The 72,089-nt window shown below is 41.7% G+C and overlaps 2 protein-coding genes across 9 annotated transcripts; both read right to left on the bottom strand.

Moving 5' to 3' along the window:
- Positions 1 to 26,820: 26,820 nt before the first annotated feature.
- LOC128878293 (CYFIP-related Rac1 interactor B) lies at positions 26,821 to 47,745 on the bottom strand. Of its 5 annotated transcripts, XM_054126381.1 has the most exons (8): positions 47,042 to 47,725; positions 33,760 to 34,106; positions 33,402 to 33,538; positions 32,964 to 33,188; positions 31,769 to 32,103; positions 30,774 to 30,853; positions 30,550 to 30,676; positions 26,821 to 30,215 (listed from the first exon to the last, which is right to left on the bottom strand). In XM_054126381.1, the coding sequence occupies exons 3-8, from the start codon at positions 33,484 to 33,486 to the stop codon at positions 30,078 to 30,080; spliced, it is 990 nt and encodes a 329-aa protein (XP_053982356.1). In that variant the 5' UTR covers positions 33,487 to 33,538; positions 33,760 to 34,106; positions 47,042 to 47,725; the 3' UTR covers positions 26,821 to 30,077. The 5 variants fall into 5 exon arrangements, with proteins under 5 accessions (XP_053982356.1, XP_053982358.1, XP_053982354.1 ...); XM_054126383.1 differs by lacking the exon at positions 33,760 to 34,106 and having other exon boundaries at positions 31,868 to 32,103; positions 47,042 to 47,745; XM_054126379.1 differs by lacking the exon at positions 33,760 to 34,106 and having other exon boundaries at positions 47,042 to 47,721.
- A 2,666-nt stretch (positions 47,746 to 50,411) lies between these two features.
- Positions 50,412 to 55,067, bottom strand: LOC128877775 (von Willebrand factor A domain-containing protein DDB_G0286969-like). 4 transcript variants are annotated; one of them, XM_054125271.1, is made up of 9 exons: positions 54,796 to 55,067; positions 54,189 to 54,575; positions 53,009 to 53,315; positions 52,703 to 52,939; positions 52,403 to 52,642; positions 51,310 to 51,987; positions 51,129 to 51,236; positions 50,904 to 51,014; positions 50,412 to 50,764 (listed from the first exon to the last, which is right to left on the bottom strand). In XM_054125271.1, the coding sequence occupies exons 3-9, from the start codon at positions 53,285 to 53,287 to the stop codon at positions 50,417 to 50,419; spliced, it is 2,001 nt and encodes a 666-aa protein (XP_053981246.1). In that variant the 5' UTR covers positions 53,288 to 53,315; positions 54,189 to 54,575; positions 54,796 to 55,067; the 3' UTR covers positions 50,412 to 50,416. The 4 variants fall into 4 exon arrangements, with proteins under 4 accessions (XP_053981246.1, XP_053981247.1, XP_053981248.1 ...); XM_054125272.1 differs by having other exon boundaries at positions 54,189 to 55,067; XM_054125273.1 differs by lacking the exons at positions 52,403 to 52,642; positions 52,703 to 52,939; positions 53,009 to 53,315.
- Between the last annotated feature and the right edge of the window lie 17,022 nt (positions 55,068 to 72,089).

The following is a 72,089-nucleotide window of genomic DNA, read 5'->3' as shown; positions in this document are numbered from 1 at the left end:
ATGAATTCGGGGAACATCTGCGTTCTTCTTTGTTTATTGTAATTTTAGAATGACGATTTTATCAGTCAGGTTTTTACGAAATGCTATTCCGTACTATTTGGGAATCGCTATTATATGCCAATAGTTTTATGGAGTGCAACTTGACTTCGGTAAATGTAGTGTAAAATGTTACGTAGCCATACATTTGTCGACGTTATCGAAGAAATTTCTTATGGCGGAATTGTCGCTTTGGAATTGTCGTTACGAGTACATTCGCGACGCGAAATATTGTAAGCGGCCCGCCTTTCGAAAGGGGGTGGAAATGATTTTTCAATGCGAAACTCGACGTACAGATTCATTGAGATGGAACGGTTATTAGACATGTTTTAAAGAAAATAAACTGGTTCATAAATGTTCCAGATATTATAGATGGAATCTGTATTATGTTAACGTATGATTATTTAAATTTTCATCTGAGTTTGTTTATTCTAGGACTAACAGTGAAGAATTGAAGTCAAATAAAATTCAAGTTACACAAGTTTTAAACATTCCACGATACCCCTCGAAAATCAACGTCTACTTTTTATCGCTGCTACGAACCAGTAGTCGATTCGCCTTACAAACATCGCGCAGGGTTGACACCGATATTAAATGCGAATGCTTTCTGTCAACACATTCGCCCTGTTGGCAGTTAGTCCAGTTTCGGTTTAATCCGCAGTTAAAACAGGAGTGGACAATGACCGATCGCTCCTAGACGAGCCGGATATCTGGTAGATACCACCGGTACCTAACGAGACTCCTAGATCCAGATTAATTACACGGTGTCCGCGTATCTCTGGCAGAAGAGGAGATAAATCGTGACTGACTACCGAAACCGTTAGAAACGTTAGAGGGGTGGTTCGTATAAAAAAGTAACGCGCAGCGAGGTCGGCAATCGTTAAAACCGTAAAATCGACACATGGGGTCGTCGCAATCGGTCGCCGAGCAAAGATCAATAATTCGATCTCGATATAAATTCGACAGTGGGCGAGAGGGGGGATCGTTTCTCATCCGCTGGGGTCGCAAACACGCTTCGTGGATGGGGTTGAAACCGATCGCCCTTTTTTTTTTTTTTTCATCGATCACCCTTCCCGCCCGATGCATCGCTTGCCACTCGCGTCTCTGGAATCTAATTTTACCGGCGGCACGTTGAAAGTATATCGAGAAAATGTGACGTAACGCCGATACCTCTCGCTTAATAATTTCTCGTCCGCCATTATTGTTGTTTAGGCAGATGCCGCTGCAGCTTTCCGCCACTCTGCGTACCGGACACCTCTTCCATTTGGGAGCTTCGAAAATCATTTATTGTTACATCAATTTATGTATATTCATTTTTCAAACATTAAGATACAAAAAGGAAGCCTGTATGTAACCCAGGAATTTCAATTTATCAATTATTATTACTTTGTATTGAAACTGTTGAGATTGACAGAATAAATGTAAATTATTAACCTTCGTAAAACATAATTTTAGAGATGCAATTGTTATGATTTTCACATATGAATCTCACAGTATTCAAAATACTCAGGCTTAAGTATTTTCTCGAGGATATCCTCGTCGTGATACGTGACACTTAGCGATTTCGACAAGTCTTTGTAGATTGACGCGTTAAAGTGATACTTTTTTCGACGCACGTTCGCATTTCGTGGCGTTTCGAAAGTCCTCATCGAGCTGTCGCCGAGACATCGCGACGGGAATACCAGAAATCGGATAAACATGGAGGAATCCAATAGTCGCGAACGGAACAACGGCGTCACGGTACTCGATAAAAATTGGCATGTTTTTATTACGCAGTCCAAGGGTTCGAGACGCTGGGAGACGGTCTGATGAGTCGAGTCAGAGATCCTCTGGGAAATACTCATCTCCGTCCCCTTGTTTCCCCATACTCGTGTAACAGTTGTCTCTTCCACGATTCACTGCCGCCATTTCCTTCTCTCGTTCGTGTTACCTGATTAGATGAGTTTTAACAATCGATTTGTGCCATGCGATCTGGTTTGAATAGCACGAGACCAGACGAGACGGGATTACTACGATCTCGATCTTGATCTCGAAAAATCTCGAATCTATCCAAAAAACAATTCGTGAAACATTAATATCACAGGAAAATCATATTCGTAATAAGTATTGTTCAACAATTGTCTTCATTTTTTGTTTTCAAGTAGCATAAAGCCAGAAAAGGTGATGGCGTTTTATTCAGAGAATTCCGTTAGCTGCTCCATTCAGGTATATGATATCGTACCGTCGCAGAGTTACTCAGTCATTTCGACGAGGGAACAGGGGGGTGGTTTTCACGAGGGCCAGGAAGATGGAAGTCGGAGCAAAGAGGGTTCCCGTAAGAGGAACGAAACGAAACAGGCGAAGCTAGAGAGGTTTATGAAAGCAAAACGATAGCGAGACGTGCGTCGCGTATCTTACCCCAAATAAACTGCCACCAACCCCTTGTTTCATCGTGACGTCTGCTACTCTACATAACAACTTCTCAATCACCTGTCAAAATGTTGTTTCCCTCGAAGATGCTAATTCCACATTCCTAAAAAGCTGCAGTAGTCCTGTAGAATGTTAGGGCCCACTGGACCCTCTATAGCTCGGATACCTCGGGATTGCTAAACCCATACTGTAGCTACAATCAAACATAACCACAGCTCCTGAGGGCTAGTGCTGTCTAGCAACTGTTTCATCCCTGCTTCGTGAAAATGTAACGTTTCTTCCAAACATCCCATTCTTCGATTTAATATTAAACAGTCCATACATTTGCTGGAAAGTAAACGTAATAGGTTCTACGATCTTGAAGCTTTATCTGGAACGGCGCGATGGTGACACACCGTACGAATTAGTCGCGAATAGGGTGGAAAGGCTTTTCGGGAAAGTTCTCCTGTCGAGACACGTAGGGGACCGTGGTCATTCATAAAATTCGAAGGGTACGAGCGACAGCCACCCCTTCCACGCGTGGAGCATCGTAGCCCGAATAAACTCCCGGCACGAAGCTAATCATATTTTCTAATCCAACGCTGAAAGTGGAGAGAACGGCGAACGAAGGAGGGAAAAGCTCGCGTTGCCAGCTATCATATAATTTTTCCGACAAAAAGCACTTACGCTTCCTCGTCCCCTGCTATAACCTATCCACCCTCTTGGAAACATGTTTCGCGCCGGACGTAGGACAGGAAGCCTGAAAGGAAGGAGGAGAATTTATATTGAATTCCATGGAAAATTTTGCAAGCTCTGGTAGACGTTCAGACGCTGAAAGTCTAAAGCGCTGTTTTGTTAACGCGAAAATCCTCTTAACCCCTTCAAGCCTGATCCTTGAGCGTCGTTTTCGAATGAGTTACGATAACCGAGCATTTTTTAGAACCAGTTTCGAACAAATTGTAAACTAATTTTGTGCGATATATTCAGATATCATTGCATACTTTTATAAACGTGAACGTACATGTGTATCAATATTTATTATAAATATGTTACAAAAGTGTTGACTTTCATCATTGAAAGAGCTTAAGCTGTTACTAATACAGTAATTAGTAATGCGTATACAGTGATGCAATTAATACACAAATTATTTGCAAGTGTTAAAATAATGTAAAATCACACTATGTCAACTTCATCCACGCTGAAGAAGAAATTTATACAAACGTTTTATTGGTTGTATTTGAATTTCATACGAGTTCGCACGTGCACATTTATTTCTCGCGTGTTGTGTAAATTTGTGATGGTTCAAAGCGAGATGCTGAGAAACGAACGTGAAGAAATACAGGTGCCGCCATCTATGGATAAGAACGTCGCGTAGGTTTCCTTCCTCGTTCTTCGAGTACGACGACCGTTCTCCAGTGCTGAACGCCGACACGATCAGTTTCCATCCGTTCTGTAAGTTCTCTGTTCTAAACTTCCACCATTGAATTCGTATCGGAAGCCGACGAATCTTGTTTGAATATCAAACGAATAAAACAGTTAGGGTTGCGAGCAATTGGTAGCTTCATTGTTTGGGTCCTCTTTGGAAATGAATTGTGAAATTAAATAATTTTAAAGGAAGCAGATTGCAATCAGAAAGTGGTTAAGAGTTATATGTACTCACTCTGTATCATTAAAGTTAATAAAGAAATCATACACTGCTTGGTCAAGTAACACTTACCATTAGGATTGAATTTTATGTGTGGAAAGCAAATCGTATTAAATACGTCTATTATATATTCTGAACAATGATGTATAATTCATACTTCATGTCATTTTTTCCATACATTAAATGACCACGGAACCATGAGCCACAATTCGAGTACGAACACCCCGTCAAAGTTTGCTAGATTAATTAACACATTAAAATAGACGACCATTACGCGTCGCCCTACCTCGGTACAAAGTACCTCGTTTCCCGGCGATTACATTAAGCAATCCTCCGCGGGCGCCATTCACGCCCGAGGAAATTAACGAGAGAAATAATCAGCAAACTCTCTCGAAGACCTTTGAATCCCTTTCAAAGAACTCGACGAAGAAGTTACCCCGTACCGGGCGCGGAACGTGTAACGAGCGAGACGGTGGGTACGCTCGAGAGACGCGGCAGGGATCGAGGGGGTGGGTAGGTGGCCAAGGAGGGAAACGTGTCGGAGGGGGTGGCAGAAATTAAGTCGGTTCCCCACCTCGACGTTCCTCGAAACGACACCTCTTTTTCCTCCTCCTCTTCTTCTTCCACTGCTTCTTCCTCTTCTCCTTGTCGTGCGCTGGATTCTGAAATAAGCTCGACTCCCCTCTTCTCTTTTTCTCTCTCCGCCAACGGGTCCCCTTCCAGTCGCGGTGACTTCGAGCACCTTTCCACACGAGAGCACACGCGTGTGGGTGTCCGCACACCGAGCCACCGTGCTCCTGTTTCTGCGCGTACGTGTATCAAATCCCCTAGAAGGGTGGTGGACTTGCGCGCGAGGGGTAGGTGGTACCAAAATGGCCGAAGCCGCACCCACAACGTCGCGAGGTGGGGGCGAGTCAGGGGAATCGCACCGCGGTGGGGGATTACACACGACGGACACACGTGCGCGAGGGGGCTGGCGCGGGTGAACGACTGTGCGAGGCGCTCCCGCCCCCCTCCGCCGACGGTATAGCGATCTGTGTGCGCGACGAGGGACATTGGTGTGCGATACACACGTTGGTCACGTTGTAATCCCGGGGATACCCGGTGGGAGGATACAGACCTGGGCATACCTATGCGCCACTCGAAAGGTGTGGCTCGATTACCGGACCAATTAGACCGGTTAATTAGATCGGCTAATTAATTAAGTAAACGAAAATTAGATCGAGCTGGCTTTTCCGTACCAGTGGTTTTTAACCCTTTGCACTCGAGAGGTAACCCTCAGTCACCACTAGGTTCAATGCAGCAAATCAACCAGCAATAATGTTTGTTTAGATTTCATTTCTTTGGAACTCGAAGTGCTGGTAGATACCAGAAAAAAAGACCTCGAGTGGATAGGGTTAAGTTTTTTGAAAAGTTTCCTGAAAGGAAAAATTTAGAGAGGCAATCTGGCACGGTTGTTAAATTCTGAGTGATTGTACCGATAAGAATGTAATAATTAGTTAGGTACTCGCGAAGTATATGTTCGCGTTTACCGTGCTGTTCTACGTTGTCCTTATTTTAGTCTTCATTGTTCTGGATCAGTCGACCAGAACAGGTACAGCACGTGTCTGAATTTATATTTTACTATGCGACACGAGGCATTCCTTGTTCCGTTGTTAACAAATTAATCAACGTTACTTGTATTTCCATGAGAATAAACCTGTTAGAAACGCCAAATGTATCATAGAAATTAAAAATAAAAAGCAGTTATCAATGTTTCAACGACATACCAATAGTCCCAGAGAATTCTACAAAACAAATCACGTTTTAGTAAACAGAAAATTGTATCATAATTTTCCTCCCGCGTGGAAAACAGAACGTCCGACTTGTTTGCGTGACACAAACCCTTCGCAGAAGTCATTCGGCGGGCTGTCAGTAAGAAACAACGTGGCCAAACTTAAATCGCGCTTTCCTCGAACTCGAAGGATGCGAAGGAAGTTCGTCGAAGGTTTGGTAGCGGAGCGGACGGAGGGGTCCCGTCGAACCCCTGAACAATTGCCGCTTCAGCAATAGTACGAAGGCAATATCGTTTTCCCCGAGAAAGAAAAACATGCAGATTTGATCGATCGCGCGGGAGGTCGAAATTCCAGCGTGTTCTGGGGGCTTCCTGCGGCAGACAGAGTGTCCTTTTTTGTCGCCCTAAATGTCCACCCTCTTGCCGGCAAAAAAAAGGACACGGGAGACACGCACGGCCCTCGACGCTCGTGGGGGATGGCGAAAAAGGACGTGTGTGCGTGTGTTATTTTTTCCGAGGCATTAAGCTTGCTTTCCTGAGGGTAGGGATGGTTGTTCGCCGGCAGGGATGAGGTATAGTTTAGTTTAGGGATTCCACGCGAAACACAGTCAAGGACTCTGCTCCCATAACGTGCGCTTCTGTTCGTCCCGCGATGGCCTTCGTCGTCTCGGAAGATTTGTCATGGGATTCGGCAGCGTTAACCGTTTGGGGCTGCTTCTCGTTAAATCGAACGATCCTCCAGCCTGATGCAACCTCCACTTTCATTATAAACGTTTTTTCAGATATTGATGCGTGATGTAATCGGTTCATTAATTGCAAAGAAATTCCACATAGTGAATGAACAAGGGGTAAATATTGATCAGGATGGTGCTATAGATTAGAATATTGCATGATTAATCTTTGAAACTAGTTTAAATGACTCATGTCTAAATTATATGTCCTGAAAAGTGTTGTATCGAATTTACCCCATGCGAGCCTCTTACTCGCCAACTTAAACTGACCCATATTTCTCCAAATGCACCGTGCACATTGTATTACATTTCGATGGAAGTCCAACTTTCCTTATTTCTTCATCTTCGTAAGCGACAGTTCGCCAGTGTTTCCCTGGGACCGAAGCAGTTCGGTGGTTTTTCAATCATCGATCGCGGAGGAATTCACGTCGTCGCGAGAGAGCCGTCTCGAGTAGAACGGGATTTGCGAGACGGGGTCTCCTTACAATCACAAATGTGACTCGGAGTTAACGTTGCGATTCGTTCTTATTGTTTGAGCAGCCAGTGCGGCCACGTCTGAGCGCGTATGGCCGCACCGTTGTCTCCCGGTCGGCGGCTCGGACCGGAACGGACGAGGAAGACAGACTTCATTTCCATTCATTTATTTTCGCCGCCATTTCATTGATTACGGCCGCTCCACCTCGCTCGCCTTCGTCCTTCGGGCTTTCCTTCACTCTAATTCCCAATTTTACTTTAATCACCGGGAGTGCTGCCCACTTCGTTCGCTTGTTCCTTCGTCCGGGTCAAGTGCTCGGGGTAACCCATCCGACAGTATTTTTTTGTTCCCACCGCTCACCCCTATCGCGCAAAATTCTTCTAGACAAAAAGGAAGTCGCCGTTCGCTCGAGTGTGCTCTTAGGTCGATGCTCGGGGCTCTTCAATGCGCCGTTCTTGAGAGAAATATGAAAGCGCCTCGAGAGCGTTCTGAGCACTTTTGTCTCTGGAAAGATGCAGGGCACGTCTTCATTTGCCGATGGAGAGATCCGTACAATGCACAACTGCCGTACGTTTCAATCATTCGACGAGCTCCTTGGAAACGTTAAGCGTTATAGTCTCGGACGTTTCGTCGCAGGTTCCGTCGATTGTTCCGCTTAGTCCTTTGTATTTTCATTGTGCGGGGATCACTTTTGTGTATCCTACCGAACGAGTGATTAGAAGATCACGTTTCTGGGCGATTTACGGAATTGAAGAAAGGTGATGCGGAAAGATTTTCACATAACTGAATCATGCATTGAAGTCTAAAACTCTGGGGATAACGAAACAAGTTATACGATAGTTGACAAATATGGGATAATAATGACGACCTGATATTAACAAGTTTGTCGTCGGGTCGTGATCACATCTTAGAGTTTGGGGTATTATCATATAATACTTATTTTTATATATTACAAAATATCATAATCGTGACTCAACCGCTCACACGGTATCGTACGACGTGGTCCATAAGTTCTGAAACAAAGCCAAAAAAAGCACACCTAAGGGAAACAAAGAAGGGAATCTTGAGGGATCTGCGTTCATTAATAACTAGCCTGGACGAAATGTGTTTTTGGCAAGAAAAGTCACGTATACCGAACAAATGGTCGGCGATGGGGTGGGGCAGCGGTGGTCCAAGGGGAGGGTTTCGAACTTCTGACATTAATGGCAGAAGTGGGACGCATAAAGCACGGGAAATCTACGGAAAAAGGCAATTTATGACGCGGGACAAAAAATAATAGTATGATAATGAAAGAAACGTAGCCCGGCGTGCGTGCACGTGCGTGTTAACTCGCTTCCTCGAAACAAACGTCGAAAGGAAAAAACAGAATGATAGAGAAAGATAGGTGGGGTAGAAAATAGCAGCGCCCTTCCCCTTTTCCGCCAACTCGACGTGGGGGTTTGACTCGGGGGTGGTCTAGCGTGGTCCACGGAATGACTAGAGCGACGCAGAATACGAGGGTGGAAGAGAGAGGACACGAAGGATAAGGGCAAATCCACGCTTATGAGGCACGCCAAGACAAAAGCCTCCATTTCGGAAGAGCCAATATACGACCTGGGTTGCAATTCGATATAAATGCATCCGCGCTGATCGTAACCTCTGCGAATTCTTAAGCGAGAGAAGGAGAAGCCGATGCTGAAAGGGGGTGGAGAGACGACAGGAGGGTCGAAGGAGGATTAGAGGAAAGTCGAAGGACATGTCCGTGCTCGGACAGAAGGGTCCATCTATCCGCTGCGAGGATTAATTAGGAGATTGGGGGATTATGAATTTTCTCATCCGATGGAACAACATTCCATTTATCTTGCGGATCCGTTGGAGACTTATGAGCAGCGTGATCCGAATGTGGTGTAAGTCCACTCTTGAAAAATCGAGGTTACATCGTGACTATTTGTGCTTCATTTTTTTGGTGGAAATATATTTTACACGTGGCTTGATGATTAACCTCTTCGGACGCGATTTTTTCTTCTTGTTATTAACAAATTTTTGTTGTTTTTATTATTGACAGTAATTCTAATACGAATAATAGAATACGGAAACAGAGGCGATACGGATACGGTCGCGGAGGAACCAATCCAAACCAAGGATTCAACAATCACAGTCACTCGCGCGTTTCTGATCCCCGGTATAAATCGCAACGTTGCGACGTTCCACGACGGGTCGGACGGCAGGAACGGTGGGACGGTCCGGCGCGTCCACGGTGAAAAATTCCACGCGATTTTCCTCGTCGGTTTTTCGGACGGGAGAGCCATTTTTGTTTGCCGCTTATTCCTCGGTGGATATAAGTCTTTGCAGCGAAGCCAGTGGAAGCTAATCTAATCCTGGAGTGTATAGTCGGCTCAAGCGTAGATACAGACGTGCATCGAGATATACACACGCGAGGAACCGTGCACAGGAGACACAAAAGTAGAGGAGAAGACGTTTGTGTAATACCTGAGAGAGGTTTACTCCGTACCCGCGCATGTGAGCCTGAGAGCACGTCGCTCGTATGTGTGCGCGCGTGATGAGGGTGGCGTAGACAGAGGGAAAGGGGGATAGGAGGAAGACGTGGATCGGGCGAGGGTGGCAGAGCCAGCAATGGCGCCCCACACGGGCGTTTATTATTATGATTATACTTGATATCCCCTGCCCAAAGCAGGGCCAGCCAGCCAGCCAGCCAGCCTGCGAAACTTTCCCTCCTTTCCTTTCCGATATTAATATTATTTTTGCCCGGGCGTAGCGGCCGCCATATATCTCGCTCTGGGCATAAAATCCATTCCCCGTTCCCCCAACCACCTAACCACCTCGGCCGCCTCTCACCCCCTTCGAGCTATCAGGATAGAGAGAGAAAAAGAGGAAGAGACGAAGATCGCCGCGGAGAGAACAACCCCCGTTCCCGTCTCGCTCCTTCTCTCTCGCGCCTTTTCCTCCCTCGTCTCTTGTCCTCTTTCTTGCTTTGCCAGCCGCGACTACACCGGGCTCTATTATTAATTAATGGCGGACCGGCCATTTTCTTTTCTCCGCGTCCAGTCCTTCGTCTGACTTGACGTTCCTCGAGAATTCCTACCGCTGATTAACGTATCCGCTACACGCCCACTCGCGGCGACACGCTTCCAACGGTCCAAGCGCGCACTTTCCAATGAGAACAAGTCGAGAAATGTTGATTGGCAAATATTCACGAATAGCTATGATATAAAAGTCTTTCTTCGATAGACATAGAGAGTACGAATATTTATGGGACTGACCGTATACACCCCCTACACCCCGAACAAGTCCTTTCGCATCGATGAATCCACCTAATTCTAGTTTTTCGTTCGATCGTCTATTCGGTGCAAATAAGAAACACGTCCGTCAAATTTCGAGGAGAATTTAAAATACCCCGTTGGACGAATATATGCAGGATCCGATGTGGGGTGAGACCGGTCGCTCGAGAAAGTTCTCCAATTCGTACCTAGCCCGAGGTGAACGACCATCCTCGGACTTCTCTGCTTTCCAATCTATCGGATAGCTTCTTTTCCATTTCAAAAATTTTCTATTCGTCCACCCCACCTACCGCTGTCCGTTATCTACCCCACCGGATATTATTGGCCGAAGACGCGGACCGTAACTAGGCTGCCTCCGCTATCCAGTCCCCGTGGGAATCGCAGTTACCGAAAGTCGCGAAAAATAATTCGTCAGCAGCGTGTGGCAGGCTGAGTAAAAAGTCACCGCAGAAGACGGGGTTGTTGGAGGTGGGTGGTCGGGATGCAACCGTGGATGAGCTGGTTGTCTTCGTGGAAGGGCGCGGGTGGTTTCCGGGCTCCGTGTGAGAAATTTTAAACTTCCATCACCGCGAGGGTAACCCGCTGGCGGTACATAGGAAAGAGGTAGGAGGTTCGAAGGGGGTTTGTATGGCTCGAGATCGACCCAGAAGACGCCCATCGCTAGGTTCTACGTGCAGGACATCATAGGACACGGGGGTTGAGAGAATTGCTCATTTGTTCGCCATAGTGACGGGGCCGGAGGATGCCCTGTAATGTCCTACAGCCTCCTTCTACTCCTCCTCCTGCTGCCCCGTCTCCCTCTTCGTCCTCTTCTCCACCTCCTTCCTCGCCACGTCCTCGTTCACCTTCTCCTTTTACTCCATTCACCGTTCTCGCTCCTCTACCGTGGCGGTGTTCGATCGAAATTCAATTTCCACCGGGCTACCCCTCTCACCTACCACCCCACTTCTTCTCCGCGACCACCCTCTCTCGTCCCTTCTTCTTTCGCTTCCTTCTCTCCATTCGGGAAACCCTGAGGACCCGGGAAAGGAAGCCACCGGTTTCATTCCTTGCAATAAATTACGCGGCTCAATTATTCACGGGAATCTCCCGCGCCTCTGTTTAGGACGTTCTTGTTTTGCGTCCCCGAACCCTACGGTTCTAGCACGACGACGTTCGGCTTGGAGCTTCCAGATGGCTGTTAGCGTCTGGCTTGCTTTCCCATTCGAGTTTCTTTATTTAAACAATCGATGCCTGTACTATGTTACTCGTGAATTCCGGATAATATCGTAAGGCGAAGGTAGCAATAGTGGCCATTTCTCCGGAAAAGGTTCAAAAGAAAATTTCGTCTTATTTTGATGACTCTGAAATGAGAATGTTCTCATATTTCACATTACCATAGTATTCAATGTCGTAATTCATGAGAGACTCTTGCGGTCTATGGTACTACACCAGGATTATATTTCTGGCTAGTACAACAATAAGTAAAACAAATGTTTAAGGGTATCTAACAATGATCATAACAATCTATTAAATAATTCAAATTCCGTTCTTCAATTTGAATTTTGTCAGAATCGAATCAGACAATTCCACGCTGAGCTATGACACCTCAAAATTTCCTATTTTATACGAAGGCCGTTCCAATTCAGAGAAATACTAGTAAACATTGTAGTATTTCCTGAAAGGAACGCCCCTCTAAATTTCCTGACATAATAGTAAACATTGTAATATTTCTTGGTTGGGATACCCCTCAAAGTTGTTTAAAAGAAAAACATTTATATCCACTTTTCCTGACGATCGATTTTGATGAAATTTGGTATACAGTGGTTTTTGAGGTCGCTGATTCCAAATCTGAACTCAGGCCCAGAAGACACTTGAATACTATTCCTCACGAAGTTTCACCGAAATCGGTTGAAAACTCTCATAATTATGAACATTTAAAAAAGTGTTCCGCTAATTTTGTCCAGTAGTTTAGATAGCGTCGAAGCCTGCCATGTTACGCATTCGTATGGCCGAGTGCTTTACATTGAGATGAAGCCATGGAGAACCGACCCACCATTGAGCCAACCCCACCCACCCTGGGATCGTACCTATTTAAATAGCTTTTTTCCAAGGGGAGTTCGAATGAACCCCACCCTCTTAACTTCCTCCATTTCGAAGCAATGCACTAGTTACTGCGAATTCCGGGACCCTTTCTAAGCCTAAATTATGCAACTAGCACGAATGCCGCCATTTTCCTCGAGCAACGCTCGCTAAATGGAAATTTCGTAGATAGTTCTTGTCGAGGAAGTAGTTAATTTAGCACGTCCACGTTTCTCCCATTTAAAAAATGAGATTATCTCCGTACATTAGTTTTCTTCAAAAAATTGATTCGTAGCGAATTGACAAAAACAATCGAACGAGACAAAAAAAGGAAATATATCGAACTAAGATAAAAATCAGAGAATGGAAAAGTTAAAAAAGTCTTGGCGAATAAAAAGGTCTGGTGGCACGTACGAAAGGAGAGCAGTTTGAGAGGGAATTGCTATAATGAAAAGAAAGGTAGGGAAATGAGGTCTGGAATGTGGAAGTATGGCGAAGTGGAGAAAAAATAGACAACTTCGAGGGAGTAGGATGAGAGTTAGTGGATGGAGTGGTATGAAAGATTGGTACGGATGAGATTGGCAAGGTAAGAAGGAGAACCGGTGTTAAGGGTCTCGTAGATGAGGCAACAAAAGTGGAAGATCCATCTCCGCTTCGTGTTGACCCAGCCAGACTTTTCAAAGTAGGGTGAGATGTGATCAAATTACAAAGAAAAAGGAAAATAAGTCGGAGTAGATCAGCCATCGCTGATCCGCAGATATCGACTGTAGCAGACGACGGAAAAGATGTTGCAAAAATATTACTTATTTCAGTATCGGAGTACAGCAGTACTTAAAATAATACATTTAACGCATTAATCGGCACGTCATCCATGTATGGGTGACAGAGCTTTTCACCTTTCGTTCCAGAACTCAGGTACGCTAAATTCGACGCATCGTGGAGGCGTAACGAGGCGCGATGCGGAGGCGCGACTCAAAGAAGCGTCGCGAAGCGCGGAAAAGAGGCGGGTGTCGGGGGTGGAGGAACGCTTCTTTTGCGCACACAAAAGCAATAAAGGTACGATATTCCACGCGACTTTCAGCTTCGTTGTGTCGGCCATCCGCCTCGCCATCAGACCTTTTCGCGAGACCGAGTCTTTACCGAGGCCATGCGAGGGTAGCCGCAGAACAAATACATTAATTTCACTCCCCCGCCGCCCTGTGTCCCTCGCCGCGCTACGTAAGCGCGAGCTCTCTCGCATACTATCGCCCGTTCCTTATTTCAGGTCCCTTCGCCGTATCGTGTGTGCATACACGCATACCGAATCCCTGTACGCTAAGGCGACACACAAGCGCGCTCGCGCGAATGTTGGAGCTACCACCTCCATCAGCAGGTACACACGTACACGTAGACTCACACAGACACGGACGTGGCGCATACGTGCACATGTGCCAATGCGAGTCCTCCGGCATATAAGTAAACGGGGTGCAGAGTGTATGAGGAGGGAGGGGGATCGGGTAGAGGGTGGTGTGCGGTTACCATGGAAACGCCCAGTCCCTCTCTTATAATTATATGGGGAAAAATGGCTCGCGGACTTTTACCCCGCGTTACACCCCCGCCCCTTTCACTCTACTCTTTCCCCGCTGACTCTATCTTTTTCTCCCTTGGTCTCTCACCCCTGCCCCCGCTCCCTCTCACTCTCTCTCCTCTTTTTCTCCGTGCGCTATCTCCGCGCTTTCTTCTCCAAGCCTCTTCTTTCGCGGCTCTCTGCCCCCCGAACTCCCTTCTCGTTCCCCACTCACCCCCATCCGGTTTCACCTCGTCGTCTCATCGCACCGCGGCACCTACTTTGCCCGCCTCGGGAATATTATGCTTGCACCTCACCAGGGTGACTGTGTAACCATCCTTAACTCGCTTTAAGGCTGACTGCTCGACGTCTCTTGGATTTCACGTTACTTCCCAGGGAACGTCGGTCGGGGGCTGTATAGCTCGTCTCAAAATTCCTTCGTCGAGACTGAGCTACCCTTCCCGAGAAATTTGCGCGGAAAATCATGGTGACGTTTTAAGTGGTCCACCCGGTGTGATTATTGTTACGCTCGCAGCGTACCCGCCGTATGCGAACAGCCGCCGAAGGGAAATTCGAAGTTCGAGATGGCAAGAGGGGTGGTTTGGAGAAGTATCAAATTTAAGAGTTTATTTTAACCCCAATTCTATCGGGATGCCGACCTTTCGGTAGGACGAACTGTAGGGGAATCGGTTTATATGGTGACGACACTTTATGTATTATTGCGTTGTTAAATATACAGCCAATCCCATAAGTTTTCGTACCTTTTATGTCTATCGAAGACATTTGTCTAACTTAATTGATAGGTTTGATGTTTCCAAATAAATTTGTTGTTATAAATGCACGTGAAGTGTAAACATGCGTGAAGTCCATTTATGTACATATTTATAAGGTACGTAATAGTACATATTATTATTATTCTTAACTTATCAAAGAAGGATTCGATTGGCTGCGATGATTGAAACATTCGCGCAGGAAAAGAGGGATCCAGAGGAGCCAACCCTATCCGTCGATAACTAACGCTACACGGTCAGCATTTAACGGCGAAACGTAACAGCGGGGTACCGATACACCGAGCATACTCTCATTTCAGGCTGGTTTTCCAGATAACGGACATTGCCCGAAAGATAGAGGATTGCGTCTGTATATTTCGACGTGTGTTACACATATGTGCGCAGAGCCGTGTCCACTGCGGGGGTGTCTTCGGGAACGAAGTAGGAGGGTCAACGGGCGGAAAAGAAAAAGAGAGAGGGAGCATATTGCTCCGAAGTAATCCTACTTGATCGCGGTTTTCGGTTTCTCCCGTGTGTGTGTATGTGTGTGTGTGTGTGTGTGTGCTTGTGACCAAACGGTCGTGTGTATGTCGGGTGTAGCACCGCGGTTGCCGTTGGTGTGTTCATCTTATAGAAGAGACTAATACTCGTGCGTGAGAGCTCGAAGGATTACTGCCGAAGGAGCCGCCCTGGCGTTCATCGCTTCCCCCGCACCCTGTCCTGCGAAGGACGAGAGGAGTCTTTAAATACCCTCGGGATGCGAGTGTCCTGGACGCCGAGAACGTGTCCTGACGACAAAAAATATAATTTCGCTTGAACGCTACCCAACAGCTACCCTCTTGCCCTCGCGATACCCCTTTCCGTGGCGACCCAGGATCGAGGATTAGACGAGTTCAGACAAAAACTCGATACCCGTGGACTCCGAGAGATACAGAGTGGAGTAGACCTCGAGTAGAGTGTCAAAAACATTGAGCACTGCTCTTAATCATTTTGCACTGACAGAACACAAGACAAAGAAGATAAATGTCTCATTTAAAAGTCACCTTCTAATTTAGTCTGTTCTCTCGAACAAAGAAATTAAATTAGATTTTGACGCTCGAAACATCGATATTTGGAGTTTAAATATCCGGCCACGTTAATCTATCGAGAATCCTCCGTTCCAGTAGGCCATGCGAATGATTAGCGATTTAATGAAATAATCCCCTTTGATCGACCTCCTTCTCTGACCTTTCCGCCCCCTTCGGCCCTCGCTCAGGATGCCCTGGCATCCTCAAAGGGAAACACTTGAACCAGAACGTTTTAATTGCGAGGCCCGCAGCGATCTCACTGTTTCCACTTGGCCTGCGAGTGCTCTACTTGCGATAGAGGTAGGGAAATCCGAAGGAAAAGCTTCTTAAAATATTAGCGAAAAAATGGAGAGAAGCGCCGCGACTTTTAATCGCAAGAAAAGAAGAGAATCGGTGAATGCGTGTCCCTCCCTCCTTGCTAGAATACTTTTTAATCGTCCCACCTTCCCGTCTCCGCAGTTACATCTATAGAAAATATCGCTTTTTATAACATGAATTAATTACGAAACAAGGAGTCGAAAGAAATTCTAAAGTGTTTTGAAGATTATCTAGAATAAATCTAAGTCCGAGTAAGCCGCTATTGTTGCGTGAAGCTAAAGCACATCATTAGAATTAATGGCGCCTTTTAACTGCACTGCAGTGCTATAAATGCAAAAAGGAAATGAGAAAAATGGTATAAAAATTGATGAAGCAACACAGACAAAAGAAGCGAGGGAAAATTCTCGAGAAACTCGACTTCTGACAAGCATAAGAGTAATAATGACATCGTTGCCAGAATCGTGGGGAATAAACCAAATTTTTCGAATACGAAATATTTTTGATAACATCGCAGATATTCGTCATAAAATCCGATATCATGGTGCCAAAAAACCGATACAAGAATGAACTATAAATTCTTTGGGTGACAATCGAAGAAACACGATCGCCTCGAAGATGATACCCGTTTAATTAAAGATGGCGGAGGTGGGAATATAAGAATACAAAAAAACATTAATAATTATGTTAATATCGTAATGCAGAACTCGGCCGAAAGACGATGCGGAGGTAGGGGTGACCCTCGACGTCAGAATATCTCCTTAGTTCCCTCCGATGGGGCTGGCTCGACGGGGGTGTGTGGGGGTGGGGATGGACCTTCGCGTATTTTTATCAATATCTCGCGAGTTGCGCCTGCGCTCCATCCAGCATCCCTTCCGACGAACTCAAGGTTCACATGTAGAAACAGGCAGAGGGACGGGAACGAGACAGAGCCTAAGGGATGAGAGAGTCGGAGCTTGAGGCGAAGGGTAGGAGGAGAAAAAGGGAGAAGGAACGTGCGCGGTGGTGTGTGCCACGGACGGCCGTGCATGCGTATTCATTCCTAATGAATGTGTGCGCCGTAGGACGCCTCTGTGTTGGTAAGTGTGGAGGCGCCTAAGGACCCCCAGGACAAAATGGAACCCGTTTATACTCCGTCGCCGCTGCAAAGTGCATCCTCTTCCAGAATTCCCTTTCTTTTCCCTTCGTATCCCTCCACGGCCTCTGTTCTTCCATTCCTCTTTTCCACTTCTTCTTTGAACTCCGTCCGAGGGTGCGGGTATTCCCTCATGCGAATGCAAAATCAATGGAGCTTCTTGAGATAATTGCTACGGTGGATACTGGCCGTATCTAAAGCGGCTTTCCAGAGGGAAGTTTACTACCTCGCCGCTCCTCGCACGGAAACGTTAACTCCGCTATCGATCCTCCTCGTTTCGACCTCAATTTACGCGATTTTGCCCATTCGAGCGTTTAATTAAACCTCCCTTCGTATTTTTAATTATACATACGATGCCACGGTACTCGCAGTGCAATCGAGAAGGGGATGATTCTTCGTGCGTTTTATATTTCTATTACTCTCTCGAAGTCGACTAGTTTTTTTATCTTTCTAGGTGAATAATTATTCTTCCGTACTTGATTTTAGTTCTCGACTATGATTTAAATTTATTTTTCCCGTGTCGTGATTATTCTATAATTACTTCGTCACTCTTCAAGAAGAACCGGGAACCATAACTCACTTTGTTCTAAGGTTTTTAATTTTTCCCTTTCGTTTTCCGCTTCGATTCCGTCCGCCATTCTTTCTTCCACTCCTTCTTTGGTTCCGCGACGAGGTATTTCCTCATGCGAACGGAAAGTCGGCGAAGCTTTTCAGGATAATTGCTGCTACGGGACTCGATTCCAGACATGAATATATTTCGAGTATTCGAAGACAGAATTTTCTCGTGGCCAAGAGGCTGCATGTAGTAATCTTTTCTTTTGAAACGTTTCCGAGGATAGGATCTTGTTCGTTATCGTTCATGAATGCACGTCCTCGCGGCAGAAAAGAGAATATTTAGATCCCATAAGAGGATAATGATACGTGTACTTCTTTTTACGGTGAGGTTGACACAAAGGTTTGTACAAATTCGAAGAATGTATACTAAAAATGTAATGGTTAGTTTCCAAATTATGATCTATTATTAATCGTTCGATCTTATTTATTATTTAAAAACTTTCAAGAGGCCACATACTATCATTTGAAAAATAAAAAATACGGTGTAATACCGTAAAGAAAGATTATTAAATGGTTTTAATTTTTCGTGATAATTGATTCAATAGTTGTACCGTACAATGTTCGGATACAAGGAAAAATACGAACAGGTTTTTCCCCCTTTTTTGTTGGTTACTTTATTTCGTTCCGGACCGTCGATCGGTCCTTCGGCTCCTTAATTATGAATCACTACCGTTATTTACTCTTATTTATCGTTATACGAATCCGCTTGATATATCCCTTCGAAAGTTGCGTCTATTATTCCTGTTTTTGTGATCTGACTCAGATCTATTATTTCCCCGTGACAATCTGCTTTCTCTTCTCTCTTTTTCGGCGTTTCGGACTTTTTCCAATCGCAAGACGTATGTGTTCAAGACTTCGAGCAAAATAATTCACGTGTCCTGTTCCGAAATCGATAGCTCATAAATATTCGTACGGTCGAGTATCGCATCCATAGATTCATGGAATTACGCGAAGCAAACTGCGGATGCGTTCTTCTGGTACAGAGGTATATTCATAATTCAAAGAAATTGTTGATCATTTTTGTACGGTCGCAAGCTTGTTCGCCAAGGGCCAAAAAGTAAATTATTCGAACAGATCTTGTTATCTTAACGTTGTACACAATGTTTTATACAGCATTTGATCCTTGTTAGAAAAATACTTCTTCGGAAAAAAAATGTTAAAGTGTAGCAAGGGGGTAGTTTATACATTCCTTCCAACTCTTGTATAAAAGAAGTGTACGCTTGACAAAAACATTTTCATAATAAAATCTTACTAAAGTACGAACATTAATATTCACGAATAATTCACAGCCCTGCGTATTAACTTTGCCATTTAAAATCACGTGTAACATTCATTTGAGGTAAATTGCGCAGGTAAACACCTGGCCCAATTGTCATTATCCGGGTAAAATTATCTCGATTCCGCGAGCTTCAGGGCTCCCCTGGAATTGCATTTCCTTCTGGAAGATATAACGCGGATATATCAAGCATACATATATACATTTTCCGTCGTCCCTCTCACTCCCGTTTTCTCTCACTTCAGCATCCTCCACGACGTTTCCGCTCGCAGCTCGCGAGAGATAGATATTATTTTCAACGTCGTGGCACGGCCAGGGATGAGCAGCGCGAGGAGAGGGTTAGCGAGGGGGGTGGTTCGGGTGTTTTGCAGTGCGAAATACCCTCCATTACACCGTGGGCGACGTATATAAGAGATTATTTTTCTTTTCTCTCGCCTTCCACCACCTACACCCCCTTTGCTTCGCCACTCGCTCCTCTTTCATGTTTACTTTTCCTTCCCTTCTCCATCTTTTTCTTACGGGGAGCCACATCGACGTGCCAGCAATTCTGAGAGCGTATCGACGGCCAGAGAGGGTCGCGGGGAGGTTGCTAATGTCCAGAAGAGCTCCTGGATGACTCCTCGCTTTCCTTTCTTTCTCTTACCCTCCCGCGGCCTCTTTTATTTTTGAGAAATTACGGAAAATTAGTTCCACGACGAGCTCGGTTCGTTACCCGACTCATCTCGTCCCGAGGAAGATCGCGAAAGAGGCGGTACGACGGAGCGAGGAGAAAGGAAAATTGACATGGCGAGGGGGAAAGAGTATAAACGACAAACGAGTTCACGACTCGCTCGCGAATGTTTTAATCTCGGGGGAACGTGGGGAGTGGAAAAAAGCATTTTCTTTTTAATGGAAGGCCAGAAAATCGGAGGGTAAGAAGCACCAAGTCGATCCTTCGAATTTTATTCGAAGATGGCGAAAACACGGTGAGGCGACTTATTCGCATTGTTTATTCAATTGAATGATTATCCAGATAAACTTTAACTCGTTCAACGTGAACTGCAGACTACAATTTTTAAAATTGTAAAAAGTAAAATTATTGTTCGGGAAGAAGTTTTTCTTGTTTAACAATACGAGCAACGAAATTGATGAAGAATGAATTTATTACAGATATGTACCATGTTTATCTGTTTCTTCCTCGTTACTCAAATTTTTTTATCCAGATAACAAGTCTATCCATTCTCCGTCGCGTATATGGAAATCATGCATTACACATGAATATCTTTTGTAACGACATTGAATTTCTAGGAATTTTTGTTCTCGAAGATTGATAACGTCTCTCGTGTTGACTAACATCTTACTATTTCTTGAAATAAAGTATGGATGCTCAGCCAAGTATGAAAAGATATTCGAGAGTCGGAAGAACCGGATATAAAAGTAGGAGACAGATTATTCCTAGGATCGAGTAGAACGTTTCGTGGCCGTCCTCCGATTTAAGTATTCAATTGAAGTTTTAAACGTTTAGAAACAAATCTAAACCAAAAGTCGAACCTTATAATCGAACCTTATATCGAACCTAATTGTTGAACTCACAACCATTAATACTAATTTTACTTTACATTATCGACTATAATTTAAGGCACCGAGATTCCGAATGCAGAGTTTAAAATTTGCGACTCTGTCGAAAGTAAAAAGGCATAGAAGCAAAGCACAAACCAAATTTTCATCTGTTACATGGCGCACTCCATCGTAACATCGATTTTACAACAAACACTATCGCTTCTTCTCGTTTCACAGCACTTGTTCGTTTCAACACTCGTTCGGTGGTCACTTCGTTGTCATGCGTAACGTTACGGGCACTAAGTTACGAGGTGACGAAAGTTTTCAGCGATCGATGCAGAGAAAATGCAAAGCAGAGAACGCGCAGAGTCGGGAACAAATTTTCCAAATGCTCACCGCACCGAAGTGAGCCAGGTGAGTGACTGGCTGGCTGAAAAATTTCGCTTTCCTAGCTCCAGGGGTACAGATGCTGGTCTATAAAAAAAAGATCTCCACCCCAGGCACGGGTACCCCCGGAATAAAAAACGCTCCCCTCTCAGGAAAACCCTTGTATAAAAACCGAAGGGGGTCACTCACCTAACCAACCTGGGTAGCGAGATATTCGACGTGCTCACGAGGCTTTTCGACCCACACGAATCGCTGCCAGTAAAATTATTTGGCTGACAAAAATTCATTCGTATGCGTAAACTTCTTTGAAAAGTAAGAATTCCACTTTATCATTATTTATTTCTTTAAACAATCGACGTACAAAATTCTAACCATTATACTAAACTATAATTCATGAATATTCAATTACCCTTGAGATATTTATGATTTCGATTCGTGACTTGTATATTTTATTTATTAGATTTTGGATTTTCAACATAAGACAGACTGGACACTCGCAAAATCTGCGATCATAAATTGATTTGCTTACGATGGTCATTATAAACTATGTTTCCCTGTGCAATTTATTGCAATTGAAATAATACAATTACAAATAATAATGGTTACTCGTTTAAATTTGCACCGAGTGGATTAATCAAGAAATTAATCAAAGTATAAAAAACAACACGAGGTTATTTTTTAACTAGAAGTGTGCGTTCGCGTCCTTTCCTACGATTGTGGGGTATGGAATGGTGCCCCGAGAAGCGCGTGCCCCAGGTTTTTTTTATTCTCACGTTGCCGTTGCCCTCCCCCCATAGAATTTACGAGCCGCTGGATGGTTCCACGAGGCCCCACGCTGCCCGTCATCAAACTCTCGTTATTTCTGTCCACCCGGGATTATGGGATTTTCAGGATTTTTTCTCGAGGAAAAAGTCCTATATCGAAGTGTATCACGATAGGATTACACGGCCAGCTCGCCGGAAAATGACCAGCATTCGTATAATCTCTAACGAAAAAAAAATTAGATAAGCGCCGTAATCGCGCATTTACATGCAGAGCATTCGTAATCCTCGTTTTTCTAACAAAAAAAAAAACACGAGAATTGCAACAGGGTAAAATAGTTCTATCTATGGGAGAGCTTGAAAGGTCGTCTAAAAATATTTTTACATTATCTTTTAGGTCCCTCCTACTAATTATAATCTTAAATAACATTAAAAATTACTCGACATTGCCAAACAGCGCATATTGAAATATGAGAATACATATATACCAAGAAATAATAAAAAAATTTATTTTAAGCATGTGTGAATTTTTGAGCTCACGTTTAAACACCAATTTGGAAATGTCTTTTAACGATTGACTTTTGCTAAGTTTCAGAGTAGAAGCCCCGCAGTGGTGGAAAACGTCGAGTATTTTCAGAAGTGATCGTAAAATTGGTGAAATTCTCCGTTCGAGCATGCAGGAAATATATTTCCACCGTTTTGTAAAAGAGGAGACCCTCCGAGAGAACACGATTGGTTCAATGAGACGGCCGTACGTGGAACGGAACGTGATCGTGTGTGCGCGAAGCAGCCGATCGGTTTCGGGAAATTTTTTTGCGAAAATAACGGTGTTCCGTCGACAGAGGAAAGAGTGTGAAAAAAATGGGAAACATCTGTCGGTCCTCGATGTCTATCGAACGGTTCGACCCATTTCCCTGAACGCGAACCACAGTGCCCTTACCCAAAGACCGCCGAGAAATAATTATTACAACGATTCCAGTCGATACATTAGATTATTTTTATCATAAAAGTTCCTGTAACTTCTGATACGTATCCAAGAAATTAATATCATTTATTTGCATACACTTTTTATTATAATTAGTATCGTACATATTTACAGCAATTCCATGAAGTTTGTTTCCTTTTGCAAACAAAAATATTTCTTGGTTATTTCGATATCTATAAATTAATTACTGTTCGCTTTACTGTGTTCCTAATGGTGCACATTATAAAAGTTTGACGAATCTGCAGAAAGCGTTCGAATGATTTTGACTGCTGCAACAACAAAAAAGAAGGGAGAAAATGGAATTAATCAATTTAGTTCCTGGAAGGCTCCACCGTTGCCCCGAAACGATCCTATCTCGAGAAAATGAACAATTTTCATGATCGTAATGACGCGATCTCGTGAAACGCCAGTGGGGGACACGCCGTATGAAAAAAACAAGGAGGAAAAAACTATTAGTTCCGGTGCACGGGAGGGTGTGCAACGGGCACTTTTTATACGCGGGGGTGAGAAAGGTTGTCATGAGTTTCGAAGGCGGGAATGAGTGGACCTCCCTCGTGAGGTTTCACCCTCGAAGGACTCGCGTTGCCTTCCACGCTCATTTCATAAATTCTAATTTATCGTCCGCAGAAAATTGGATCCGACTAATCCCGACGATCGATGCCCGGTTACGTTCACGTATACACGGTGAAACGTCAATGGGAATGATGCACGATTGTATCAGACCACCTGGATGGGAGAAGGTGTGCTCGATTGTTTTCCCATCGCGATTAATTTCCACGAGACTTACGATTGAATCAATTTAATTCTATAACACCAGATATATCAAATCGTGACCAGCTACGTAACATCGAAGATTAACTGTCTTCAGACGTTCTCGGAACTTCGAGGAATTCAAGCATACAGACCTATCATACAGATAGGTATATTTAAATCGTTCCAAGTTATTATTGTTGTTGTTGTTAATAAAGAAATATTAATTATGGCCCACGGTGAATATTATATGAAATTTGAAAAGAAACTACACAACACAAAAATTCATTGAATCCATGTCTAAACTCGATGGTTAGAAATCACCCCGTCGAGAGATAATAAATAACACAAGCAGCTCATTCGCATTCAACCCAACCTGCCTCGCAAATATCATAATTCATGATGTCCTAATCATTTCGCTTAAATTCAAGAAACCCTCCGAAGTGTGCACCAGCGTAACGGGGTTAACGACATTCAACGTCCTTCGATTAGAGCCACCCTCCTTTCCTCCCTGTCTCGCCCCGTGTGCGCACATACATTTTTTATCTTCGCGGCGAGACACATGCGATCGTTTTTTTCCGTCTTTTTTTCGACTCAGGCCAATTTTCGGATGTGCAAACACGACCCATTGTCGTGGCGCACGCGCCTTCGCGTCGCTCCTTTTTTTTCCCCTTCCCAACCCGATGGATAACACCAGCAACCCCTTGCGCGCAACCCCGTTTCTGATTCTCCGTTCCCCCCGTTCGCCCTTCGCGGGATTTAAATATGCAAAACGACTTTTTTTTCCTCGCCGCCGCGGTGCTGCAAAGCGCCTCCGTCCCTTGTTTGGTCCACCGCGCCCACATAATTACCGGGTGGCGGGAAAATAACCGACAAAAAATACGACGAACGAGCAAGCGACCGAAGGAGGGTAACGACTCGTGGAGAGGGATAGGAAACGAAGAAAAAAACGCGAGTGAAAAAAGGCGATATCGCAATTAGACTGGTTACAAGGGTGCACGGTATCCCACAGCGTGGCGAAAGGGGTGGCGGCGCCGGGACTGTAAACTCGGCATTATGCTCGTGAGTTAGCGTGCATCGTGGGGGTTAATAGATAGACACGGATCGCGTTACTTTTTTGGACCCGTGACCAACTTGTTCCTTAAATAAGATTGCTCTGCGAGGAACTGGGTGCGAGGAGGACGTGTTTCGATAAAAATTTGGAGGATGTTTTATTATTTGGAGTGAAGAGTATGTGGAGAAATGGTTGCAGAGGGTTGGATTTAGGTTGTTTTGTGTAGCACATTTGGAAATTGAAACGAAAGGAATCTAAATAAAATTTAGTCTAAGATAGAAGCATCAATATTTGTAAGTTCGGATTATTCGAATAAAATAAATTTAAACGTACAAAACTTTCAATGAAATACAGAGAACAGTCTTCTCCGTCCTGAGTCGCGTCGGTTTAGAAACCCATTGGCGATGCATTCTTCGGTTCATTAGCGCGTGCTCCTTGTCGAGCAATTACTTTCAAAGAAATACGATTCGTATCGGTAAGACTTTCGAGTGGTCGATTCGAGGAGCGGTTCGTGCAAGGAATTAATATATAGGGTGTGTCGGACGGATTAGTCTCATTATTATTCCCGAGCAGCTTCGGTGGCGCGGCGAGGAAAAAAAAAAGGACCACTGGAAGATTAACGAGCAACGAGCCCTTATGAGCCACCTCGGCGCCTCGAAAATCACGAGAGACAGAAGTAAAAAGCCGCAGAGCGAAAGGAGAGAGAAAGAGAAACCTTTAGGATGAAAAAAAGAAGATGAATCGCGGAGAAGGTACTGGATATCGCAATTAAACAGGACGGCAACCCAACAAATTGGGGGTTGAATTTTTTTAGAGCTTACAGGAGGGGTTGTTCGAGCCCTTAAAAACATCGTGGACCGATCCTGACATGGGGTGGTGGGGCAAACACCGTTAGGGAGGTGGGGGGATGAAACTCGCGGTACGGAAAAAAAATCCATAGGGGTCCCCCGACTTTCCCTCTCTCTCTTTCAGCCCCCAGCTTTTCAGTTGGGAAAAAAAGAGGCACGACGAAGTTGGTAGTGCGAAAGTTCTGTGGGGAGGGCGTTTACAACACGACGCAGAACCGAAACTCCGCAAGGGTGGTTGTGATGGCGGTGGCGGTCGCGCTACATGGCAAAACAAAAGCCTCGGCGACGATCTCGGACGCCTTCGAAAACATGGCCGCGTTGCTGGACCTTGGAAGCCTGGCGACCTGAATGCTTCGCTTCAACCTTAAACACAACGATAGTGGTGAGACACTGAAGAACAAATGTTGTATCATTTAGATGTAGTTCAGACATGTGCAGCTTGTTTATTTGATAAGTGGTTCGTTTAGAGAATTAAAATATGAAAGCAAGATGAATACCATGAGATTAGATGAATATAATGAAAATAAATTTCAGTTTCGTTTGCATCAAACAGCATTTATCTTCTATAAACCTCTTCATCGTAGAGTGGAATTCAGACACCGCTCAGAAAATGCAAATATTCTCCATTGATTGATGGTAATATTATGAGTAGGATCATTTAGAGATTATTTTCCTTCTAACGCGTATAAAATAAGAATTTCATTGCTTCATCGAACTTGTATCTATCAAATTTAACAACAGTCACGTTCGGAACTTTTCTAACACGAAAACGCGTGCCCTTTGATAATGTCATTAAAGAAGTGGATAATTAAATATTTATATGAGAAGTGGTTCGCATTTCTAATGGGAGAAAAAATCCATAGAGGCCGACCGCGCCCATCATATATAATAGACCATCTTCCCTTCCCGCGTCTACCTTCTCATCTCATCTCGTCCGTTCGTCTAACCTCCACCCCCTTTTTCCTTCCCTCCATCCTCCTTGAGCTTCCACCCGACGACTCCAACCCACTTTCAAATCAATATTTAAAGAATTGCGCCTTAATAACCCCCGTGGAGTTGCGTAATGGCGGGCTTTGACCTTTCCCAAGCCATCTGTACACGAAGAGACGAAGTTCCAAGTGAAATCGACGTAGGATCATTCAGATAACTCTCTCATCGACGGATAGTAAGAAGTAAGAACCACGAGTGAAGTCCAGTGACCATCTGTGGGACAGAAGAATATGCCGGTCATTCCGGGACTATGTTTATAAATATACACTTTGTTTAAATAAAAAAAAAAAAATTACACAATTTTTAATATCACCTAATTCAAGGAATATGCCTCTAATCCATAAGTTTCATTTCTTTATTTTCACCCGTACGAACGATATCACCAAACGCCAGATGTTTATATAATGTATTTTATTAACTTTTTGGGCGTCTACAATTTCATTTTCAAGTAACAATGTCTGTAATATAATGTAGCACTTGAGTCTTAAAATATTAGATGTAAGTTTCACTGAAATATGAATACATTGAAAATCGGAAATCTATACACAACGTAATAACTATTATTCCAGCATATATAGAATCAATTTAAGATGTAACAAAACTTCTCAACATACCCCAAACTGTTCCGATAACGTTGCAAGTAAATCAGGTATATTTACACGAAAGAAATATTTACAATTTAACGAAAGGATTTCCGTTTTCCATTTTTTCACAAATCAGGAAGATAATTAAATTAATTTCTGCAGCAGCTTAACGTTACACAAATGCAATATAGTTTGTTTTATGTGTGTATGTCTGTGTGTGTATGTAAATAAAAAGACTGTTTCGTATGAAATATTTTCCATCACACATAGGTTCTCTTGCTTATACGCAGAATATTCGTCGTTTTATATTTTGGAAGTTGTATTTCTCAGGATATCCGTACAATACTTAACAATAGACACCGTTTACGAACATTTTCGCAATTGATTCTTGATCTTTTTTTTTTTTTGTACGAACGATGCTGGTGAAGGTTTGGATCGAAGCAAGCTTCGAGCTCAATTTTTCTAACTCGATAATAGCATCCGTAACATTTTGTCTCCCACGATTCGTTGAACGTCGGAATCCTTTAATTAATTATAAAGTTGCTGTTACGAATAAGCCAGAGCTTCGATTGATCGTCTTCGAACGAAGTTTTAAAAGAAGAACAATTGGAAACACACTTCGAAAGAAAAATATAGTTCGTTATATGTACTTATTTAATCTTGGATTCACATCCCACAACCAATTATCATGGAAGACAAATAAGGGAAGCATGCGATTATAGTGAACATTAATGAATAAAAACTGTCAATACTAACAGGTTATTTAAAGATTTTAATTAATTTAAACAAAAAATGAACAACCTACTAGGTCAAAGACGAACAATCGATACACTTCAAGGAAAACAGTTTGCCCAGTCAGCCTTTCTCGTAAAACAGTATCAAAAGGCATATGTAATTATACAATAAAGATAAAAAATCCATCGGCTATACGTGAAAGCAACAACAATAAAGTTATAATAAATATCACTGAAAAAGTTCAAACTACAACTAATATATAAAAAATACCTTTTTGAAAGCTGTCTTGATCCTTCTCTAAAATTGTTCGAATACAAAGTATAACGTGAGATCGCACCCATTCGTGGAAGCTTCACTTTGACATAATTGTCGGCAGTGTTTCTGATAATTTCGATCGTCGTTTAAAATTAAACGAAAAATCTACCAGGTATTCTGGTCGTTCCAATTGAATGGAACAAGACAGCTTTCCGTAACTATATGATACTGGGTGTCCCACGATGAAACTAAATATTTTACCTAATTATCTTCTTTATTCCAATGTCAATGAAAATTGTAAATGAATTTATTACTACCCTCAGTTTGTTTTCCAATCACTTAAATACTCAAAACGATGTACCAAGTCGACAATGCGTTGCCCAAGAGGACCAGTAATGGACTGTGATTCTCTTTCAATTGTTTCAATAGCAATTCCAGCTCTAATTATTCTATCAGTCTTGACTTCTGGAGTGGGCAGCTTCTTGGTCCTTTACCTCCATCTCTTGCTTTGAGTATGGTAAAAGATTGATCGATTATTGAAAACTCTGAGGAAGGTAGTCCTAGAATTTCTTTAATATGTCCGCAATATATCGCTTCGTTTGTAAAAATGAAACATATGCCCTGTTTCCAGTGGGACACCCTGTACAATACAATTTCATAGCGTTGGGTATAAATACATAGTAAAAGTCTTGATACAAGAAAATCTATGCTGTAAATAGGTCTCGTATGCTTAGAATCCTTAAATGTGCACTTAGGAGAGGAAGGTACAGCGCGAATGTCAGCGCGAGGAGAGATATCGTCCACGTATAAATTTGACATTGCGGAATTACTGACGATGTTTCCCAAATTACAGTGCCGAGGAACTTTCATCGTCGATGGTATAAATAACATCCTTACCGAGAATACTATGATAATAAATGCATAACAAAAGCAACGACGCGCATCGATAGATAATATCTTTGGTTTTCCGTTCTCCGTTATGAAAGAAACTTGACGCAAAATTGAATAATCTAAACGAAGTAACCGTCAGCCCTCGATTTCCGATTCCTGGTCGATATCCGATTCCCACGCTTCTAACAACTCGCGATCATCCTTCCAATCCGATGACGACCGTTCAACAAAGAAAACAAGAGCTAAAAATCTTCGTAATATCTACAACGTTATTAAACCTCTCACCGTAACCCGCGATCGAAATTACCCTAAAATACGCTACTGATATGCTCTAATTAACTCCCCCGCCGGGACAATAATATTGATAAGCGCCGTTGGTTGGGATAGTAATACTTCGGTGACGGTAAATATTGGGTTGAGTCATCGGAAATTAAACTGAACCTAGCAATGCATTCTATTTATTCCAGTTGAATAAAATAGAATTTAAATGGACAGCTTTCGTAACAATACCGGATGAGTTGGAACACGTAAAACATTCGGACAGGGTGAACAAAATTTGGTATGACATTTACCCAATTTTAGAACTAGGATGGTTTTATTATTTCATCATCCTTATTCCTCAAACTTAATTCCAATAGACGAAACTCGTTTGTAAAATAATGTATAGGGCAATAAAGTCGATGATTACTTACGTCTCAACCCAACAGCTCGAGCATCGTAAACTCGCAACGAATGGTAAGAATAATAGCGATGACCAGTGGCAATAAAAGTGTTAAGAAGATAGTATGCGATATATCGTAATTAATTCCTAGGTGCGCGCGTGTGCGGCGGGCGATTAAAGCATCGCAACGAAAATTAGCAATTCCTCCGATGATCAGTCGTGTCGCGTTTCTTCCTTCTCGCGTTTCCCTACCTTTCCGCTTTCGTCGAAGATATATCTCTTGTAGAAGTCGGCAGTTTTTTTTTCGGGGCAGCTTTTAGACTCGGTACGAAAGACACTTTTGTGGTCCACCACCCAGCCACGATCAGGAACAGGAGATTGCTTGCGTCTGGTGTTTAGACGTAAGGGTTATCTTCTTCGGCGTCCGTGTGACGCTACGAAAAGGATGCATCGCTCGTTCAGGTTCTAGAAGATCAGCAACCAGCTGTCTCAATTTCTGATACAGCAGCCGCGCTGTTTTGGTAATCATGCGGCGAGCAGGTTCTTGATGTTTTTCGGTGTGTTCTCCTCGTTCAGGTGCTTAGTAGTGTAACGAAGAGCGTTCAGGAGACCCTCGCTCTTGCAGGGCGGCTGATCCTTCAGCAGTTTCACGCAGCCTTTCACCTGTGGAACGGTACAGATTAGATCGAAGCAACTAAAACTTTCCCACAATGAGGATAAAAATTCAAGAAAAATTCACTGGTACTTTGATTCGGTGTTAGTCTTCGGAACAATCTCTGTATTCTTTCTATCTCAAATTCTCGCACAATTACACAATCACTATCATGTCATAGCGAGCATCATATAGTACTGTGTACTGTCGCAGGCATTGTACTGTCACTATCACACACTATCATACAGTTTCTTTTCTAAAGACCGACGATTATACAATCGAGGAATCAATGAACCACGCAATAACAATTGCGAATCGATACTTCTTTCAAGGGACTGTACTCACATCGACGTTCGAACCCTTAACAAAGGCACCTTGGGGATGAACGTGATCGTAAAGGATCACTAATCCCACCATCACTCTCAGCACAAAGAGTTGCGTCTCCTCTCGTTGGAATTGCGCCAGTAGATTGCTAGGAAGAATGACACAATTCAGGGTAAACCATAACTGTGTACCTTTCGAAGCTGTTCCAATAAAACGTAGCATTTCTTAACCGATAGTTTACTTACGGATTTTCTAACATGCGTAGACAAACTTTGGCCATGGTGCCAAGAGTCTCCGTGATATTTTCACGTGCCACGTCTTCGTTCTGAATCAAATGCACAACATTCTACGTTATGACAAAATAAAGACGTTAAATGATGATTATAGCGATAAAGGATTAAACATTTTGAACAATTATACAAAGATTTATAATTTCGCCATAGATGATATAATATTTCAGGAAGAGTTAATCCTACGTGTTTATTTTAATTAATTCTGACGCTTCGTTAAATAATTTGATCGAAATTATTTGAACAATACATTGTACTTTTCCATAGAATTATTACGTTCGAAGTACATTACTATGCTTCAAATTACTTCCTTAACGAATCCAATTAAAATATCATCGATGCAATTTAAACAGCTATGGCATTCGTTACGAGCTGGCGAATGTTCCGAGAATTATTGTACTCTGAATCATTTCGCATAATAGCTTTTAATTTTCTACTTCAGTGCCCGTCATTATTTGTTTCGAACTCCCTTGCTCGTGTTTCATTTACTAGCGCACGCTACCAATTGGAGCTCGTGTTGAACGTTTAATAAATGCAATATTTCTTTGCTTGATAACCACAAGTCATCGCTCCAAAATGTCAATTGAAAATTTTTATCGTTTTCATTTTATCTGGATGACACGGCTTTTAAAAACTGTCAAAGTATCCCTGATAAAAATAGGTGCACGCACCGCCCCGATAAGAACATTCTCAGTTGAATGACAAATTTATATTATCGTCGCAATGCTATCATGTGAAATACAGACTTTCCAAGTTGACGCGGTTATTCCAGCTTTTAAGATCGAATAAGTAAAATGTATATCAGGAGTATGGGGTGGATGGATGGTTGTTTAGGCGATAAGATTGCAACGTATCTAGAATTCCTTTGTTGGCGTCTAGCCGGATCAATAATATTGTTGACGACGAGGGAAAGATAGGAAAGTACAAAGAAGAATACAGATACCACTTACGTCCATCAAGAAAGTAATGGTCGCGTGACTCAGAACGCGAAGCATGGGTGTCGCGTGGGCGTAAAATAAGGACATTCGGTTGGCAAGCTCATTTCCTACCACGAGGTCCTTTTCGGCATTGTCCTGTCTCGTCAGGGATGCCCTGGTCAACGTTCTTCGGTAATAACTGAAATCATTCTGAATAGCGGGGGTCTTCATTTTGTGCTCGTCGAATTTCAAAACAAACTCCAATATCTCGGCCAGTTGTTTCACCAGAGCTTGCTGAGTCTCGAGGTGCTGTGTCGGGGAGAGGTTACCTGAACACAGCTGACCCAAGATCTTCGGCACCACTCTCTCTGTAAATTACATAATTTATAACTGAAATATTTTTTATATATCTTTATATTTTATATATATATATTTTCGATTGTTTCAACGTTCAAAAATAAAAGAATCAATTCGAGAATGTTATAATAGCTACATAGAAAAAAAGACTTTCCTTCCACAATTGCCATAGTGATTAACAACCCGAAGAACGAGGCTCGAAGTATAATAACCGGTGTGCTCGCTGGCCTACACCCTTTCTAGGCACGCGAAACTATTTTATCTACTGAACATATTTTTTCATACTTTACGAGCCAACATTCTCGCTCCACTGCCAGTGGGTATCGCGTTTTTAAAATAACAGCAATAAATTCTTCTGAAGTTCGTAAATGGTTGAAAGTTGCGCGTATGTCGATACAGCGATATTGGGTTTCCGATCACCGTGTATACGGAAATATTCAAGCCAAACAATAATTCCACGCAGCACGTTGCTGAACCGATATCGACGTTTCGACTCTTACGTTTTTATTTGTTTCGAGTAACTGACACCGTAATTGAAAATAGACGCCTGATACTCCTCTGCTTGGGAATACGAAAGCTCTATTTCTAGAACTCAATCAGACGTTTCACTGAATGAAACCATCGGCGTCGTCTGGTTTGAAATAATTACGAACCCGCAAAGCTTCAATATCAAACGAACAATAATTAAGCTACACTTGGCACAAACGTTTCCAACTTCACCGTTTTGATATAAATGAAGATAATTGAGAAAGAAAAATGAAGGTTCGCAGAATTTCAGGCGTTAATGGCTGCATTGAAACGTGTTAACTGTGACGAGTGGCTCTTTGATATCGAAGAAAAGATACGTTATCGAAGAACGTGGAACACTCACCGAGTTCTAATGAAAATTCATAGAATCTTTTCAGCTTCGCAACAAGGGGTGCAACGGTCAGATAGGCTTTCCGCTGACACTCTTCCGTAGGCGCCGAAATCGCCTCTCTGATTTCTTTCCCAGCCCCTTTGTAGCACTGAATCTCCTCCAAGATAGATTCTGAATTTTTCAGAACCCTTTGCACTGCCTCAAAGGTCTCCCGTTCTATGTCGGAGGGCTGTGCGTCTAAAATTCATTAAAAACCGCGGTCGTCATTTAGCAGTCTTCCAAATAAATTCACTGTATTTTAAAAAATTTATTCAGATTGAAATATTTCAAGTCAGAGTGGACAATTCAGTCAACGAAGAACGAGGCAATTGAAATAAACGATTCGATAAGGGATGCTTGTTAAAACAACGTGTAACTCCGTTTCCAAAAATTTGTGCTTATCAAACTTACTTTCAAAATCCAAAAAGACGTCATATTTTTGAGGCGTGCAACAGGTTGACTCGTCTCGAGCCAGGAGACTCAGGAGCTTGCCCATCTTCGGTTTAAGGCTTTCAGCGATCCAATATTATTTACAACGTGAAAAGCATCTAAAATCAAAGAAAAATATTTAAATCAACAAAGTCCAGATTGTAAAGACAACCATAGAAATAAACCATACACCACCTCCGCTCTTTATACATATCAATTTACTAAAACTCAACTGTTATGTTCATTCTAAGGACATCTCAAAAACAAAAACTCCAAAGATAAAAGAAACAGTGACCTACATGAAACTTCAAAATTGTCATCGTTTAATTTGTATACACACCAGCTCGTCTACTAAATAGCGTAAAGCAACGGTGGGCGAAATGCCGAAATCTGATTGGAAAAAGTCGCGATTCGAGCGAAGTTGGCTTTGCTCTTCGAGCGCGCGTCCTCACTACTCGGCCGCTGAACGGAATTTGAATTTCTGGCCCGATCCCTAAGCTGATCCAAGCGTACATGTCGAAGTGTTAATTCCAGACAAACGACGCGTGTGCGTGTGACCCTGTGTACGTGCACTGCGCGAGGACTAATGTCTGTACATGTAGAACGAATGAATTCCGCGAACTCGTGAACGAGGGACGAAACCTTCTGTTCATTTCAGCCTGCGAAGCTAATCTACGCTGACCTCACCTGAAACAATAAAGTATGCGAAAGACTAACATCCTCCAAGCATATTGAGCTGATTGCGTGGTCTTGAAAGCTTGCTTCCTGTTTAGGTATTCTATTCGTCTTGAAATAATAGTATAATACGAGGTACTGTGTCTCGGTCACGATATAACCACTGTCTATTATAATTGCATTTCATTTTTTGTTTTATAATGCATGAAAGAAAATAGTTGTCGGTGTTTCGTTCCAATCGTACAGCAATCAAAAAAGAATGGCTTGGAATATTTAACAGATAGTGTATCTATAGCTGACGATACACAGAAGCGATGAAATCTTAATAAAGGCTGGAACACGCAGAGATCTCGTCACACGTGAGAGGAGAACGATCGAGTTTGCTAGATCTAAAATTGTGCACCAGGAGATTTCAATGTACCGGCGAATGTCCCCGTTATTTTTAGCAGGGAACCGTATGTCCTGCTAACGAACTTCTCTCGTCACTTTAAGCCGCATAGATTCGCCAACTGGATGGCATTCTTTGAGGAAATTTCTCCGCTCACTCTTGAAACTTTAAATAACGTTCCACCAGTGGCCAAGGGAAGTGGTAACTCCGTGTGGTCGTGAGCGCATATACAGAAACGAGAATTTAATGGTCTCGTATAGCAAATCAAGTTTTACTTTAACACTCTAACTTTCAACTTCCTGCTGTCGTGAACAATATTTTTCTATATAAAATACTGTAAGTCTGTTTGCTTCTTTGTTTAATCTTTTCACATATTTATGAGTGTAATTGTGAAACAAGTGTGAAATTAATTCAGCAGAGAAGCTGTTACTATAAACACTTTCACTTTTCTCAACATAATGATCGTCAAGCAATTCTTCTTGCACAATTTCTCTCTCTCTCTCTTATATATCAAATTATGGTCTGTTTCCTTTGACGTTTATTTTCTCTATTCAAAACAGCAAGGAGGTAAACTGAGGGTTGCGATAATTAATTCAAACCTGATTACACCTTTCACATGGCGGGTTAAAGGCGAACGGAAATAACATCATTCAGCACGAGGGTGGAAATAAATGTTTACATTGAAGATTCCAACAGTGATTCGATGCAGATCCAATCTGCAAAATATCTTCGCAGTGACTTCGTAACGACCAGCGTTTCCGTGCTACGCAAACCAATAAAGCAACATCCTCGCAGAAGGCATGGACCAGCGTTATCAGGAAAATAAACAAACCTCGCTAACCTACTCTCTGGAATCGCTGTTTTCGCAGAAAAGTTGACAATCTATACCATTGGTAAACTCGAAACAGATTCGAAGAAAACGAAGCAAAATCCTCTCAGAAGACTCATCGTGGACACTCGCATAAACAGATCTCTACCTTCATCCCCTAGAATCACTCTGCCTTTGCCCAAATTGAATTAAAAATCACCACAAATTTCACACTCAATTGAAAATGTATTAACAGTTCGTGCTGAATTCTCACAGGAGACACGGACCCGATCGTAATCGGTCACATAAACAAACCTCCTCAACTCGCCCTCCGGAGCCTAACTCAAAGTGAACTGCACCCCGAAAATTCATACTCGACTGGAAATCGATTCAAGAATGCGACGGACAAAGTAACCCCGAAATAGACCGGTTTGTCACGCGAAGGTCGACGAAAGTATAGCGAAACTCAATGACACTGATGACTTCTCGCCGGGTCGTTCGCGAAATTTGTCTGTGAACTCACCGTGGCGATGACCCGACGGAATCGCGACCGACGACGCGAATACATGACGCTGACAAGTGCACGTCCAAGTCCGTGAGGGGTGGTCAACAAGTATCCCGAGGAGAGTGCAACAACTGTCATTCAACGGACGGCCATGTTGCTATTCGCAGGGGGTTGCGTTGTCTAGTGGCGCGGTTCGAGCCCTCTCCTTATTTGGTAAACGACAGTGGCGGCGGCACGCTCTCGCGAAAAATCAATGGGGGTTAGTTCGCCTGTTTACCCTGGCGGTGACGCTGCTGGCTACTATTTACAACCGATGAACATTTCATCCCTTATCGCGCCAACACGTTCATTATCGTGTCAACGGGGGAATCGTTTACTGAAACTATTTCATTTGCTGAATATTCTATCGAAACATTGAATATTTTACTCCGTGGCTATTATTTAAATAGGAAGTGTACTTGATTTAATGGAGACTCGTTTCTTTAATTTGTTAAAGTACCGTGTGTAGGACCGCGTTTTTAGCGGGTTGCTTCGTAACTTATTTTTAGCCATTGAGTAAAGCATAGGGGTAGCAGTAAAGATTATTAAAAAGACACGATTTAATATTCTTCTTTTCTAAGTAATAGGAATAATCCCCAGCGGAATTTAAAAAAAATTTAATTTTAAATTTCCAGAGTAAACTGATTTCAACATTTCAATTCTTTTGTCTACCTTTAGAGATCATATAATATGCGCGTTAATACGTGGAATTTCCATGCGCATACCAATTGCAGCAATTTTAAATATTCAGCTGCATCTGAATTGCAAACACGCGTGCCCATGGCTGGTTATGTTCGAGTATTCGCGTCGCCATGGCGGTAGGTCGTAGTTCAAAATACAAATTATAATTTTAGAACGTCTGAGGAACTCGTGGCCAAGTCATCCGTGAGGAGGCGCGTTACTCTTTTTTCGTAGACCAACGGAACGCCAGTAACGGTCGAATTGGAACTGGGAAGGGTGAACATTTATCGTTCAGGTTGACCGAGTTACGGGGAATTAATCGCGTTAATGTTTATGCAGCCTTTCTGGGAACGCTCGGTTCGCTACCTTTATAGGTTAACGCTCGCAGGATAGACTTATGACATTGAAATGACATCTCGCATTAAAATCTATGATACCGATACTTAATTTATTATTTTTAGAGAAAATTAATTTCAAATATTTACTGGTAACTAAAATAGCAGTCAACGAAGTGGATAACTATCCTAATTTTATCCCAGTTTTCCGATAAAATCGTTGGGGTACCCTTACACTCTGTGAACTTCACGTGCAGTTATTACTTGGAATTTACACGGTAGAATAACCTTAAACGGCGAAAATTCTTCTTAAAATCTTGCGAAGACGCGATCGAACCTCGTCTATTCGTCGTATATGTTTCGTAAAATCTTTACCTCCAGTTGCGATGTTTTGTTAAGGAAAAAAGAATTTATTGATCGAATTTATGAACACATTCGTAAATATCCTCATGAAAAATGTGATTTTTCGTTTATTTTGATATTTTTCTTCGCAAACAGATGAAACTACGCACCATGATTTTATTTAATTACCCACGACCATGAATGTAATTATGCACAAGCAACGTCACTCACCGATGATAACCCTGACATCGAATGTGTCGGAGAAAAAGGTTTTATAAATATTAACAAGATCGATAACGACGCAGTACTCTTTTTGGAGTATTTATATAACAAAATAAGTGTAAAAGACAAAGAACCATCGCGATATTACAGAGGAATACATTTTCTTTTGATATTGTAATGACTTTCATCTAAAAGAAAAAAATTTATTTATTCCATACCGTTTGTAGTTAGTTAAAAAAAAATGATCCTAAAATCCCTATTAAAGAACCGTTTATAAATTACGCGAGGGTGTCGAGACGTCAGTTTCTGCGATGCACTGTTTAAATACGATAACAGTGTCGAGATTTTGCACCTCTTACAAGACCGCTATTGAATAATCGTCGGAAACCGTGGGGGGAAGATAATCTACGCCCATTAAAGGCCTTTTTGTACATCAATTCCAGCAAATCAATTTAAACCCTCGCCACACCTCCCACCATGACCCTCGATACTCTTCAGTTCCCCTTTACATCGGTTAACCTTAATTTCAACACCACAACGACGGACAAACGAACAATAACGACGATTAGACAGTTACCGATTACTTACGCGTACCGCACGCTTATACGTAAGTCATAATCCACGAGCTATGTTACGCGTCGAGCAAAGTCGTAAGTGGTACGTTTCTTTCCCGTGTTGTTACGAGAATTACTCGTCAGTTCTTTTTTTGCCACCTCGTTTACACAATCGTCCATTAGCGTCTAGATCCTTGCCAACTTCAAGAAAATAGCACGTTAATCGCACTATAAATACTTTCTAGCAGAAATAGTATTACAAGATCAAAGAAAATTTGTACTTGTTTGCTTCTATTAATTGTGATGATTTATGTATAGTAAATGTACTTTCTATGGTAGCGAGAAAGCTATGTAAAAAATTCAATATTTCCCTTATTTATACATCTGCTACTCCGAGAAATGAACTAAATTTATTTTTCCGATTTGGGACACTTATTTCTGATCTCTACTAACTTTAACCGATCTACTAACTTTATCCGATCGAGATTCAAATATTTGAAGAGTCCTCGCGATATTTTTAGTTTACGATTTTCTTCCAACTGTTTTAGATCAATTACAACCTACTCAATCTTCTTCTTTCAAACGTTCTTTGTACTCCATAAAGTTAGGAGGGAGCGACACGGTCAACGACCGTTAAGAAACCAGCTTATGACAACTGGCCTATATTGGACGAGATACTTAAAACAGGCCACCTGAATGACTCGTTTATTTTTAGAGATAGAAAAAAAGTGCTTGCTGCAGAAGTCGTTTGGTTTCAAGAGTAACATCACGCGGTGCCAGTTTTTCGGGACCAAGTGGAAGCGTCAAGTACGCTTCAAGGTATCCATTTTTTTTTTAAACGAAATATCATTTCACTTATCTCGCGGTGAAGACTTCCAAGGTCGAGTACAAGGTTCAAGGCTATTTTTACGAAAGTCAGTTCATGAGGAAATTCATTTTCAACGTGCAAAGTTACGTCTAAAAAATTAACAAAATATTTTAGAATTACTTCCTCGTTCCAAGTATTCACGCTCGAGTTTCTTTGAAAGCTGTCTAATTGCATTTGAAGAAAAATCTGAAACAGACCGTGAAGGCCTGGCGTGGGTTAGGAAATCGTGCTTTGTGCTGCTCCACTCCTAACTTGGCGACAGTCCCCATAAACGAACGTCGTATCAATTTTCCGTTCCATCCCATAACTCATTACGAAAGTTTGAACACGTTCGCGAAACACAAACACGCGCTGTCATCTTGTCACAGACTAAATACATAATACCATTCTTGAATGGTATTGTCCTTTCAACGCTTGCAGTTAAGAGGAGCATCCGGGAAGTCTCTGACACCGATTTTAATGAAATTTTATGGACACGTCAAAAGTAAGATACACGTACTTTTTCTTAGCCGTTGCAATTTCTATTTTATAGTCTGATTTGAAATATTCGAAGTTTATTCGTGGCATTCGAGTACGTATAAAATATTCGAATAGTTCTGATTACGATCAAAAAAATAACACCTGACGAACGTAACATTCGAAACGAAACGACTTTCACCTGTATCGTGCTCTTGTACCCGTAGAAATGGAGAAATTACTCGGATGACCTGTTTCAAGAAAATTACTTATGCATCAAGTCCCTCTGTATGGATCACCTGTCGTAGGCTTGCTTCCTGTGTAAACACTATTATACTGGATACATACGCCATTACTTTTCATACGCCAAAACTAAATGTCACTGAAACACTGAACTAAAGGTGAGAAGAATTCTTCAAAGAAATAAAAAATATTCCTCGTTAAGTTTCCCTTCTTTTCTCTGAAATTCGATTCGATACTCGAGAAATCTGTATCTACCTGAACAATGTTTCTGCTCGTGTCTGGCCGGATATTCGACACGCAGGATCCAACGTAATTCGCGAACGTCATTGCATCCGACACGGTGGAAGATATCGTTAACGACACTTCTCATTCCAAGTACAGTGCGCGCAGAACGCGAAGGCATATAGCCTTGTAGCCTCTCTTTAAGCGCAAGCACCACTCGTCTGTGGCTACCGCGTCGCAACATGCAGCACCGTGCGTGCTTAATAAGGCAAGTGTGTTCGTACGCAGCTTAAATACCAGCGAAGCACGTAACTACGCCTCTATGTGCCTACCCCGACACGTTGGTTAACGCACGGACGATATGGTAGCACACGCTGGCTCCTGGGCGATCTCTAAACCGGGCCTGCCATTCCTTCCACGGCTTTGACCCGCTTAACAACTAGGCAAATTAATTGCAGAACCCGTTGTGTATAGGGGCACGGAGAACGAGTATACTGTATTAAAAATGTCCACGAGACTGTTTTCTTAAACAAGATTGAAATGGCTATCAACCGTAGTAGCAGTACCAGAAGTAGTTTAAAAATATGAGAACAGATGAGATGTGTTTTAACGAGCATCGAAAGAGGTGTTACAACTCTACCGAAGAGTTTTCTAACGAATCCGGGGTGAAACGCGATTTCCGATGCTAGTTAAAATCGATTACACTTCGTGATGAGAAGTGTGCTCCGTGACTAAAAAAAATTAGGAAACGCTGGCGTTGATAACCATGAAAAAACAATCATTTCAAGTATGTTGGTCTTCGGCGTTTGTCTCGAGAGCGACTGTATTCCTCTGGAACGCCATATTGGTTCTTTGAACACAAAAAGCAGTGCTCACTCGAGTTTGACGCCGTCGTAGTGGTTGAATCACCTCCTGCGAAGGTGCAACGTTGCTTGTCAGAAGAAATGATAGTTGAACAAACCAAGGCTTGATGTATACACCGAGTGAATCATAGTTTTTGATTACAGACCTATTTTGTTTCCGAGGATGTTTTTTACGGTAGTTTTCGCAAATGAAGGAAGCGGACAATGAAAACACGAACAAGGCCAATTTCTTAACGTGTCTCGTGTTGTTAATGTTTCGATAAGTTGATTCAAAATGACAGCGATATTTTCTGAAACGCGCTAATAAAGTTTCAAGACCGGAAATAGCTCGCGCCACGAGGAAACAATTTGAATTTGTGTCATCGAAAGCGTTCTCTTCGCACGGCGAGTTATTAAAATGAAAGAGGCACGCATCGCGCAAAGAAATTGCACGATCAACGGTACTAAATTGTTTCCTCTGCTTCAGGATGCTACATAATTTCTTTGTTAAAAGAAGGTCAATGTATTCGGTCTGTTAACTGTCGTTGATTAGTAGCTTTACTGAGAATTGAATGGTGTACACGGGTACCAAGTTGATGTCCGAATTGTATAACAACTTTATCCGATACGTGTTCTTAAGTAACTGGAAATTAGATAGAAATAGCTTATCACGTTTCATAAATATCGCAATCTGTTCCATACCTCGAACCTATATCAGGAATCTCTGAAATAAACCCTCGTATACTATATAAACTAGTTTACCTTTGAATTATTTCATTGCAACTTGACCGTAATAGGTCGACGTCCGAGTAAGTCGACATTACTGCGAGCTGCAATCGAAATAGGCACTCGTCGTAACAACAGTATTTAAAGTTGATGACGTTGTATTTAGAAAAAGATTGCTGCGATATTAAGTTCTGTTACCCGACAATTTTATCAACGCAAAACGAAAATTCATGTAATCTGATGTTTCCTAGGACGTCGGTTTTCATCAAACAAGTTGAATTTTTTTTCAAATTGTCTTGCTATTCTGAAAATTTAATACCTATCCCACTACGTAAGCTCTGCATGTCAGCTAGTAATACTCCTCTATTGTAATATTTTAATTTAAATAGAATGAATACATAGACGAACTAAAGCAAAATATAATGGCTGAAATTGCTAATATGCAGGAAATAATGTTCATTAGTAGTTGTGGCCTCCTTAAGAACGAGGCAAATTAATTTAAAGCGGCAGCCATGGGAAGAGGGAATGACCGCGACTGCATTAAACCTCCATGGAAAATTCGATAACACGACATATTAAAAATGGTAAATTATAACGTACATGTCGTGCTGAAAATGAATTCATTGCAATTAAGAGGAACTCGTGGAGACATGCTCATCGATTGCGTTCAGCGAAACTAATCAGTATACCTCGTAACTCGTAACTGGGCGTTTGCTCTAAACCAGTTATCATTTAATCGATCGATTGCCGTAGTTAATTCGTTGTTTAATACCGACCAATTGACATCCTCGCGTTATAGACAAATTAAAACGCTTGAGAACATCACGGTGGATTTGTTTGGCAAACCGATCAGACGTCGCGTCATAAAACTCGCAGTTCCATAGCGACGCTTATGGATTTCCAATGTTATCTGAAAGTACATACTCGGACAGAACGATTGGAGGACCAGAAACGGAGGTACTGATATACTTTATTTACCGATCGGAAGGATCGGTCTGCTCCTTTAGCGCCAATGGGAAATTGCAATCGACTTTTCCATCCGATACGTTATTTCATTGAGGGTTTCGTTGCAAAATTCGCTATCAAAACAGGGGTAACATATTTTTAAAAAAGTAAACGACGATCAAACTCTTGTATTTTCCATGTGAGAAACAATTTTCTTCCCTATTTTATATTTAGCAGTATAGTTAATATAAAAATATCTAACACAGTATGGGTAAAACCTTCTTGGCTCTTTGTTTGACATTGTTGACGAATTCCTCCAAAGCGAAAATACCTTTTCCTTCCAAGAACTATCCGTAAATTTTCGAAAAACCTGCAACGGTTATGGGACTAACAGACCCTGGGTTGAATCCAGGTAAACAGAGTGTGCAGCTGTCCAATAACTGAAGTATGCTTGATTCGCGCGGCAATGCGAGCTCCGATACGAGGTACACTTCGAGAGCATTTTTTCCCGACAATTAGAAGAACTGGAACCATTCCCATTCTCCCTCGAGTGAATTGAAAGGACGACTTGATGAGTTTGTCAAAACTGAGAATAAGAGGAGAATTTTAATTAGCCCGAATTCCACTGCGATTCCTAATGACGAGGGGAAAAAAGGATGCTGGGAAGAATTTATTTTAATCCGTTCCTAATCTATTAATTTTATTCTATGGAAACGTATGTAACGGATTCTACGAAATCTAAGTTCCTGCTTCGTGGCTCGATACACCGGTTACGTGACAAAAGCGAATGAGATTAGACGTGAAAGTCTCTCACGCGATATGCTCGTTTTCCGCGGACTGTCGTATGACAATGATGAGAACGAAAACGGTGTTTCAAAAGAATTTATTTCTGGAGGTTTCCAATTATATAAATTCGAAGGAGGAGTACATCTTCCGCTCGCAGGCTTGAAATACGTCTAATTAAAAGTGGAAAGTATAAAATGTATGCTTAATCGTGGAGCATCAGTGATTATAACGTTAACTAACAAATATTCAACGTATAACCAAGTATTTTAGTCTGGAATTTCGTTGTTCAAAACAAAAAGTGCAAGCGTTGAATTTGTTTTCCAACGAGCTAATCAAAAATTGAACTGGAGCGTATCTAATTAAAAAATTGAATTAAAGTGTACCAAATTAAATCTCCTTATTGCGTAATCCGTTATTTGATATCGCTGCGCGCGACAGAAATCGCACGTACCCCGGATATTTTTATGGTTGCTTACGCCACTGGCCAATCGGGGGGATATCGTCATATCCCGGACGAAGACAGGAAACCTCCGAGTAAAATCCCCCCTCTGCTCGCATACACGTTCGCTTTGACAAACCTTTCTGTACGCATGCTTGATTACAAATGAAGTGAAAAAAAAAAGGAGCGAGTCGTTTCAAAACAGTTGCAGTTAATTGCAAACCGAACGATCGATATTTATCGACGGATATGAAACTAGGTACTACGATTTGAACTCGCGTTCATCGTTTTCGATCGATTCATATTTATGAACCTAATTCGGTAAATAAATCGCGATTAAGGTGTGTAAAATATTAAAAAAAAAAAAAATCTAATAATCAAAATTAAATTATCATTAATTTTCTTATGCAGCAATATTCTCCATTATTCGCTCACGATAAACAGCATTATGTCACGGCAGCCGAGCTACACATGTGTGATAGCGCTTTCCACGCACGTGATCACGCCACATCCGCCTATTCGCGATATCCCATACAAGGATGTTAATGTCTGCTCGCGTGTTTACTCACATTTAAGTGGGCATGGAATTTAGACAAAGTCATACCTCTACACCGGAAATAGGCGACGGTTTGATCGAATAAGTAATGACGATTAAGGCCAACATACACACATATTCGACGAACAACGTTAAAATCTCCATAAATGTTCCATCTAAGTTAGAGTTCTACGTGATCTTTTTCATTGCGCCCTATGCAGATTCAGTTACTTCAATTCTGTTTAACGACAGATTCAATTATTTAAATGAAGTTCCTCTCACAGATTAAGAGCATCTGTTTTGTCGGCGGAAGGCACATAGTGACCTCGTAAAAACAATGAGCCGTTAAGTCGGTAGCGCGTTTCAGTGTGGGGAATTAAGACCCTACGGGTCGACTCGATATGTATAGTTTTTTTAAGTACTTAAACACTTTAATGCGATAAATATAAGTAATGAATTAACGAGCACTGTTGAGAATATTTTTATTCATCTATAACTATCGATAATAAATACATCAACATATATCAATTTCTACTTGGTACAGCCAACAGCCCAATGGAATCCGATCGATGAAATTCTCCATAGTTAGCTCGTAAATGAATGCAGTGGAAAGCAACTGGAGTCTATTACACAGTCGAAATCAATACCTATTTTCTGCACGGAGCGCGTTCTGACTTCGAATTGGAAAGAATTTCTCGGTAACTTGTTCGTAAATCAACTTCCCTCCACGTTTCATTCGTAAATTCATTGGTAACTTAAAATTCGCCCGACTCTGGCAATAGGAAACTTAAACAAATTTCGCAGACTTCGTAAAGCAGACTCTTCTCGAATAAATGCAAATGAGCGTATTTGTAAATGAAGTTCTGACTGTAATAAATTGAATCTCGGACAGAACCATCTGAAACCGATAGATCGGCCGAATTTTTCGAGCGGTAACTCACGGATTCCATTTTCGGTTTCGCCGCAAACGAGCAGGCGACCTACTTGCTAATTGGCCGATGGATAGGACTGCCATGATCGCGAGTAATGCCCCTCGATAATCTAATAACGTATCGCTGCCCATGAATTCATAACGAACGCGATGAAAAAGAGAACACACACCCTTTGAGATTAGACCGATATTCGAGCTTAAAAGAGATACGCGATAAATCCCGTATCTTTAACGTGCAGGCTTACACTCCCTTTCATCATTTTTACTCTTTTATTTCTCATAAATCTATTCTATACATTTAGTTCGATAAATGTTGGAATTGACAGCAGATGTTCCTATCAGCTAACATTGATACCCGGATAAGAATACAGGCGTATCTAAAATAATTGTATCAGCATTATCTGTTCTTCCTACTGTTCAAAACATTACTTCTATTTATATACACGTGCAAACTCTATGAAGAAATACTCTCACATTTTTATGTCCAATAGTTTTAATCTAAATACTCGATAGCTTTGCGCTGAAAATTAATTAGAAGTTCATCAACCTCGTGGTTCCTATAAAAGTTACCACAGCTAATTCGATCTTCTCCGCCCCGTCTGGCGACGTCGAGAAATTCTTATGTTTATCTTGCATTTTCCCGTTGAAAACGCAAGAGAAAAATCGTCTGGCAAATCGTCATGACGAGGGAGACGGAATGAAATTGAACCGTCACAGAGCCTCGCGCAAATTATTGCGCTCGCTTCGAGTTTCGCGGTTTCCTTTGTCAGTCGATAAAAACTTTTCAACGTGAAAGCAGCACCGTGTGCATCTGGCGTAGAGATTTCTCTCTCTCTCTCTCTCTCTCTCTCTCTCTCTCTCTTTCTCTCTTTCTCTCTTGGTTCTTCGACGATCCTTCTCCCCGTCTCTTCGAAAGCCTGATACGCACTCGACTTGCACGCGGAAATGAATGCACGCCGCGCGAGTGCGCTCGCACGACAGATTAATTCATCCCTAATTTAGCCAAAACAAACGTTTTGCATCACCGCCCCATCAAGCGTTCATTGTGCTCACGCCTACTTCGCGGGAGCCGCCTGCGAGAACGTTTTTATCAACTAATTACTACGCGATGTCATTCCAGAATACGGTGGAAAAATCATGTGTTTTTATTTCTAATTTCATTTAACGTAAAAGGGGTAGAATGACGTGTCGACCTCTGGTGTGAATCGTTTTCAAATTACCATTCGAAGATTCTAAAAGTAAGTATCTAAAATAAATGAATGTACTAGAATATGTACTAATATTCCAAGTACAAGTTAGACCACTAACTATTAGTGGCGCCATTAGCTTCCGTGCTCGCCATGCGCAAATCGTCGCTACTTGTGATCAAATAAACCAACGCGACCGTAGAAAAAATAGAAATCTGATTCGAATTGATCTTCTTCCTGTTTGCTAATATTAGATACACGTTTCATCGTATGTAGTAATATCTATGTTTACGAGACAATTCATTGACTGATAAAACGTACGAGTATGTGTGTGTGTGTGTGTGTGTGTTCGTTGTATGTATACGTTTAGAGAAGAAAATGTAAAGAGATTGTGAATTGATGAAATTTCCTGTTGCAATTATAAAATCATGTTTTATTGTTCGCCTTTCACTTTCTGCGATCGATACTTGACTCAATATTCTTTGTAACTTTTATGAGTTATTTACCTTGTTTCCGATTTTATATTAATCGGTTTGATAAATATTAATAACTTGTGTCTTCCCTATGATCGAAATAAAATAATTAAAAATAAAATACCACCGACCATTGCGAACACATAAAATTATTTTTAAAAAATTGCATAAACATTTCTCGCGCCACAAATTCCAAATCGTCGAAAAATCCTAAATTCCATTCGTTCCTACGCATCCTGGAAGCGACTAGAATTTTCTTAAACTCCTAGCATTGCCTTCTGTAATCTTACAATTACCGCAGGTCGTAACAAGCGTAATTCGTGAAACCTATTTTGCAACAAGAATTCCTCGCCAAGCCTCAAGCCTGCTCTACTCTCTTCAACCACAGTTATCCAAAAGAAAAAAAAAATGTATATTTACCTTTTGACGAAGAACGAGAGAACGGAGCATGACTCCAACGAATGAATATTATCTTCGCAAACGTGAGAGAGCTTCAAAGGAGGTTGTTCTGAAGTGTCGACATTGTTCACCCTTCGTTCGTTAATGCCCGTTTCCGGTTATCCAGGAAGGACCAAACCAAACTTCTTCCAAAGAAAAAAGAAACCGATCCGGTCTGACGCGAGAGGTCTCAGGTTGCCGCGCGCCGATAAGCTTTATCACTCACAACACGCTGCACAAGTTCGTAAAATGTCCCAATAAAGGCTTCGTTGTGTCAGTCGCGTGCTCGAGTTACTTGTTTTATCTCCCTTAATGGTGCGGCATCGTGGGAATTTCGATTCTTCCCTTCGAGACCTGTCGTTTCGCTCTTCTTCCCTTCGAGACGCGACGCTCCGGTTCTTCCTTCTCGATCTCGAAAGATTCCGGTGGCCCACGGTGCGCGCTTAATTGCGAATAATCCTCGCGAAAGTCTCCGCACGCAAACCTGCACTCGAAACAGCGTGGCAGTGTCGGGTGTAAGTTTCAGGAGGACAACGGAGCAGAGAGATTAAACGAGGCGGGAGAACACGACTTCACTCTCCCGGAGGTTGATATAACACTGTCAAAGCAACGGCGTGCAGCAAACGACGAGACAGTTTCACCGAGAGGCCAGTCAGCTGGTCCTCCCCACCCTTGGTACGTCACTGTCTCTGCAGAGGTCTACGGATTTTCAATCCTGTAAATCATTCTTCGGCGATTTCTCTCGGTGACTAAGTGTGTTGTCACTGGAGAATGATAAATATTTTGCTGATTCGAGGCGAAACTTCGATTCGTTCCTGTGCAACGGGTGTACGGGTGAATGGAGAACAATAAAGATGGCGGAGAGGATGAGGAAAACTGTTGAAATGGGCATTTTGACAGAAATCTAGGATTAATGTGTTCAAAAATGAATATTTCAATCGGGAGACATTATAAAATGACTCTGAAAATATTTCTTATGGGATGATGATAGGAAGATATCGTGGTTTAAATAGTCCACCCGGTATTATGAAATTGGTTGAAAGTTTTAGAAACCTTACTTTATGTGACAAATAGTTATGTAGTTTTATGCATTTTTTGGCTCTGCAAATGATCTTTAATAAATGTAAGGTCTCGCTCGTTTTTTGAAATCAAAATTCAATTTTCATTAATAAACAAAAGATGAGAGCAATGTTGACTTCATGCGCTCCAACAATCATCGTGTACGTCAATACAAGGTTTCCCTTACAAATAACACTTCATTGTTATTAATCGTACTACTCACAAAAATACCGGAATTTCACGTTGACAGTAACAATTAAAATATCAGTATGAAAGTCATCGAACCGATGGGAAAGTGGTGACGATTCGTTTCAATGAAATTGCTTTTATCAAAATTATATTGAAACAGCAATACAGAATAATCGTATTGTCTGTTTCATCCATTAACTCGGTAATTTGCGAATGAATTTTTCATTTTTATAATTGCATCATTTTCTGACGAAATTCTAATATTTCGAAGATTGTGGAAGAAAAATAGTAAATCCGAAAATAAGGATCAGCAAATAAAAAGTTTTGACCAAGAACCTGCGGATCAGAACAGAGTTATTAATATTAGTAGCCATGGATCGTATTTATCTCGGTCGAAGCTGGTTATCGACTTGAATGTGTCAAGGAAAATTGGTAGCAATAGACTGTAATATACATACATAGCAGGAACGATCGCGAGCCGTAAAAATCGTGTACGTCTAGTGTATCGTCTAGAGCTCAGGTAGCGTGTGATGCTAAATTGCACGGTGGAGCTACAGAGATTAGCTTGTTTCAATCTGCAAAGCAGCCGCCAGTATCGCATTACCCAGTACGAACATCATAAAAAGTGCATCGGCGATAGCGATCGTCGACGCCGAGAGGGCAACGACTCGCGACGAATCACCTTAAATGAAAACGTATCATAAAAGGTTCAATCTTAAAAGGCTTCGATGCCAGGCTAACATTATTAGATAAATTCGTTAATAAAATGAGTAAAAAACTATTGTATCGAATATTATTCATCGGTCTTTGTCAAACAATAATAATAATATTTGATTCAGAAAGAAAAACTCAACACCGATGTTATTCTAGTTGCTAGGGAATGTCACTTCGCCTAACAGTACTAACAAAATCCAAAATAGATCCAAACAAAGAACGAAGACAAATAAATTAAACGCTATTTTCCAAACACCTAACACACCATTTTAATTCACAAAATAAAAACTTGCATTCGCAATCAACGAATAGAGAGTAAATTGATGTGTAAATGAGCAAATAATGCTGTTAATGATTCCAAGCCGCTTCGAAGTTTCCGAGGAGCGACGAGGCGGAACGTTTCACTTTCGAAGAACAATGTTCCGCGGTGGAAGCAGCGAAATCAGTAGGGAGTTGCTTCTTGCGCGAAAGTAGTTCCTCGGCGTGCATCAGCGACCTGCCTTAATGCAGCGTGCATACGTAATAGCGATTAGTACATGCGAGTACAATGACTTGGTACGGTAAACGGCAGACTGCACGTGAACGGTGCGACTGTCTTCCATACGGATGCACGTACCCTTTATACGCGTTTCAAATGAAATTCGTAATCTCGACAACTGGGGAAAGATCGTAAAAAAAAGGCTAAACATGCGTGAACGATGATCACGTGGAAAGCTGTGAAAACCAGTGATAACAGATCGCGCACGATTATTAAAAAATGTTGGATTAGGGTAGTCGAAACCTCCATGTAAAATACAAATTGATAGAATATTGTTAACTTTTAATTTGAAACAGGTTCTTCTCTAGACGTGCTATTGCCGAATTTGCCTTTACTTCAAATGCCTCCATTATATTGTTAAGGGTAGCCTTCCGATAGTCCTTTACCTCTAATCTATAGTCAAAGGAGAAAGATCAAGCTCTAATAATAACTGCAGTTCGATTAAATTCAATTGACCGTTCAAGGCCATTTCCTCGACTGTGAATCACGCTAAGCACGACTCTTACTTTTACGGGATGGCTAGCATGCTCCTTTGTTTTAGGAACAAAGAGCGCGTGTCTACAGGTTGGCGCGAAGAAATGAGAGAACGGTCGATCAAACATGGAGCGGTATTCTTATTTAAACAGAAATTTCGATTAACGAATAAAAAAAGATGAACTAATGAATGTCAATTCACTCTTTGGAAAAACTTTCCTATACCAAATGGCGTTATCTCAGAATATAACTCCGGTTACTTCGATAAAGTCTGACGACGTTGAAGGAGAAGGAATAACGAAGGACGTATGCAAGGTATTTGTGGCGCGTCAAGGAGTCAGTTTTTAAAGGTAATACTCAATAATAATATATTCAAACTTATATCAGTGGTCATTCCTATTATTTTGTGAATTTCGAAGAACACAGGTGTCATCAAGTATTGTACGGGATTCGTCAAACTCGACAGCCTCTTGGATCGCCTTTCTTATCCGCGCCTTTAAGAATCTTCTACTTTCCTCAAAGGCCAAGTTCTGCAATTCCAGCGTAACGTACTGCCCGAATTTCTCGTTCATGTCAGCACCCTTAAACAATACTTCTAAACTCCCGGTATGACCGCGGACTTTAGTCGAACTTTCTGGGTGTTTCCTTTTGTTGGATATCGTCTCCTGCGTACTTTCTTTGGGTTTCTCTTGCGACGAAGATTGCGCAAGATTCAATTCTGGCGTTGGATTCTGTACATAAAATAATGTTTAATGGCAACAGTTAGTTCGATAATAATCATCTTCAGGTTCCAATTAGCCGATCAAAATAATCGACAACCCATCATCGAAATACTACATTACGAACGTAATTAAGCGTTGTATGACTTACTAGATTCGACGACGATGGTTGGATTTTCAACGCAGGCTTTTTGATCACGAATATTTTCTTAACCCCGGTTCCACTACTGACTTGGTTATTTTTATTTAATTTCTGAAGAACCTAAAATAGGAATGCTGCTGTGTACTCTAATAAAAGTTCAATTATCCAAGGATGCATCTCGAAAGTTTCATTTCGAAAATTGAACGAACGTGATTCGGGCTTTTTCCAACTTACAATATCCGATGGTTGGATTTTCAACGGAGTTTTATTACTGATCACCAATATTTTCCGAACCGGACCTCCATTACTTCTTTGGTTAATTTTATTTAACTCCTGAGAAACCTAGAATAAGAATGTTGCTGTGTGGGATTCTAACAGTGATAGATCAATGACAGAGTATGCGAAAGGGTCGCACCTGTGGTTTCAAGAGTAAAGGCTGATGCAAGACCAGTGGCTTCGGTGCCCGTTTGGTCGTTTGAAGCTGTTGTGGTTTCGTTTGTACGGAATCCTCTTGAGGTTTCGTTTGTACTGGATCCTCTTGAGGTTTCGTTTGTACGGGGTCCACGAAGACCAATGGTTCTGTTTGTCCCGTGTCAGAGTCCTGGGGCTCCGTCTTTAAGAACTCCGGCAAGAATAATGATTCTATTGGCTGCGTGGTGGACTCCTGGAACGGTTTGATTTCCGAGGCTGTGGATTCCTCACCGAACAGTGGTTCCGTGGATTGTGTGATCGGTTCCAGAGGTTCCAATTTGATGGACTCGTCCAAGAACACTGCTTCTATTGGTTGCGTGGAGGCCTCTTCCAACTCCTGAGGCTCTTGTTTTATGGACGCCTCCGTAACCATTGGTTCCGGCATTATAAACTCTTCTTTCAACTCTTGAGAAGATATGGAGTGCTGGAGATCTGTTTTTGCAGACACCTCCGTAACTATCGGTTCCGATGGATGTGAGACTAACTCTTCAGAAGATATGGCGCGTAAGGGATTCGACTTTGCATTGTCCTCAGACGCTGGGTCTTCTGTCCTTTCTAGACGTGCCTGGCGATTTTCTCGCCTTCCTAGAAACCTTCTTCGACTTTGTTTCTGGTTGGCCATCTAATAAAGTAATGCTTGTTTAACAGCAGTTCTAGCAGCCAACTAGTCTGGGGGACAATCTATGGAAGGGCCCGAAAAAAATGGCGGCCATTTTTGTAGTTCCTCGTATATGTGATCGCAGTGCCTTGAACGCTACATTATCAATCACTGACTGGAAATGAGTTTTTAACTACAAGACTACGAAGTCTAAAGAGTTCATTTCAAAATATCTATACTTTATTAAACGGTACATACAGACTGTGAAATAAAAATTTTTTGTATATAAATGTACATATATACATTTTATAAAGCGTAACATATGTCGAATATAAACGGACGTTATTTACGAATCAACCCAATACTACATATCAATTAATAATAATGCAGAAGTAACTTCTTCTTAGAAATGTTCATAATTACGTTGAAATGTACTTACTTCGTAAGCTAACTCCTCTTCTTCTTCTGCCAGCTTGGCCTTGAGTTTTTCAACTTCTGCCAAACGCTCTTCGTGCGTAAGCTTGGCATACGTATTCACATGGAACGCGTTATAATGCCGTTCGAGATTGTATTTTCTTATGTCGTACACCATTGTGAAGCATACCAAACATATTAAACCATCCTCGTACTTCGTAAAAAAGTATAAAGTTTCCCACGAAGGGTTGAAGAAACCATTCTCCTGCGAGTAAAACAATAGCTTTATAACGAGTTTTATAACGAAAATGATCGAGTGACTTACTTGATTGAGTAACGCTTCTTCTTCTGCCAGGAGGACCTTGAGTCGTTGAACTTCCGCCACTCGCTTATCATGCGTGAAGTCTGCATACGCACTCGCATGGAATGCATTGTAGTGCCGTTGAAAATTGTACTGTTTCAAATGAGACATCTTCTTGTGGCACACCAGGCATACAAGGCCTGTATCGTGTTTCGTAAAAAAATATTTTGTTTCCCATGGAGCGTCGGCAGTATCCATGGTCTAAAATTAAAAGAATTCAAGAAGCTGGTAATGCTATTATATTCTAATAGTTAAAGTGAACTGATTTACTAGATTGATTAATTCTTCTTCTTCAGCCAACTGGGCCTTCAGTCGTCTAACTTCCGCCTTTCGCTTGTCGTACGTGTAGTGTGCATACGCATTCGCGTGGAACGCGTTGTAGTGACGAGAAAAATTAAACTTTCTGTAGTGTGAGATTTCTTTGTGACACACTAAACATACGGGACCACTATCGAGCGTTGTAAACAAATATCTTTCTTCCCACGCAGGGTTGAAGAAAGGATGTTTTCGTTTCGACAAGATTATATCGGCCATGGCTTCACACTTCATTGGAGGCACTCTTAACTTTAAGTTAAATCTAGTCGAATTGAATGGTAAAATTAACTATAATCAACTATTGCAATTATTACTATAGTCAAGATCTATCTGAACAATTGCCTAAATAAGTCGAGGCAGAGTGGCTCGAAATGACAAGCAATTGTTTAGGTGGATCGACGTAAACTTTGAGTACATTTACTTAAGTCAGATACATGACGCTTTTAATTAAAGGTACCCACAACGAACGGTTCTATCCATCCAATTACTTTATAATTACTCCACCGCGTATGAAGTTAAAAATTCAACTTCTATAATATTTATAAATATGGAACCACTATTAATCGATTTAGTTACTTATTCGTATAAATTTGTATACATATAAATTGCGGAATTAGTTAATTCCGTAATATTATTAATTGACGTGTAGTATTAGATTGATTCATTAACAATTTCCGTATGATCCGAGACGTTTCATAAAAAATCAGTGTGTATGATACACTTTACGAACTATATAGAAATTTGAACGTCTTGAACGCTGATCATAAGTTTAAAATTAATTTTATATAAATTTACGATAATAATTAAAGTTAATATTTCCGTACATAACATATATAACTAAAAAAAATCTTACCTGGATTGAACAAAATAGTACGAGGGATAGGGAAATCACAAACACACACACATTTTATTCTCTATATTATTAAAAATAATAATTGTAGGTATTATTTCAGCAAATTAAGTAGGCCATACCATTTGCTGAAAAGTAATGAGAAACTGAACACAATTTCATTTGAACCAAACAACAACAGTAGAAGTTACAGGTACGTCACAATTACGGGAAACAAAAAACAGTGGGAATTATAGGAAAATCTCAAACACACAGACTTTTACATTTATATTACGACTATCTTACTCGGTATGCTTCGAGGCGGATTTGACGTTGTATTGTTGTTTCTGCAGCCCTTGACAAAGCAGTTGCCAATCTATCTCGCTCAAGTCGAGTTTGACGTTGTAGAATTGTTTCTGTAGCCCTTGACGAAGCAGTAGCTAATCTGCCCCGTTCAAGCCTAGCTTGACGTTGTAAAGTTGTTTCTGCAGACCTTAACAAAGCAGTTCTTACTCGCTGTTGAGCAAGTCGAGCTTGACGTCTATGGTATGTTTCTGTTGCCCTTGACAAAGCCACTCTTACACGATGTTGTTCAAGTCGGACTTCGCGCTCTTCAGGTGTTTCTGTTCTTTGTTTTCTTTTGGCTTTAGAATTTACTTGTCCAATATTACTTCGCTTTTTCCTAGGCATATTCTTAGAAAAATCACAAACACAGGTTCTAAGTATGGTCTCATTTGAGACATTAAACTGACGAAAGAGTAACAGATTCCTAAGTAAACACAGTATACATTCGATACGCGTTTCTTGGGTTATGTCACTTTAAGAATATATTTGATAACATTTGTCTTATTAAATTTTATTTCATCAATGATCATAATGTTTTATTTATACTATAAATGATATATTCACTCACCCTTCATTATTCTACGTACAGACGCCAGCGATTACAAGATAGGTCAGGTCTAGATCATCATAGCACTTTCACTGTACTGGTGCTCAAGAACAACTTTTAATTCTCGTCAAACGAAACTTGAATTAATGGAAACACTTATTCTAAAAACAGATCTCTCGCTTGTTTGGTGATACACCAGCAAGATTATACAATTAAACAGAAATAACCATTCACCCAGTGTCCTGTCACACCAGCTGAACTGTCGCCATTGTTGTCAAATGAGCCATATTTTGTGCGCACGCGTTCACAATGCTGTTGTGGCGCATAATTTGAAATAGAGTTCCCAGATGGCGCTATATGTACCAGTGGCGTCATCCGTGGGAAAACGCCTAAATTTGTAGTGAAAATAGTTCCCATTGTTGTTACTAGATGGCGGATGGTTTAGTTTTAGTGGCGCCATCGGTGGAAAAACGCCAAAGTTTGTAGTGTAGATAGTTCCCACCGATACATGAATGCATAATTAATACAATTCCTCGCTTTATAACGCTACAAAATATTACATTAATATATTATTTAAACATTTATCTGCTTTTACATATGAATCTGAGTCTATAGGCTCAGACTGAAAATCTATAATCACTATTTAAAATAAACATAACGTAAATTTGTCTCCTCCAAAAGCAACATCAATTTAAATCAAATAATAAATGTATAAAATTATAAAATGATTAGAGCGTGTGTCAATATGTCAAATTTATCGTTTTTGTGAATAGTTACTTGATATAGAACCCTTAAATATCGACCCTTTCGTCTGTAGTGCCATCTAGTAGCAACAGTGGGAACTATTTTCACTACAAACTTGGGCGTTTTCCCACGGATGGCGCCACTGAAATTGAAATTAATTTAAATGAATTTAAATACAATTCTTTAAACTCTAATAAAAGAATATCGATGATTTTCCTTATATTACATATTTTATTAATTGCTTTGTAAATTAATACCTTGCCCAAAATAGCAATACGTTCAAACAAAACATATATTACTATCTTGCATTTAATTTTTCTCATAAATTTCCTTTGCAAATTGTTTCATTCTATGCGCGCGTTAAATCACACTTAAACGGAGAATAGTAATGAGGCTATTAATCTGGAGGAACTTTCAAGGCGTATCCAATTTTAACTCCCTAAGCCAGAACCTATCGAGTATTTAAATTGACCGCGATACGATCGAACAAACTTTCGGCGGCTGTATCTTCGCATTAGCAGGCCCGAAAATTTCCATAACACTCGTAGAACAGAGAAACACAGTCTGTGGCCCGCGCCGCGACCAGTATATTAAGTTCGACGGAAAATTAGTGATTCTAAACAGTGTTCTGTTTCTGAGTACCTCTGCCATCTGTACACATGCACTTCGTTTACACACGTGTTCGACATACGCACTGTCGCTCATTACTTGGCGCCAATAGTATTCATTTTAAATTCCTCCGCCCCTCTCTCATTATCGAGTCCACGCGTTGCTCTCGATGAACTTACTTCACCACTGTTCACTCTATTTTCCACTATCGTTTCGTAGAATTATCTCTATCGAGGTGAACTTTAAATACACTATATGGAAATGGGCGTTGAAATCTGTCTTGGAAGAGATTTGTAACTTCCAAGACCGAAGTTTCGGATCGCTTGGATCATTATTCCATGCCAGGATGTCTTGATCGGTCTTGAAGTCTTGATTGGTTCTTGAAAGTCTTGGTCGGTCGTGAAGTCTTGATTGGTCTTGAAACTTTTAACGAGTCTTGAACACTTTGCATGCATAAATAATAGAATCTATAAATTCGTGAAGCATTTCGTTCATTTTTGTTTTCAAAAATACATTCAACTCGCAGCAATAACTATTCGAATTCAATCTCAGATTGTCATAGTATTTCTCTTCGTAGCAATCTCACTCTTCTCGGTATTTTCTTGATCATGCACACAAATAATCTTAAATCATGCATTCCATGTTTCATCCATCGCCTTACGTGTCCCAAAGATCGCTTCTACCCGTTCGAAAAAAAAAGAGAAACAGTCAGAAAAAAAGGCTTCTCGGCATGCTCATTATCGCAGGCGCAAATTCATCACGACTTGCATGGCTGTTTCCGTTGTTTGTTGTCGCGCGTAGTCACGGTTTTGCTTGCGATCGAGCGTGGATCTGACACGCGTGAGCAGGTGGCGCCCGCATTGGATTAAATGGGAAAAAATCCCGATGAAAAAATAAACGAACGACCAAGACGGACATCGGCGAACGAAGGAAATTTAATTGGTCGTTCGTTTTATTTTAACCTTAGCGCGGCACACGGTAAATTGCGATTCGCTCGACGGGGCCCCGTCGCAGATACCATCGCGCGATTAAGGCTTCCGTGACCCTGCGAGCACGTGAAGTATGTGAAGTCTACTAGATGAAGACGCGTGCCACGAACAAGACAAATTAGATACTTGGGGAATCGCTGAGATTTCAGTGATGTCTTAATGACTCTGGTCTTTCGCCCTTTGTTTTGGTCGCAGAACAATTGCAGACCTCGTTACTACATGTGTAAACGCTTCGTTCCTGGGACCTGGAACGAAGAGGAAACACAAAGGTGACCTATCTTGGTAATATGATTGTCGAATAAAATGTTGAAGACCTACCTGAAATTTCAACCATGAAATTACTTGAGTTGACTTCTTATTTGTTGATTTTTTAATGCAATCGCCATCCAAAAGCAAAGAATCCCTACTGTTCGTACAATAATAAGTAAATATTACAAATTTACAGTTAGTAGAATGTATCCTTACGTCTCGTTTCTCTAATAGTCAAAAAAAAGCTTCAGGAAGAATGTATTGTATACGACGAAGAGTTAAATCGACATCAGCGGCTCCAAACGACAAAGTAATTCGTTTTCCGCGTACAAAACGTCGAGGAATCTTTTTACGAAGGAGCCTTGAGTCGCGAGAGTTTCGATTCAATACGTCACGCAATTTGATTCCGATGCTCGGTGGAAAGAAGTATGAATAAAAACGTGTGGAATGATCGCAAGAAAATGACAAAACGCGAGAGGATATCTTTAAGATATCCCGGCAGCTTGTTTTGCGCATCTTAATTCGCGTTGCATGTGTGTATATATGGGTTCGAATAGGTGGTATTGCGGTAAATTTTGTTCGAAACATCGTTGGTCGGCGGGTTTCGTGTTTCGATCATGCCAGCGATACACTTTATGAAACATTATGCGCGGTACATTGCCACAAAATTGCAGTGTGGCGACTCACGCAGAGCCATGTTTCGTGTGTTGCACCTGCGAAACGAGGCAGAACTAATGCAGCCATCTTCGTTCGATGGTATACGCGGAGGGAAAAATTTATGAAGTCAGAAGAATCGAATTTCGTGACATTCTTCTCGCGGAGCAGATTAAAAATATTTATTGTAAAGAAGAATTACTAAAGAAGAGTTCTCCAACGGATATAACGTTACAAAAAATATTTAATTGCCATCGAACGCACCGAAATGTCTGCTTCCTCGTCCCATTTTCGTGGATTCGTTAAACATGACGCTCCGTTGCTGCTTCCGTTTACCTTCTGCTACCTGAAGAAGCGCAATAATTCGGATTCACCTTGTTACCATTATCGGAGTTCGACAGGATCCTCGGAAGGGTAGCATTCCGGCTACCCTCTTTGCTTCGGACGCGTCGAGGCTAACCACGATCGCGTAATGGCCTCCCGGCAGCTTGTTTTGCGCATTACCGCGCGTATTTTAATGCAACAAAATTGCAGGTCTGCGGGGCCGCTCGCAAGGGTGAATTTCATACACCTGGACGATTTTATACACCTGCGGAAGGTAACGCGAGGCTGAAGTACGGTGGTCACGTCGCGCGTAAACCGACAAGGTTAAATCGTACGATTGCGAACCGGGAGCGAACAAAAGAAAAAATGGAGAAAATAAATTCACGCCGCTTATAAATATTTTGTCCATCGAATGGAACCGTTGCGCGTCCGGAAATATTTGTTCTGGTACATAAGTTTCAGATGTACATCCGTGCAGCCGGGGGTCGCATTCGAATAGTCGCAGTTTCAGAGGATGAATTAGCGGGAGGGTGAACACGGGAAGCATGGCCTGAGAAATATATACAGAACGATTATGCGTGATTCGCGAAATGGCTTTCTAGGGAAGAGCTGCCAGGATTTTGTATGGAGAATTTTGTTCGTGTGTGTTATCAATCTCGCTAAATGTTGATATTCGAAAGCGTGTATTTTTAGGAACGATTCCCGAAAATCTTCCGTTACCAAAATATTCAACAGCGGATTTGAAAACGAAACGCCATCTTCTTGGAAAAGTTACATGCTCTGGAAAAACCGACGCTACAATATTTAAAGTACCTTAAAAAATAAACATAGAGGTCCATCTCGGTATATCTTTTACAATGATATGCATTTGATTGTTAAAGATAAATATACAGTCATAAAATTAGATTTACATGAAAAATGTAAACACTCAGCTGAAAGATCTCCTAGAATCGCCGAACTGAGAAATTTAGGGTGCATACCAACATGTGGGCCCCACATATGTACTACGATAATTCTTAATCGCAAACCGAGCCGGTATAACTGATTCGACTAAACCTCTTATAACAGTGTTCGATAACTCCTTGTTTTCCTTAATGAGAGGTCGACAGGTCGATCCCGTGTCAGTTTCTCGAGCAATCAATTGGAAGAAGTTCCATTAGTACACGTTGTACGTCGCGTGTGATTTATGCACGACAGTGCACCGCCCCATTCTAGTTGAATAACCTGACATTTCTGGAACGAACGACCTTATGACAGATGGGTAAGCCCTGCTGGACCAATTGCCCGACCTGGAATACGTATTTAAATGCGCTAGATTTTTATTTTTGGACCGACTATAAAAAGTACGTCAATATCTTTCGAGGAAATTGAATATTCACGAATGTTCCCATTTCTAAATTTTAGTTGAACGAAATTATACGAATTTATACCTCAGGTACTCAGGAACGTACCTGGAGGAGTTGACACTCGGGGTGAGTTCTTCAAATAACTTCTTCTTGCTTCGAGTACAATTTTGTCCAGATCTGGAACTAACTTATCAGAATTCGAGCTGATAGATTGGGAGCCCGAAAAATGCTTGATTCCATCGCTACCGAACGTACGACCGCAAGGTGTAGCTTCCTAAGGTACTCGCTGCCCGCAGTACGACTCATCTGTCTCATCTGAAATCGCACGCGACAGCGAAGCGATACATAAACAAAAAAAATCATTTAGTAATTACACCTGCGTGGCCCGACCTGCACCTGGAACTCCCCGTGGCCAACTTCACCGTGGCTGAAGCGGGAAGGGGGGGCAGACCCAGACCTAGTCTTATGCTTTTCCACGGACGACACGTATCGAAACGCAGGAAGTAAAAGTATACCGAGTCGCGTCGAACGATCCAGGTGAAACTTCGAGGCTGTGCAGGTGAAGGAGAGCCGAGTCAAAAGGACAGGAGAATCCTGTTGTCGACGCGCAAAGGAGTAGAGGGGGACCGAACTCGGAGAGTTCGGCTAATCCAGGTGGAGAAGGAAGAAAGGAGATCACCCAATCCTCTGGTTCGTCCTTTTATTCATCCCGCTGCGCAAACTTCGCTTTTGGTCCTTCCGCGTTCGTTTTTCCAGCGATGAAAAATGAGATGTATTTTTCGCAAGCCATTAAGAAAATATCGTCGATAGGCACGATTAATCGACGTGCACCAGATGTTTGGTTAGAAGACGCATTTTGGGAAAGTCGGAACGAAGTGACTGGAAAAGTTAAGAGCCATTAGCGAGGCGAACAAGTTATTTGACGTTCTAGGAAAACTTTTAACTTTTTTAATAATCGAAGAACTTTTAGTTCTTGAGACGGGCGTGACTGGAAAAATGCATGCATGGGGTACTCGTAGGTTTGAAAAATTATTTTATTTAGGTTACTATCGCGACAAAAAGAGCCTTGAAAAATTAAAAAGTGAAGAGTTGACTAAAATATTCAGAATACCTAAGACTGTTTACTAAATGAAAAATGAACAATGGAAAAGAATTTTTAGCCGCAATTGTTTTTGAAACGTTCTTCGGTATCTTCTGTTCAACATATCACCCTAGGCATCATTAGTCAAAGCAGTATACATAATTTTTGTATTATGGAGATTCGAACTTTTCTCTTCCATTTTAACGTGTCATCCGCAGCTCCAGGGATATGCTCGTCTCATAAGGACGCGAATAAATTGTTCCCTTACAGAAAGAAATTGCAAAATAAAAATGCGCTTCCGCTTTTCATGCCAGTCGATGGCAAACCTTTTAACAAAATTTCTGATCCTTTAATAAATTATGTATACGGTACGATTGATCGTAAAACAATGTAATAGGTACCTATTGTATTTCTGTTGAAGACTGGACAAGAAGACTAAAAGTGTAGAATAAGTAAGAAGAAAGCTCGAGTGTAAAAATGATGACTGTATAGTTGAAACACTTAAATAAATAAAGGATACCGAATAGCCTACGCGTATCACGATGTACAGAACAAACCCGAAGAGATGAACCAACCATTTCGTGGACACCCCGCACCACGTTCGATCGCCAATAAAATTCATCGCGAGGATCACCGTCTTTTGACAGATCGATGAATATTTATCTGTCGCGTGGAACCGGTGAATCCCCCAGTTCTTTTTTTGTTCCTTCGATATTCATTGGACTCTTCCGCTACGCGGTGGAACGTCTATAAACGGCGGGCCCATTAGAATGAAAAGAAACGGGTTAGAGCCTCGGTTCTTTCGGTAAAAGAAGATCGCGAATTCGCAGCTGTCGCTCTCTCAGCACCTGCCTCTCCTGCGATCAATCCCTTCGTCGTTCGTGTACGTGCAGGTTCCCCTACGGGTGTGTAGGTGCGTGCAAGATTTTTACTTGTTTACCTGCAGGCTGGCCCGCGCCGCGTACGAGTACGATTTACTGGCGCATCGTAGGAAGTAAAAAAGAAAGGGGTTAAAGAAAGAGGAAGGAAACTGGGTACATATGGCGGATCCACAAGGGCAGAGGATACATGGATCTACGGGATGAGTACAAATTTTTCGGGGGTCTTGCGCATTCTTGTGCAATCTGTTCCTGATAAGCGATATCGACTGTTTGGATGAGGATCTAGTTTACAGATTCAGGGCATATGCATATTTTTGAATTTTCACCCATCACCCGTAACAGAATCCGCGTATCGACAAACTGTCACACCAATTGGACGTTATTTGATAGCTAAAAGACGAATGATAAGATTTGTACCAAATAGACAGCATAAGAAGCTTACAATGAAAAGAACGAAGAAGGAGGAAGTGAACGAAACAGACTCGCCGTTAGATATTCCGATCAGGGTCAATATTCGGGGGATCGTAAAAATAACGGAATGTTATGAATATTCCAGGCCACATTTCCGATACCGTTCGATGCATGTCGTAGAGGAAAATCGACGTCGTCTGTGCACGGGGACACGCGACACGCTGGGAGGGGTGTGTCGTTCACCTTTCTTCTTTTTACCGTGGTCACGTGAATCGGCCTGAAGAGACGCGGTAAAGTGGCGGAGCCATCTGCCCTTAGATTGCGTGGCCAAAAGAGAGGGACGAATAAAAATCAAGCCCCGAAAGCATTACCCAGCTGGCACGCGTCTACCTCGCAGCCATTATCTTTAAACAGGATCACAACGCGAGGACTCCACGGGATTTCTTCTTCTTTCTCCACCTCCCCGTGCCGCTTCTACTCCTTAGACCCACCTTTACCCGTAGCTCGTGCTCGTTTTGTTGTCCAGAAACACCTGCTGCCACCATTCGGGTGTTTCCATTCCGGAGAAGACCTTCCACAAGATAAATATTCCCCGCGTCTCCTCCCGCTTAGGATCGCTTTCGTGGGTCTCGATTTCGAAAATTACCGAGATTACGGATTTTCGAAAACGATCCCTGGGGTATGTCCACTTGCCGCGACACGGAATTTAGCTCGATGATCGATCGCACCCGCATCTTGGGGTCGAGGGGGTATCCATCGCGCGTGAGAAAATAAAGTGATCTTCGTGGAATTTTTCCCAAAATACAATTAACCTCTTTAGGGACGATTTTTTTTTTGTTATTATCAAATTTTTGTTCTTTTTATTATTAGCAGTAATTACAATTATAAAAAACTAAACGTCCACGTATGTGGCCAAGGGCGTGAAGAGGTTAAAAATATAGCCACGAAAGTACGTAACTGTTCCATAAGTGTACATTATGAGATACAAGGTGTTCCGTGACTGAAAAAGCTTGCGAAACGCTGGTGTAATGAACTGGTCCGCGTGTTTGACATGTGTGAGTTAAACTGAGTCTCCTCGAACTCGGGATTAAAGGCATTTAAACAGCCTGCGTCTTTTCGGTGCACGAATGCCGTTTCCTCCTTCGAGTCTGTCGTGTTAATCGTCGGAAGACCTTCTTTTTCGTCCTCAATTATGGACAGCTGAGTAACGGTGGAAGCAATGAAGAAGAAACAGATGTTAAATAGAGGAACTTGTGCTAACTCTGACGACAAACGTCGGATATTGGGTGCGATAGATATGGTTTTTAATTATTACGCGAAGTGTTAGAAAAAGGTTGCTCCTTCGGAGTAAGCAGACGTTTCCTTTTTTACGAAACAAGAGGTAAGGTACTTAAATTTCACTTACGACTGTCAGTCACTTGGTACTTAGTATCCTGCAGCAGCCAAATATAATTCAAGGTACAAAGCAGCGAAAGATCGTGAGAAGGGAAGATCTAAAATATTAGCACGATGGCAAACGGGTCGACCTAACGCTCACCCGCGAAACGTTTTCCCAGGCTTCTTCGACTGTGGCAAACCAACGAAACTCTAATTGGAATATCGTTAACCTTCATTACAAGCCCCCGGTCCATTTCGCACAAAGAAAATTGAAGACGCGAACCAGCCGAGCAGCATTTTCGAATTCTGGCCTTTGTGTTACCCGTTGGAATGTAATCCTCTCTTTTTCCTGGCCTAAATCCTCCTAATGATCCCGCGGGCAGCTCCAAAAAGGAAACTGTTTGCCCGTGCCGCTAATGACCGGGTTAGGCGATTTTTTCCTTACCCCGTGCGAGTGGAAGGACCACGCAGGGGCAATGCGCGCCCCAAAAATTCGCAGAACGACCTCGTGCAATCCGCAATTAACCAGCAGGCATTCGGAGGCAGGTGAGCATTCCTCGAGGGAACTAAGTTTTCGAACGACACGCCGATCACCATCGTGGAAATTGTGTTTGTGGAAAGTATTGGCGTACCAAAGCTTCTAGGATGGAAATATTCATAGCCACGAAAATAATTGAATCACAGAATTAATTTCAGGTTTCAATTTGATTTTATGTATTATTTTGTATCGCTTAGGGAAGAACCTCGACAACCGCAGGAAGTTGGAGCAATAATCGAGGTAAACAATTCAGTGAAATCTGTTCAGTCCTACTCCACTCGTCTACACTATGCAACAAGTGGCATAAAAATAGTAACAGTATTACGTAAATCAGATCTTCGTTCCTCCTTATCGTGAATACAACCTGATTGACAAACGGAAGAACAGAGTTTAATTTAGTTGTACCTGGTCTTGGTACTCCTTGGTTCCAGGAAACGAGGACCGAACGAAAGTCGTAAATTTAGCCAACCGAACAGCTGGAATACGAATGCACGCGTCGTTCGTGCTCGTCGTAGTGACCACAAAGAATGGAAGAAAAGGACACACAGAAAATGTTAAGACAAGGAACGTCCCGCACGAAGAATATACAAAAGGATTTCGACGTTCTTATTCCCGATAATGTACTATATAATTCTCCATAAATAAAAGAGGATAGAATAGAATTTTAATGTTGATCGAAATAAAAACATATGGTCAGCGTATCCGTGGATAAATTCATTAATTTTGTAAATATTTGTAAATCCATTCTACTATGGTCGTTCGAGAAACAGTTGAGGATAAAAAATATGCAGATTGCTTGAGAAAAGCATTCCGATAACCTGTCATGACAAAATAACGTCGTTAAAAATGAAAGCGCTACCGAACAACCTGTCACCGTACCAACTTGCAATTGCCCCCAATTTCATTTAACGCAGGCTTCGTCCAGGCACTCGAGGCCAAGGTTTCGCTTTCTACACAAACTGTACTTTTAACACGTGCAATTAATCATTTCATCACTGTAACGAATATAAAATAATAAATTAAGACGATCTGATGTCTTCGTTAATTTTAAAAAGAATACATTTGACATCGATGAGCGAAGAGAAGGTGAAGAGTAGATGCATCCTATTAGGGTTGGCAATTCTATTATGGTTTAAACTCTCCTTTCCGAGTGTGCCACCGTCATTTCATTACAACCTGGTTGTAATTTCCACGCGCAGAACTCTCTCGTGGCCAGTTCTCTAATTGCCCGTGCGTATTAGTGACTCGAACATAACACGCGGAAGGTGTAATTTCCGACACGTATTTCCACCGGAAGTGCGGCCAGGAATAGTAAGTAGCATCGAGCTGTCAAGATAATCGATCGATTCACCGTGTCCCCACCCACCCTTTCGATCGTTTTACGATCCACGTTTAATTTCAAGTCGCGGACCCCACCGAATTGTTGTTTTCCGTTCTCGATGCTCGTTCGACACCGACACTTTCTTTACAGACGAGCCATCCGAAATGGAAATGAATTGGGAACAAAATTAATTCGTCCCAAATTGTCTAACACGATTTTTCCAAGCTTTAGTGTATGTATTCATTCCTTCGGAATTAATTGTCATAGAAGACATATTTTGAAGGAACCTGACTGCCTAGAACCAATTAAGTACGAAGTTGAAGGAATCATTCGAAACATATATTTTTAGTAGGAAGAATATCGTTATTATTAAGATGTACGCCAACGACGTAATTAAGCAAGCAATTATGGAAATGAATGTACACACTTCTGCAAAGTAAAATACCAATATTAATACATGTAATCTTATGAATTGTTTGTCAATATATGTATTTTCCTCATTAGCACACACTACGAATGTATAAGATTTCTCAACAACGATAATAACTGCATCAATCAATTTTGTTCGTAAATAATCTGTATACAAATAATAAAACAACTCACAATTCAAGTTCAACAATAAGTCGAAAATATATTTCTTCGTTATCGTTCTGTGTAAAACGTATCGAAGAAAACGTAGAAATGGTCCGATCTGGGTAACCTTCCCCTACACAGGACCTAAAGGGGTTAAACGTTCACCAATTCACTGAAGTTATACCAAAACATACCACAATTTGTACGATCTACTTGCACACCACTGCCTACTGTGTTTTCTCGGTTTCTCTTTCCCATTTCCTCGAATAAATGTTCGTTCGGAGCCTATCCTTGGACGGTAAAATTAGTAACTGAACTTTGCTTTTCGATACGCATACAGAGACCTCTTTATAATCATGCTACTTTGCAATCGTACCAGCGAAGTCGTAAATTTTTCCACGCTTCGACACGTGTTCACGACATGTTGTTCAAGAAATACGACGATACCTCTACCTATCGTCTGTTTGGACTGCAAGGAAAAAAATTCCTTGACACCCTACGGTCGTTCGTTCAGATAGCCACTATCTCGTTGCAACTTGCAACACGTGCAATCACACCAGACTTCATAGTGGTCGATTATTTTACAATAAAACCTGGATTTAACGGATCGATTCCGAGAACCGTGTGCCCGTTGGAACCGAATTGCTCATGAAATAAAATACTCGATCGTCGCGTGCTTGTTTATTCGAAAATTCATATGTTCTCGATCCTTGTTTCTCAATTAAATGGGTCCTAATAAGACTTGTAAATATGCAAAATTTGAAGGAAAATTAATTCTATTTGACTGTATGGAAACAGAGTAACCATTCACCTAAACGCATACAATTTGCATATGCACACGTTTATACGTTGACACGCCAGTTATCTGGCCACTTACAATCGCGAACACTGGACTATGCAAAATATGATTTGCAAATGCTCGAGAGGCTAACCGGGAACAAACTATTCCGAATGATGGCTCGATAAACAGAAAACCAGTCGTCCATTTTCACTGTATCGAAGAAGCCCCGTTGCATTATTCAGTAGCCACTTTTCCTCCTGGAACTCTGACAAAAGCGACTCGACGGGGGCCCGTTCGACGCGAGGGAAACAGAGGAAGACGTTCCTGCGCAACCATTGATCACACGAAAATTTGTACGGACGCTGTCAAATTTTGTTTCACGTGCTTCAAACGGAGGTAGACGCAGCGCAACGAAAGACGGAGGCAATCGTAGACGGGCGCCAGACGGTTACCATAACAAAGGCTACCAATTACGCTTGAAAACATTTCGGCCCGAAAAATTCTAGTGTCCTAATTCAAATTCAGTTTGCATCACAATTACCTCGCGCGTTGTTAACATTCGCTAACAAGAGACACAAACGAGCAACTAAGATCTAAACAAATTGTTCCAAGCATCAGTGGCTTTGCGCTGCGATAAAGGGTGGGCTACTTGTTTGTTATTCGTGCTGCTTAAATTGCAAATTGACACGCGAGAAGCGACTCGAACGATGATTTTATTGTATTTCTGCTGTGTTAAATTTGATTATTGAATTTATTTTTTATTTAACGATGACATTGTTGCGTGTGTGTTGTACCAGGATCCTAAACACAGAAATTTCTCAACGCTCCTGCGGTCCATGGGTGTTATATTGGCCGAGAAAAAACAGAAGTTCGACAAAGTCCTTCGTGACCGAGGAACAGATGTCGAACGAAGTTCTTCGTGGACCCCATGGATACAGAAAACGTGTGCGTTCTTTTATTAGTTACGGAAATTTCCTGACCCCGATGGCGTATCACCCCCTCGCTAATCTCCTTTAGTATAACGCGTGGCAAGAGGTGAACGCGCCGTGGTACGATGTTTTGCTCTACGATTAATAAAATATTCTGAAATACATTTTGAATTATCCTTAATGTGGACAATAATACCTGGTCGGACAGGCTCGGAGAAAATAGTTGCAAAAGGTGTTGCAATCGAACGTGGCCTTCGTCCAGGTCTCCGAAGGGACGATGCGCGCTCAAGCATCTGATGAACATCGCTCGTATATGTCAAATCACACTTATCGGTATTCATACACGTGTACACGAGTTCACAGTCTGTATGACATTCCGATACTTATCAATGTTTACTCGACGAATCCCTGTTCATTAGATAAATTCAGGTCGATACACCCGAAAACGCTGACAATCGAGATTACACGGCCAGATCGCGTTATCTTCTTGGTACCTATATGAGAAGGATTAAATTTAAATACTAATCTTGAAGGTATTAAATTTTCTCGCTTTCGGTTGTAAAAGCCTGTGATCAACAATCGTAGAAAAATTTACTTAAATCTGTTTGTTCCACCCTCTCAAAAATTCAATACCAACAATGCTCCATGAGTAGAAATCATCGTAACTAATTTTAGGATTTTCTGTTAAACTACATTTGAGACGAAAAGCAGAACATATTTTCGATATCAACGTTTTAAAGGTCAGACCGCTGCAAACCCAACACTCTTTAAAAACCTCTTGAACTTTAAAGACCTCTTTAACTTTAAAACAGTGCAGCGCCATTTCAAATATTCATACGAACAGAATAAAAAATGTTTCTTAGTCTTTAAGACACATATAAACGTCGTATAAAAAGAAATGCAAAGACTTGCATTGATTTCCTTGCGATTAATTCTCAAAGTAGATTTTATTTCGGAGCAGTTTTACTGTCTACTGCCCTTAGTAGGGGAGAGTAAAAATGCCTATTGTTCGACAGATTTTTAGCAGCGGCACGTGCAACGATCTGCAGAACATCCGACGGTATTTCCCCTTGAATATCCGCAACTGGTGCAACATGGCGCAAAGCGTAGCGCAACGTGGTGCAACACCCTCGTGACCGCGACCTGACTCAACTCGAGGCCTCGAGTTGCGATCGATGTGGCTATTTCTAGACAAGAAAACCACCGGAAAGATTATAATGGTCAGCTATGATAAATAATAAATACGTCCGGTGCATCACGAGCGGCTTAGAACAATGTATGTACTTGACTGTGTTGCGTTGCGCGATACTACGTAACAATGAAATATGAAAAACGAAGGTTGCGCTGATGTCATTGCGGTGCTAAGCGAATAGGTTTAACAGTTGAATGAAAAGTTCAGAAATCGTTCTCTAAGAAATTGGAATAAAGATCGCTTTATCAAAAAATTGATCATGAAGTTTTATTTATTTATTATGAGAAATACGTGTAACTGTAACATGTTGACAAATTCGATAAAAGTAATAACAAGTAACAAACGTGGCCACTTTAATAGTTCGGATTGCGACGCTATTTCGATGTTGAAATCGGTACGAACGTGATAATAGTATCGCTATGTTTCACAAATACAACGCTACGCTTTCCAACAAAGTAGGTTCTGTTGTGAAATGCACATTGGATTATCTAATCTAACAATGTAACATACTGAACCAACACGTGTCGATATCGGTAGAATTTACGTGATACATAGTTTGCAAACTATTTCAACAGATTCCTTTTTATCAACCAGTATACAATAGTTTCCAAACTTGTCGAAAAATGTCACATTCGAATACAAATACGTGGCTTCCCTTAATTATCGCGCACAATAAATTATAAACGACATTTGCAAGGGCGCGACGCATGACTCAGTGTGTTAACCCTAGAATTCGGGTGGAGTCATTCACGATTGCCAACCGCTGCGCATGCGGTCCCTATCAGACCGCCAACAAACTTGGCAGTATCGTCGAACAGTTGCAACAAGACATTTCAAAGAAACTAAAATAAAGACACTACTGTTTATTAAGTATCAAATTGAACAAGCTAACAGTCATAGTTCTTCTCTCAGTTCTCGCAAATTTTTAAGTTCTTTTAAACACCCCTTGACGTCTAACTCGCTACACTTTCGAGACGAATCCTTTCACTACGCTGGATATAATGTCAGATAGTAAGTAAATAAATAAAATAAACAAAATACAAAAAAAAACAAGTAAAAATGAATTGTTTTCCCCCCATCCTGGCGTGATCCTTCCACCCATCGAAAATTCCCCCGCCCTCGAGTTTCCCTTTCGAGAAGAAGCTTGTTCCACCCAGGTTTCCTTCAGCCGTCGTAGAGGCTGCCATCCTCGACTCGGTTTCCTTCTCGGAGTCAATCGATTTCAATTATCCGCAACCCACGACGTCCAACGCAAAGTTCCATCTTAATCGAAGGAGTGCGCGAAACCGTTTCCTCGATTCCCTGTTCGCCTTGAGGAACCCGGTGACGTATTCCAGCCGATAGAAGGCTCGAGTGGAGACGTTGGCTCGAGCAGACTCATCACGAAATTAACGGAGTTGAAAAATGTCTTTGTCTGCCGGGCAATATCTTCGAGACCGCTCTCATCCCGGGGCTCGTATATCTGTTTGGCGATCAGGAAGACGGCAGAAGAGGTTTCTTGACCCTTCTGTCGTCGGCTCGGCAAGGGACCGCGGCTAGGCGTGCGAAGGGCGTTTTCCCGCTCTACAGTGCTGCTCCGAACCGCTCGATGGGATCACCATGGAGACAGACGTCCTCCCCATACCTTTATTCCCCGAGATGTTTCCCCATGAAGCTACGCCGTTCCTTCATCCCTGTCCCGCAAGCCTCATACCCAACTTTCGTTCGTTCCACCTTGATCGAAGGTCGTCGGATTGTGCTAGGTCGCATTTACCCCCAAGATCAACCGAGTAGGAGACGCGGATTTCGTTTGGCGCGTGAACAGAAACAGAGAGGTCCCCCAGTTCTCGGCCTCCGTTTCTTGCGCGTTGCAAATTCGAAACTCGCTCGGCCATGACGAAGAATCGCAGTTCCCTTTTAGCCAGCTGATGTACGAAGCCGGGATTCCGCTGCAAAGTGGCTTCAACGACGCCCAAACCCTACCCCCTCGCGTTACATTCTCGGGAAGACGGTCGAAGGAGTCCTGTCGAATAGTATTTCGAATAGTATTTCGTCGGATATGAAATGCACTTTTTTATAAGAATCTTAGATGTAGCGGTGTTTTGTAAGAATTTTGAATATTTGAATCCAGCTGAACGTTCGAACAAACTATCCTATGTTTGCGTAACTGTGTGAATGTCATTATTCGAAAGTTTTTGCGAAATTTTCCATATCGTATCTAAATCAAGGTTCTTTTACAATCGCGAAAGCTTGTATTTAGCAAACGAACACATCGCGGTTAGTTTGAAGAAGGCAAATCAAACGCGGGCGTGACAAGATGTGTATTGACGTCCACGCAAACGTCATCGACTAAATGACACTAATGTCAATGTCGTTGCATACGAGACTTAGCGTCCAATCAAAGGAGTTTAAGACCCTCAGACCCAATTAATTGGGCATTGATTAGGCGTGACTCATGCGTGTTCGCTAAACGCAACTTCACAGAGAGTGGTAGCCCTTAGCTTTTGACGCTTGCATGTGTGTGCTGCTGATGATTACTATCATCGATACTGATGATTATTAATTAGTATACGGGATGGCTAATGCATCTGCGTGGGAAAGTGGTATTCCCTGGCACGTGTGTCGTTCGATCATTGTCTGAAGCTGTGTCTGTCTCCTAATATTCTCAGGATATTCGATGAGTATTATTTTTATCTCTTTTATCCATCTCGAATGATTATCAATAGATGTAAATAATTTTAGCAACAAGTAACTAAAGTAATTTTGACTCCTGAACGTATTGTTCTAATCTAATTTCGTTCTAATACAATTTTTAAATTTTAATCTAGTGTAAGAAAATTATTATTATTATTATTAACTAATTCTTCCATTTTAATTGAATACAATTACTCGTTTTATAAATTACACGATTGGGAACAGTAGATCGATACGATCGGACAAGTAATTTCTCTTTTTCTTGGCGTTATCACAACCGTAAGAAAAACGAATCTCGATGAGAGTAATGGACCATCTTTTTCAACGCGATCGCTCGTCCCTCTTCTCCGTCCCTTTAATTAACTGCTTCGCCCTTGCGTTACAATTTCTTAGAATTACTTAAATTGTATCAGACATTTCAGGATTGGATCAATATTAGGGCGAAGCACCGAGCCAATTTCGTCTTATATAATTCTAAGAACAATGATCAAATTGCCACCAATTCAAACTGGTTTGAACAACAGTCGTACATGCTGTGTTCCTCCTGTACCCTCCTAATTGTTTTATCAACTTGCGAACGAAATGACTAAACTGATTAATACACTGATTTATTCTCGAGTCAATCAGTACTACCGTTACTCGT

This window comes from Hylaeus volcanicus, chromosome 6 (genome assembly GCF_026283585.1).
Source record: "Hylaeus volcanicus isolate JK05 chromosome 6, UHH_iyHylVolc1.0_haploid, whole genome shotgun sequence".
Classification (NCBI taxonomy): domain Eukaryota; kingdom Metazoa; phylum Arthropoda; class Insecta; order Hymenoptera; family Colletidae; genus Hylaeus; species Hylaeus volcanicus.
The sequence above is the reverse complement of the archived record's forward strand: the minus strand, read 5'-3'. Positions and strand labels throughout refer to the sequence as shown.

What these genes read in the sequence shown, in the direction of transcription:
- LOC128877775 (XM_054125272.1), bottom strand. Translation starts at nt 53,287, where the DNA reads ATGAAGTGTGAAGCCATGGCCGATATAATCTTGTCGAAACGAAAACAT. An exon ending in AAGAAGAATTAATCAATCTA is followed by an intron (nt 52,940 to 53,008) that starts GTAAATCAGTTC and finishes TTTTAATTTTAG; the next exon opens with ACCATGGATACTGCCGACGC. An exon ending in AAGAAGCGTTACTCAATCAA is followed by an intron (nt 52,643 to 52,702) that starts GTAAGTCACTCG and finishes TTTTACTCGCAG; the next exon opens with GAGAATGGTTTCTTCAACCC.
- LOC128878293 (XM_054126381.1), bottom strand. Translation starts at nt 33,486, where the DNA reads ATGGGCAAGCTCCTGAGTCTCCTGGCTCGAGACGAGTCAACCTGTTGC. An exon ending in CCATTACTTTCTTGATGGAC is followed by an intron (nt 30,854 to 31,768) that starts GTAAGTGGTATC and finishes CATTTGATTCAG; the next exon opens with AACGAAGACGTGGCACGTGA. An exon ending in CTACGCATGTTAGAAAATCC is followed by an intron (nt 30,677 to 30,773) that starts GTAAGTAAACTA and finishes CATTCTTCCTAG; the next exon opens with CAATCTACTGGCGCAATTCC.